The 71,696-nt window shown below is 43.6% G+C and overlaps 2 protein-coding genes and 2 pseudogenes across 2 annotated transcripts; 1 reads left to right on the forward strand and 3 right to left on the reverse strand.

The window, feature by feature from the left end:
• Nucleotides 1-406: 406 nt before the first annotated feature.
• LOC121435464 (class I histocompatibility antigen, B alpha chain-like) lies at nucleotides 407-14,347 on the reverse strand. Its single transcript, XM_041634818.1, has 6 exons — nucleotides 14,266-14,347; nucleotides 13,798-14,067; nucleotides 13,366-13,641; nucleotides 12,505-12,780; nucleotides 1,775-1,885; nucleotides 407-708 (listed from the first exon to the last, which is right to left on the reverse strand). Exons 1-6 carry the CDS (start codon nucleotides 14,345-14,347, stop codon nucleotides 662-664), a joined length of 1,062 nt encoding a protein of 353 aa, XP_041490752.1. The 3' UTR covers nucleotides 407-661.
• Nucleotides 14,348-24,497: 10,150 nt separating this feature from the next.
• On the reverse strand, nucleotides 24,498-26,656 carry LOC121435694 (annotated as a pseudogene).
• Nucleotides 26,657-41,478: 14,822 nt separating this feature from the next.
• Nucleotides 41,479-43,665, reverse strand: LOC121435695 (putative HLA class I histocompatibility antigen, alpha chain H). Its single transcript, XM_041635158.1, has 5 exons — nucleotides 43,581-43,665; nucleotides 43,106-43,375; nucleotides 42,577-42,852; nucleotides 41,733-42,008; nucleotides 41,479-41,609 (listed from the first exon to the last, which is right to left on the reverse strand). The coding sequence occupies exons 1-5, from the start codon at nucleotides 43,663-43,665 to the stop codon at nucleotides 41,479-41,481; spliced, it is 1,038 nt and encodes a 345-aa protein (XP_041491092.1).
• Nucleotides 43,666-51,095: 7,430 nt separating this feature from the next.
• LOC121435697 lies at nucleotides 51,096-57,527 on the forward strand (annotated as a pseudogene).
• Nucleotides 57,528-71,696: the final 14,169 nt, after the last annotated feature.

The raw sequence follows: 71,696 nt of genomic DNA on the forward strand, positions 1-71,696 counted from the left end.
TGGGACAGCTCAAGATTCAGTGTCTGAGCTGAGATTCTGTATAATAAGCTTGGACTGAGGTTCTGTTAGTGAGTCCCTGCTGATGTTCAGACACAAGCTGCAACAATGTAGACCAGGATCCCCTGGTCAATGCTTGAGTCTCCCTCACAGCAGGCAACAGGAGTCATTCTTCAAGCGGACTGTATTCCCCTACACTTGAATACCAGCATTCAGGTTGAGGCAGGATGGTTTATGGGAGTAGAAGCCGGGCCACTCACTCATCTCACTAATGTAAAACAACAAAAACAAGGGCAAAAGAACCTGAAAGACGCAACTTAAGGCAAGAAGGATTTATTTTGGTTTTTGATTTAAGAAAACTCAACCCATCCTGGGAGGAAAGGCAGGGTGGAGTTCATGGCAGCTGGAACTGTGGCTGGGATGACTCACATCTCCATGCATCAGGAAGCAGAGTGTGGGGACGCTGGCTCTTATCTGGCTTTCTCCTTTTCCTCTCCTTTCTTCTGGACCCCCACATCATGGGCTGTTGTCACCCCACATTCAATAGCCTCCTCCTCTGCTGAATTAATCTTCTCTGGAAACAACTTCACAGACATTTCCAGAATTGCAAGTTCTTGGAGATTCGAAATCCAATCCAGCTGCCCCTGAAGATTAGCTGTCGCAGTTACAGGGTGAGATTCAGACCAGCCTGGGGTACAGAGTGAGAACCTACTAGAGAGAGAGAGAGAGAGAAAAGTAATATCTGAGCTCCCTGCTTTACATTCTAAGATGCAAGAGTCTGGGAAGAGGCCTGAGAATTCTAAAACAAGGTTTGAAGTCCCTGGTGTCAACCATCAGAGAAGCAACCACACAATGAACAGTCCCAAATGCCATCATCAGCCCTGAGAAGTCATGTTGACAGGAACATATGATTTCCCTCCTATGGGCTTCAGCCTCAGTGAGCATTTTATACAATGAAGTCTCTGACTGATTGCTATCTGAACATTCCCTAGACTGATTTCCAACTTATAGACAAAGATAATGGAAATTCTTATCATTTAACCATAAAAAAATTTATATATGAATTTATAACCTTACTTTTTTAATTTAGAAAAATTTAAAAAACCCAAAATGAGTCTTCATATCGAGGGACAGAACACAAAAGCCTATTAATACCAGGTCCTATACAAGGTACAGGTGTACGCCCGTGGAGCCAAGGATGCAAGCTGTGCTCAGCTGAAGGGATATTTAGCAAAGTGATGGGGGACTAGGTCTCTACTTCCTTTTTAGACTTTTAAGAAAAAGGGAATTCTAATGCCAGGACATGAGGGGTGTAAATAAACTAATAAGGTTATCAAACTGCATTCTTTTCAATCTCTGGGAGGATAAAGACAGAGAAGGATGGAGGACCAGTTGGTGCAAGAGAAAACTCCTAGTCCTAGACCTCAGATAATATTCCAGGGTATGGACACAGACAGACCTAGAACAGGGCCAGGAAACATGAGAAAAGGATCAAGTATCCTCCCAGCCATTTCCCCCCTAGAGACTCCACCACGGATTTGTGTCACATCACGAGAATATTCAATATGAATCCTTTGTCCTCTACTTCCAGGTATTCCTTACAGAGATAATAATAATAATTAATAATAATAATAATAATAATAATAATTGTCTGGAAGTGGCTAAGCACACAGGAATGAACACACGTTATAGTAACAAAACAGGACATGGACACATTTGCATCCAGGGCTTGAAATTTCTCAGGAAGGCCCAAATCTCAGACACTGTCCTGTCCTACCTGTACTCTTCCTCATCACAATGACAGCCACAGCTCCAGCAACCAACACTCCAAGGAGAATCAGACCAGCAATGATCCCCATGATGGGGGTGGTGGGAGATGGAGGAGGCTCTGCCAGAGAGAGTAGGAGAGGACAGAGGTGAGGGACCCTGACCCTGCTCAGGGTCTGCAGAGGGGCTCCTGCTTTCCCTAAGACAGACTCTGGGCCTACACACACCCCTTTACCCCATTTCAGGACGAGGGGCTCAGGCAGCCCCTCATGCAGCACATGGCATGTGTATCTCTGCTCTTCTCCTGAAGGCACCACCACAGCTGCCCACTTCTGGAAGGTTCCATCCCCTGCAGGTCTGGTCTCAACAAGGTCCATGTCCTGGGTCAGGTCCTCCTCATCCCTCTGCCAGGTCAGGGTGATGTCTGCAGGGTAGAAGCCCAGGGCCCAGCACTTCAGGGTGGCACCTCCTTCAGGTCTGGGGTGATGAGTCACATTTGTTTTTGGAGGATCTGAGAAGAGTCAGAGAAGAACAAACTTCTGTTCCTTCCTGAGGACAACTTGAGCTCTGATCATTGATCATACCCAGAGTTGGGCTTGGGATCTACAGAGAAGCACTTAAACTTCATGGGCCCAGAATGAGGACCTATCTATTCCTACAATAAGTTCTACGATAAAGGTGTGAACTTGTATACCTCTGAGTGGGTTAAAACTGAGTAGTTACACCTGATCTGTGAGCAATGGCAGAGACAGGGACTGAGATCAAAAGGGAATTACCTGACATGGGATGTCCTTCTGTACATGTGTTGCTTTTATTGATTAATGAATAAAGGAAGCAGTTTCGGCCAATGGCTTAGCATAGTAAAACTAGGCTGGAAGTTCAAACAAAGATACACAGAGAGAAGGCAGAGTCAGAAGACTCCAAGTAGCCACACAAGAAGCCGCAGGATGAAATAGAAACTAATAGAAATGGGTTAATTTATAGAGAGAACTAGCCAGTAATGGCCTAAGCCATAGATAGGCCAGACAATTGTAACTGATATTAAGCCTCTGAAAACAGGCAGACAGAGAGAAACCGGTTCAGGGGGACCAGCTAAACAGAGAAGAACCTTCTTTTTCAATAGGTGGCTTAGGAATTTGTTTTCTTTCTTCCCAGAAATTCTGCTCCAAGGCAGACAGAAACTACCCTAACCCTCTTACCTGCACGCTGCAGAATCTCCTTTCCTTTATCCAGGTATTGAGAAGCCACGTCACACACCTTCCTTCAAAGAAAGATTTCCATGGCCTTGCAAACCCTGCTACCTCCCACTTGCGCCTGGTGCTCTGAGCCTCCTTGGTATCCACTGCGATCCAGGAGCGCAGGTCCTCAGTCAGAGAGATATAATCCTGGGTATCATAAGCGATCTACTCATACCCACGGAGTAGGCGGTGGTCTGGCCCTATGTCGCAGCCGCAAATCTCCTGGATAGTGTGAGACCCTGTTGCAGCCAGGGAGGTCAGTACAGTCTCCTAGATTAGCGCCATTCAATACACATAGCCTGTGCATGATTGCTTAAAGCCTATTTCACAGTGAAATAAAACCCCAATAAATTTCCTCAAGCTTCCCCAGGATGGCTGAAACTTGGCGGATTTCACTAATCCAAGATATGTTCCTATGTCCCTCAGAATATTTGGAGACTGTATACTAGCATTACGAATCTACGGTCGCTCACCATTCTCTCTCTTGCTACGGTAGTTGAACAGGGTCCTCAGTTCGATTCGGCCAATTATTAAGATGCGCCTGCCGAGACGCGTCAATTCATCCTCAGGATCCTGCGCCATAAATGGCACCCGCGGTTCCACTCGCTGACTCTCATTGTCGCTGTCAAAGCTCAAGATCTGTGTGTTGTCCACGTAGCCGACGACCCTGACCCGAGGTTCGCCGTGGCCAGGATTGTAGAAGACGGTGGAGAAATAACGCAGGGAGTGTGAGCCTAGGAGTGGCGCGCGGTGACCCTGCATCCGGCCAGATCGAGGAACAGGTGCACCCCTTGGGAGGTGTGCAGGGGGCACGGGTCCAAACGTGGAGAGAAGGGAGCTTGGAACTGACTGCCCATCTCCGGGAGAAGGGAGGGCAACTTGGGCGGGGGCGGAGACGCGGCTTTCCGGGTGCGGTCCCAATCCAGTAACCCCGTTTCTTCCTTCAAAAATGGTTTCTCTCTCCACCTGGTACTCACCAGAGAGGGCCAGAGTTGGGGACAGGGTGGCTGCCAGCAACAGAAGGAGGGCTCTTGGCACTGTGCACCCCATCCTCCGTGTTTGGAGAACTTGAGATTAGGTCTTTGTTCCTCTCTGTGGAGTTTTATAGCGTTGTGGGTATGTGGGGACGGATCACGATGAGTCTGAGTGGGTTATCCGAAATTCCTACATACAGCAGAAATGAACGTGTGGATGTCCAAACATTACTGGGAAATAAAGGGTTCCAATCTGTGAATTCTTCTTGATTAAAAAGAAAAAAATAAGGCTAACAACAAAAACAATAACAAAACCAGACTCAGAAGACGCTCTGGCACCATTTCATTACTTTTAGCAGGGGTTAGGGGTAGGAGGAGAACAGCTCTTGCAAGCCTTAATCTTGCGGTTATATAGAGAGGAAAGTAATGCCTTTGAGTTAGGGTCAGTAATGGAGGATTTTAAGCAGCTGTAGAAAGTGTGGAGGGGAAAAAAACATGCAGTTAAAACACCAATACACATAACATAAAAATAATAAGTTTTTTAAAAGAACACCAAGTCAGGCTGTGGTGGCACAGGCCTATAATCCCAGCACTCGGGAGGCAGATGCAGGGGAATCTCTGTGAGTTCGAGCCCAGTCTGATTTACAGGGAGAGTTTCAGGACAGCCAAGACTACACAGGGAAACCCTGTCTCTAAAAACCAAAAACCCAAACTAAACCAATCCAAACCAAAGCAAAACAAAACAAACAAACAAACAAATAAATAAATATGTCCTAGTCCCTTAAATATCTATTATTACTCCTCTGTGTGACTTGACATCCTTGTGACTATTAGGTAAACCCCTTTGGAATGTACAAACAGGCCCCTAGCTTCTACCAACTCATGTCATCAGAGAGCATCTCAGGTCTAACAGATTTCCCTGCATGGATACAACCTGCCTGCCTGATGTTTCCACCAGTGTATTTCTAAGATGTGTTGTTTGTGCCTTGTTGTTGCTGTTCTGTTACTATGAAAACAATAAAACGGTTACCATTTTAGGACATGGAATTTATAGGAACTGAAATCTGTGTTCCAGGCTATTGTCACATTTGACTCCAGAATAAATTCTCTTTAAGTTGTGATCTCTGTCTTTATTTTTTACGTTCACGGTGTATCAGGAGTATTCTGTTTACAAAAGAAACATAGATGGTCATGCTTGTATCTTTCCACTGTAGTGGGAATCTGGTAGAGTCATTGTATCTAGGGTAAACATTACAATGTAATAGTTGTTTCTCACTGTTTCTAAGGTATCAGTAGAATGTATTAGTGTTGATGAATGTATCTAGAACTTGAAAAAAATCATAGTACAGTGATTGTTTTCTATGATTTATAAACTTTTTCTGAGGAAATTTTCAGTCCCTTTCATGACTTTGGTCACAAGACTATCTGGGCACACTTGCAGGTCTTGAATTATTGGGTATTGCAAACAGTACATAATAAAGATTAAAGTTGTGGGGGCATGATTTTTTTTCAGAGAACATATAGATCAAAGGGACTTTGGTATAAAGACCTTGCTGTCCTCCAAACACAACCTTTGTGTGCAATCAATAAATAATGCTTCTGAGCAGAGTTTTGAGGTTCAGTTCTCAGAAGTTGTTCTCCCTGCTGTCAGAGAGCCTAGAATCACATTCTGGGTGACTCTTGTTCTTTGAACAGCACACAAAACACAGAACATCCGACATTCTACAATGTCACAATTAAGTAACAATAAATTCACTAAGTGTGATGGTATTCATTTTAGGAATTCAGCAGATAATACTGCTTTCCATGGTAATCTAATTGAAGCAATACACATCCTCTTTTATTCCATTCTCTTTTTTTTCTTAAAGATTTATTTATTTATTGTGTGTACAGTATTCTGCCTGCATGCCTGCAGGCCAGAAGAGGGAACCAGATTTCATTACAGGTGGTTGTGAGTCACCATGTGGTTGCTGGGAATTGAACTCAGGCAGGACCTCTAGAAGAGCAGGCAATGCTCTTAACCACTGAGCCATCTCTCCAGCCTTTTTACTCCAATCTTAATTACTAATATTAACTGAAATGTGACACAACACACAGTAAATATATGCATATACGAGAGTTATAGAATAGATAGATACAAAGGTTAAGGAGGCAGCAGACATACTCCCACAGTCTCAATTCATCCCAATACATTTATAGAAGATTATATTCCCACACTTGCAACACCAGTTCTCAGAGGGAGGCGGGATGATTTCTGGGAGTAGAAGGTCAACCCAAATGTACTATCACTCAGTTTTCTCATTCATATAAAACAAACAAACAACAAACAAAAATCTGAAAAAAAGATGGAAATAGCTTAAGGCAAGAAAGATTTGTTTTGGATTTTGATTTAAGACGGTTCAACCCATCCTGGCAGGAAAGGCATGGCTGGGTTTATGGCAGCTGGAGCATGTGGCTGGGATGACTCACATCTCCAGGAATCAGGAAGCAGAATGTGGGAATGCTGGCTTTTATCTGTCTTTCTCCTTTTCTTCCCTGTTCTTCATTCTAGGCCCCAGATCATGGGTTGGCGTCACCCACATTCAGTGCAGCTCTCCCCTCCTCAGCTAATCTTCTCTGGAAACACCCTTCACAGACATTTCCAGAATGGCAAGTCCTGGGAGATTCAAACTCCAGTTCAGCTGACACTGAAGATTAGCTGTCACAGCTACATGGTAAGTTCTAGGACAGCCTGAAGTACAGTATGAGACCCTGCAAAAGAGAGACAGAAAAAGTAAAATCTGAGCTCCCTGTTTTACAGTCGAAGACAGTGGGGTCTGAGAAGAGGCTTGGGAATTCTAGAAAAAGATTTGAGGCCACTGATGTCAATCATCACAGTAGCACCCACAATGAAGAACAGTTCCAAATGTCATCACCCCTGAGTTGTCATGTAGACAAGGACATATTGTTTTCTCTCCTATGGGGTGTAGCCTCAGGTATGAGAAATAGGAAGCAATTAACATAATGTAAGTCTCTAACTGATTGCCACTTATTATTATATATTCCCTAGACTGATTTGCAACTTATAGACAAAAATAATGGAATCCAAATTCTTGTTATTTATCCACAAACTAATTTTATATGTGAAATTAGAAGCTTACAAATTTTTTATCTTAGAAAAATAAAAATTCAGGCCGGGCGATGGTGGCGCACGCCTTTAATTCCAGCACTCGGGAGGCAGAGGCAGGCGGATCTCTGTGAGTTCGAGACCAGCCTGGTCTACAGAGCTAGTTCCAGGACAGGTTCCAAAGCCACAGAGAAACCCTGTCTCGGAAAACCAAAAAAAAAAAAAAAAAAAAGAAAAATAAAAATTCACAAACTGGAGTATTCATATGTGGGGACAGAAGACAAAAGCTTATCCACACCAGGTCCTGCACAAGGTACAGGTATACACTGATCTAGGGTTCAAGCTGTGCTCAGCTGCAAGGATGTTTAGCAGAGCAATGGGGGCACTTGGTCTCCGCTTCCTTTCAAGACTTTTAGGGAGAAGGGGTTCTAATGCCAGGATATGAAGCCAAGGGATGGAAATGAAATGATAAAAGTTAATTAACTACACCCTTTTCCATTGCTGGGAGGATAAAGACAGAGAAGGATGGAGGACCAGTTGGTGCCAGAAGAAACTCCTAGTCCTGGATCTCAGATCCTATTCCAGGGGATGATCACAGACGGAAGTGAGGTCAGAGTCTCGACAGCTCTGCTCTCCGGAGCAGACGCCTCAGCAGAGACGCCATGCCCTGCTCCCTGGCAGACACACGTGATGAAGCTCGGACCGAGGATGGACTAGGCTAGAATCTCCCCGGTAAGCGCACCTTGGGGTGCTACACACAGATGATTAGGAATGGGCTAAATTAATATGTGAGAATTAGCCTAGAAGAGAATGGGCCAAGCAGTGATTAAAAGAATACAGTTTGTGTGTTGTTATTTCGGAGCATAAGCTAGCCATGTGGGCGGCCGGGTGTGGGGGACGCAGCCCTGCCGCCCCATATTACTACAACAGACAGACCTAGAATAGGGTCAGGGAACATGAGAAAAGGATCAAATTAGCTCCCAGGGAATGCTACCTTCTCCACATCACAAGAAACCTCAGTCTAGGGGGCTGGAGTGATGTCTCAGAGGTTAAGAGCATTGCCTGCTCTTCCAAAGGTCCTGAGTTCAATTCCCAGCAACCACATGGTGGCTCACAACCATCTGTACTGGGGTCTGGTGCCCTCTTCTGGCCTGCAGGCATACACACAGACAGACTATTGTATGCATAATAAATAAATAAATACCTCAATCTAAAATTTTGTCCTCTATTTCTAGCTGTTTTACAGAGTTAGTAAAAAGGAAGTTCTGAAGTGGTAAAGCACACAGGAATGGGCACACTTTATAGTAACAAATATCTTAGATATGGTACCAATGACAAATGTCTTGGTACTGTTCTAGGCCTGTGACAACACATCACAACCAAGGCAAATGATAAAGGAAAGGAACAAGCTAATTGGATGGCCTGGGCTTTTGAAACCTCAAAACTCACTTCCAGTGACACACCTCCTAATCTGTCCTACACAGTCCGCACTTAAAACCAGACATTAAAATTGTGTGTGTGTGTGTGTGTGTGTGTGTGTGTGCGCGCGCGCACGTGCGTGTAAACCTGTCCATGTGCACACACATCTGAAGGGAGAAGACAGCTGGTGGGAGTCAATCTCTTGCTGTCCTAATGATCCTTTCATCCTGCCTCAGATTGTGCGGCCTTTGTCTCCTAGAGGGGGGAGTAGTTACAGTGCTCAATTTCCCTACTCAATTTCTCTACTTCCATAGCTCAGACCTTATCTACGTCTATGTCTCACAGTCCCAGGAACCCTGTGTAGGGGCTCATTAAATTTTAAAAGTACCTTTTTTGTCTGTTTCAAGAGGTTCAGAGGCAAATATTCCTGTTTATCAAGGTTTCCCATACTGAATCACTGCTAAGGCCCTGTATGTATGCTGAATCATAGTCTTTTCCCTGAGTTAAAAGTGGGCCTGAGGGGTATTCTATTACTTTTACTTCACTTTTTCTCTCTTTACTGTCTTTTCTTACCATCATTCCCAGGTTTTGGGACTGCAGAAGCACAGATCTGATTCCTGCTCTTTCCTTTATGCCTCCTTCACATTCCCCAGGTGTAAGAAATGGTGAGCCAGTTTCTCACAAAGGCAGCATTTGCATGTCCTTTTCTCATTGTCCTTCCTCCCTTAGGCTGGCAAGTCCTTTCTGGGTAGGTGATTCAGCCTCAGTTGCAAGTCTCTCTGCCCACAGCAAAGGCCACACAGCTGCTGCCCCTGTCTGCTGAGGATCCTGCCCAGAGCCCCACAGGTGTTATTCCTGGAGTTGCTGTTGGTGGTGCTCATGTGATAGACCTCATGCCATGTAGAGGAAGACAACTACCCTGGGTTCCCAGTACTGCTATCCATCCACCTCAGATGGAGCAGTCTCAGAGGCAACTCTTATCATCCATGCCAAGGGCAGTGCAACTCTCAGCTGCCACGTGGAGAAAGCATGGCTCAAGAAATCATAGCAAGCCAGGCGGTGGTGGCGCAAGCCTTGAATCCCAGCACTCGGGAGGCAGAGGCAGGCGGATCTCTGTGAGTTCGAAGCCAGTGTGGTCTACAAGAGCTAGTTCCAGGACAGGCTCCAAAGCTACAGAAAAACCCTGTCTCGAAAAACTAAAAAAAAAAAAGAAATCATAGCAAGAATTGACAAGTGCATTGCATGAAATTGAAAAACTTCTGCATAAAAAAAAAAAAACAAGGACGTGAAAGACAGTCTAAGAAATGGGAGAAAATCTTTACCAGCTATACATCTGAAAGAAGATTAATATCTTCAGTACATATGTAACTCAAACATTTCCTGCTCAGTTAAATATGGATTATGAAAACAAGGTAAAGTTGACAATAAAAAGGTCTTGACAGTCTAAGTAGCAGGACAGAGTTGCCATTAACAGAAATGGGGAAATGCATACGAAACAGTCAGGTTAGCACGGGGACAGATGAGTCTGGAGGTACTTGGCAGAAATATCTGGACTGAAGAAATCTATCTGGGAAGTAATAGTAAATAATATTTAAAACATTGGAGATAAAGAAAATCACCAACAGAGTGATTAGCTGGAGGAAAGAAAGGAAGACGTACTGAGTCCTGGTCCAGTACTTAGTGTTCTCAATAGAGCATCTACCTGGAGCAGATCACACAGCTCTGGAACTGTGTTTAGAAGGCCCATAGACTAGAAAGTCCCAGACCTTGTTGGATCCAGGAGTCCCCTAGACATCTCAAAATTCAGAAATCTCGCTGTAGAGCTGAGACTCTGGGTGTTTGTTGCAGAAACTGCTGTTTTTTCAGATAATATAGCAAGAAGGATGTAAACAAAGAGCCCCAAACTTTATACATCAGCCTCACTCATGGCTGAGTCATTCCTGAGGCTATCTGTGGTTAACTATACAAACATTCCCAAAATTGGGCAAAAGTATTTCGGGGACATCAAGGTCAGTCTGAGTTGCTGTATTAGTTACTTTTTTTCATTGTTGTGACAAAATATCTGAGAGAAACAACTTTAAAAATATTTATTCTGATTCACGAGTTAAGAGGGTACATACAGTCCATCTCAACATAAGGCGTGGTGGAGGTCACGGCATCGGGAGCATTTGGCTGGGACTCCTCCAATTTCAATGGATCCGGAAGGAGAGCACAGAGATCTCAGCTGGCTTTTTTCTGTTTGTATTATTCAATCTTGACCCTAGTCCAAGGGATGGCACCACCCACATTCAGAGTGGATTTTCCCTTCTCATTTAATCATCTCTGGACACAATCTTATAGACATACCCAGAACTGCATCTCCTAGGAGATTCTAAATCCAGTCAAGTTGACAGTGAAGATTAGCCATCCCAGCTACACAGTGAGTTCAAAGCCAGCCTGGGATACAGTACGAGACCCTGTCAGAAAAACAAATAAACAAAACAAAAAATGAGGAAGTAAGTCCTGCACTCCATACTCAACAATCTAAAGGATGGGTGAAGGAGGCCTGAGTATTGTGGGAAAAGGTTGGTGACCATGATGTTAGTAGTAAGAATAATGAGGAAGGGTCTTGCATGGGCATTATTATTATCATCATTTTGTTGCTGCCCAAGAAAGAAAAGGGAGAGCACATATCATCACTCATGCTAGCATGTTCAGAAATGTACATTGTTTTCTCTATCATGGGTATAGCCTCAGAGAAAAGTCATAAGAAGTAGTTATATAGGGAAAAACTCTGGCTGTTATCTGAAATCTTTCTGAACTGATTCCTTATTTTTATTTTTTTAAAGATTTATTTATTTATTATATATACTGTATTCTGCACCAGATCTCATTACAGATGGTTGTGAGCCACCATGTGGTTGCTGGGAATTGAACTCAGGACCTTCGGAAGAACAGGCAGTGCTCCTAACCTCTGAGCCATCTCTCCAGCCCTGATTCCTTATTTTTAGGTACGAATAAGAAAGTGTAAATCCTTATCATTTAAACATAAAATGATTTTCTATGTGATGCTCGATAATAGGAGATTATTTTCTTTTGGAAAAGTCCAATAAACGGAATTCTGATAGGACCGTCAACATCAGGTCCCACGGGTGATAAACTGGACAGAGGACCACTGAGACCCTGGAACTGGTCACTGTGACAGTTCCCCTGCTGCTCTTGGAAGCTGCATGTGACAATGTCATACTTCCCAAATGCAATCCCTGCAGCTCTAGCTTTTCCTCATGACTGTGTTCTGAGTCACAGTCCAGCATGTGGTCATTGAACTGATGGAATTGAGGACTCATGTGGTGCCCAGCTGCAGGGATGTTTGAGAAAGTAGTGAGGGACTTGGTCTCTGCCTCCTTTCTACACTGTAAGTGAGTGTTTCCCTAATGTGTTAAGAGTTCCAAAGCTGGAACATGTGACCAAGGGATGGAAATAGAATGGGGCAAACTGATTTCTGAAAGTTATCTGAGTAACTACATCTGGGGAAAGAAAAAGACTGATAGGGATGCAGGATAATGATCTCCTAGAGCCCTGGATAAATGTACTAGTACACAGAGTCCCAGGTTGGGTAAGTATGCCTGTATGGTAGGTCTCACAATAACCAAACAGGTGATGAGCTCATTTCCACCTAGGGCTTCGACTCAATGGAGATGAAACCTTCAGACACCAATCCATTCCCTTCTCTTCCCTTCCCTTCCCTTCCCTTCCCTTCCCTTCCCTTCCCTTCCCTTCTCTTCCCTTACTTCTCCTCATTGTCACAACGGCAGCCACAACTCCAGCGATCACAACTCCGAGGAGAACCACACCAACAGTCATTCCAATCTTGGGCCAAAAAGATGGCTCTGGGAAGAGAGGGTGGGGAGGAGTGGATAGAGTTGAAGGACCCTACCTCCCAGCTCAGCACTGATCCTACTCAGGGGTCTCCAGACCACCTGTTTTTCCTGGCAACAGACTCTATGTTCACACCCCTCCTTACCCCATCTCAGGATGAGGGGCTCGGGCAGCCCCTCATGATGCACAAGGCAGGTGTATCTCTCCTCATCCCCAGAAGGCACCACCACCGCTGCCCACTTCTGGAAGGTTCCATCCCCTGCAGGCCTGGTGTCCACTAGCTCCATGTCCTGGATCTGGTCCTCTCCATCACGTTGCCAGGTTAGGGTGATCTCAGCTGGATAGAAGCCCAGGGCCCAGCACCTCAGGGTGACATCCCCTTCAAGTCTTAGATGATGGGTTACATGTGCCTTCGGGGGATCTGAGAGGAAGAGTAGGAAAGTTCAGGCATTTTATATTCTTTCTGGAGACTTAAGCAGTATTCCTGTGACCATGCTGGCAATGGACAATTGACTTGAGATGCTACAAAGGAACCAGTCCCATACAGTAAGTAGCCTGGACTCAGGATTCAGGATAAACCATTCCCTGTTAAATTGTATAATCTAGTCCAGTAGAGACTCCAGGTTTGCCACCATGAGAAAGGGATTTCAGATCTTGAGTGAGTGGGGCATTAAGAGACTCATCATGGCTCCATCAGGCCTCCACAAACACTGGCTGGGGACAGCACCCGCCCGCCTGCCCGCCTGCCTGCAGGTTGGGAGAAGTCATGGTTCGCAATGGGCTGCAGTTCTAAGGAACTGCGGCTTATTTCTGAGATCTCTCTTCCATCTCAAGAAACATTCCGAAGAGAAGGGTGGGCACTTGGGAGAGTCACTCTCTGATGTTGGGTTAGTAAACACAGGAGTACTCTCACCGCAATCTCCCATCTGATCGCATTTTGCCACCTCCAGGGACCTGAGGCCCAGTTCCAGCGCAGAGGGAGGAATTTCCTCGTTCTCCCTCTTACCTGTTCTCTGCAGTGTCTTCTTCCCTATCTCCAGATGTCTGAGGAGTGTCTCTACACATCTCCCCTCCAGAATGGCTCTGATGCGTCCTGCTACACCATCAGCTTTCCACTTGTCGGCAGCGATCTGAGCCGAGGTGTCGCCAGCGGTCCAGGAGTGCAGATCCTCGTTCAGGCTAAGATAATCGTTGCCGTCGTAAGCGTGCGCATATTCGCCTCGGATGAGCCGCCCGTCCGGTCCAATTTCGCAGCCAATTAAACACTGGATGGTGTGAGAATCTGGTCCCTCCCCTGAAGTCAGAACTGCCCACAAAGGCCCTGACCCACTCACTCCCGGTATTTGGACCAAAACTGATATCAAAACCTGTCCCGGTCTCCTGGTGATCTGAACCCGGGACATAGAAGGCTGAGGCAAGTTGGCCTGGGATCACTTACCATTACTGCTGTGGTTGTAGACGCTCAATGCCAATCGTAGGTTTTCTCGGGCCCTCTGTGCATAACTCTCGGCATATTTTACCTCCTCTTCCCAAAACTTCTGACCCATTCGTTTTACCCACGACCCCCGGGGCTCTGTCCTCGGACTCTCCGCGTCGCTGTCGAAGCTCATGAACTCGATGTTGTCCACGTAGCCAACGATGATGACTCGGGGCTCCCGGACCCCGGGACCGGACGTCGTGGTAACAAAATAGCGCAGCGAGTGCGAACCTGGGGGCGACTTGCCATGAGACCCCGACCCTTTCCCCGGGGATCCGCGGGCAGGTCCACAGACCTGGAGGGGAGTGGGACACCCGACTAGGGGCACTGGAAGCCGGCGCGCGGGGGGGGGGGGGTGCAGGCGTTGTGTCTTCCCCGGAGCTGCCCTTCTCGCCTCAGAGGTTGTTTCCCTGCAGACTCTGCACTTACCCGCGCTGGCCTGGGTCTCGGTCTGGGTTAGGGCCAGGACTGAAAGCAGCAGGAGAATGGGACGCGGCTCCTCAGCCCCCATCCTTGGTGCCTGGAAAATCTGGGCGAATTGAAACCTTGTTCCTTTCTGTGGAGTTTATAGCGTCGTGATTTGTGGGGAGATACCAAAGTGACCGTGAGTGGTTTTCTCCAGAATTCGGGCACGCAATAGAGTGAGAACATTTGTCCAGATGGAAAGACTGAACAGCTGACCATGTGGTGAGCTTGAGAAATTAACTCCGAGGCCAGCAGGAATCCCCAAACACGTCTTCACGAAGGATTTATAGAGACCACCTTCTTCCTGTACCTGGTGCCCTCTCTCACATCTGCTCCCTGAATCCCGTTCAGAAGCTCTGAAATATGAATGACTTGGGTTCACGATCTCGTTTGTGCTCTGAAATTATTGAGGACCTCCAAGAGTTTTTATGTAGGTTGTATCTAACGACATTTACCTTGTTAGAACTGAAGCTTAATTGGTCATGTGGCTGTTGCTTGCCTGTACACCCAGCACTAAGGAGACTGGGCTGACGCAGAAAGTTTGACCTAAGTTTGAGGCCAGTGTGGGTTACATGAGACTGACGTTTTTTAAAAGTTATTTTTACTTATGTGTATATATGTGAGTTTGTGTCAGTGTTTACCAGAAGCGTGAAGATGCCCATGGAGGCCAGAATAGGAGGTCAGAGATTCCTGTAACTCCAGTTCCAGGAGGATCAGGAGGTTGTGAGCTGGGAGTCCTGGGTGCTGGGAACCAAACTGGGGTCTTCTATCAGAGTAGCAAGCACTCTTAACCACTGGACCATCTCTCCAACCCCTTGAGACTCTGTTTTAAAGTTAGGGTTAAAGAGAGAGAGAGAGAGAGAGAGAGAGAGAGAGAGAGAGAGAGAGAGAGAGAGAGAGAGAGAGATTTTACATGTGTATCTGCCTCTTATTCTGCAAGTGAGTGGTGGTTAAAAACAAATGTAACAACCCCTAATTAGTTTGAATTTCCAACCTTGATTCATACTAAGCTGTCAACAGATGAACTCACTATCAAGCACAATACAGTAAATATGGCAAGTAAGCTACAACCTTTTTATTTTATTTTCATGCACCCCATGAAAGTATCTAAGTAACTTCATGTTTTCACTGAGCTTTAAGAATTACTACTTTTAGGGTTGGAGAGATGGCTCAGTGGTTAAGATTAAGAGCATTGCTTGCTCTTCCAAAGGTCCTGAGTTCAATTCCCAGCAACCACATGGTGGCTCACAACCATCTGTAATGAGATCTGGCGCCCTCTTCTGGCCTGCAGGCATACAGACAGAACATTGTATACATAATAAATAAATAAATATTAGAAAAAAAAAGAATTACTACTTTTAGTTGAGTTTAGTGACACTTGCCTTTATTCAGGCTACTTTAAGAGGCTGAGGCAGGGGAATTGCTGAGACTTCAGGCTAGCATATAAAAGTTTGTATAGCCCTTTAAGTAGGAGAACTAGAATGCAGAATGTCAGGGGATAGGAAGTCAATGGACAGGGAGAACATCAATGGCCTGTTAGGTCCAGAAAACAGGCTGGTTTGTAAACGGTTTGAAATGACGCTCTCTGGAGCATTGGATGGGACTGAAGTAGAGGATGATGGGATGTGGCAAGTCTGTCCAGGATGCTGACAGGCTTCCTTCTGTAAGAGTCAGTTAACAAAACTGACTGAGAGATGCACACGTAATTGTCTTCTGTTTTGGTGATTCAGAACATTAGGCCGAGTTGGGTGGAGCAGAGAAGTCGTTACTACCAAATTCCATCACTTAGAATAATCACCATGCCAGAGATCCCTGTTTCGAGTGGCAGTTCCTGGTCTCTGTCACTTCCCTACCTGAAATTTCCCTAGAAGTTCCACACAGAGGTTGGTAGCTGAGGAAAGGAAATCGGATCAGTAATCAAGTGGCAATAAACTTTCAAAGAGAGAAAAGATCATCCGTTAGAATAGGACTAAACAGAAAAGGACAAATTTATGCACATTTCCCCAAACCCCATTAAATTGACATCACAGTCCTAATTTAGTCACGAGTGGCTTAGCCTCGTGTGGATGATGAATATGTTTCTTGTGTTTTAAGCAACACAGATCAAATCTAAGTCTTATGATACATACCTGAAAGCCTAACACTTGGAAGGCAAGGTGAGCCTGATGGGTATACTTGTGTGTACACATGTGGATGTGCATGTGGGGTGTGTGTATGTGTGTGTGTGTGTATGTATGTATAGTCTCCACCCATGGTCAGATGTGGAAATTAGATTCCATTCTTTGGACCAAATAGAAGTTAACCCAAAGCCCTGATACCTTCACCTCTTCATATGGAAAATGGGGATGTGGGAGTTGGGGTTGGAGGCAGAGGTGGAGAAAGAGGATGTCCACAAGTTCAAGGGCAGACTGGTCTATATAATGAGTTCTAGGACAGCTAGAGCTACACACTGAGACTCTGTTGTTTACTGTGGGCCTGGGAATTGGTGATGTGCTTATTGTGAAAGCATGAGATCCTGAGATCAACCCCAGAGCCCGTGTGGTATGGCTTGTAGTCCAGCACTGTGGAAATAGTGACAGGAGGGTCCTCAGACTCACTGCCAGCCAACCTAGTCCTGTGGATGCACTTCTGGCTATTTAGTACCTATCTCAAAAAGAATGGCATTCTTTAAGGACAACAACAAAAAATTCTAAATTTATGTGGATTCAGAAAAAACTGCTAATAGCCAAAGTTGTACTTAGCTGGAAGAGAAATACTAGAAGATTTAAAATATTATCTCAAATTCTGTTACAGAGACATGGTTTTACAGAAGAACAAGCAAAAAGGTGTGGTACAGGCACAGAGATAGACACAGACTAATGGAACAGAATAGAGGACTCAGATATAATCTATAGTTACAGTGTTAAAACAACTCACATTTGGGCTGGAGAGATGGTTCAGAGGTTAAAAGCATTGCCTGCTCTTCCAAGGTCCTGAGTTCAATTCCCAGCAACCACATGGTGGCTCACATCTGTAATGTGGTCTGGTGCCCTCTTCTGGCCTGCAGGCATACACACAGACAAAATATTGTATACATACTAGATAGATAGATAGATAGATAGATAGATAGATAGATAGATAGATGCAACCCACATTCCAGAAGCAGGTGCTTCCCCATCCCCCACCCATCCTTCAAGGACTCAGGGCCAGCATCCCTGTCATCACAATATGACACATTTCCACTGTTTAAAGATCCCTTATGCTCATGTTACAGACCCCTTTCCATTCTCTCTCCCATCTCTCTCCCTAGCTCCATCCTCCACTCCCTCTCTTTCCTCCCTGCCTGTCTCTCACATCCCCACTCAGAGGCAGCCTCCCCCCTCCCAATAAACCCCTTGTGTGAATTCTGTGTGATTTTTGTGACATTCCTTGGCCCTCTGATACCACAAAAACCCTTATACACTGTTATTTTATTTTCAACCACATGCCTAAAACAGTCATTGAGGAAAACACACAAATCCATTCAGCATATGATGTTGGGAAAATTTTATACCCCATGTAGAAGAACAAAATTACATCTCTATCTCTCATCCCGTAGAAAATTAATCTCAAAGACCTTAAATGTAACACAAAACTCTGAAATCTGCTAGAGGAAAACCCTTTGATAGATGCACAGACCGTCTGTGAGAATGGTCTGAAATGATTTACAGCTCAAGAAACAATAACAAGAGTTGACAAGTGGGATTGCATGAAATGAAAAGCTTCTGTACAGCAAAGGAAACAATTAGAGGGTATAAAGACAGTCTAAGGAAAGGGAGAAAATATAAACCAACTAAATCTGAAACAGGATTAATGTTTATAATACACAAATTATTCAAAACAGCAAAACCAAGAGCCAGGTGTTGTGTGTACCTGAAAGCTCATGAACTGGGAAGCAGACTCATGAGACTACAAGTCCAGCTTCATGGACTGTGTTGCAAAAACAAACAAACAAAAATCATTCTGGTAGAGAACTGAATGAATTCGTTAGACGAAAGCAAGACAACAGAGGAAGGAATTGGAAATTCATTCAATAGTTTAGGGAAGGGACAGAGGTTGCTTTTCCTTAAGGTATGAGAAGAAAAAACAGCGTAAAGAAATTGGGCAGAGATCAGGGCCTCTTCTCCTAAAACCTCTCTGAGTTCAAGGCCAGCCTAGTCTAGCAAGTCAAGGCCACAGACTGAGACTGTTTCAACTGTAATGGCGTAATCGAATGCAGACAGATTGTAAAAAAATATATATAGCTTTAATGGCGAAATAGACTTACAGAACCACCGTTCCTGCGGAGACCAGGAAAGCAGAAGGGATGGCTGGGAGCAAGCTCGCCAAATTTATAGGCCAACATTAGCCCGAGGCGAACACGCCCCCTAAGGGGCGGGACTTATCCCTACATCTCCCCTTTTTGTCTAAATAAGACAGAACCAAACCAAATACAACTATATACAATAACAACAAATAATAAATATAACAAACAATATTGAGAACAAAAGCTTTGCTAAACATTCTATCTCAAGGAGTCCAAATAATGTAGAGAGTAACTACAATTATATAATCTTCAACTCCGTCAAAGATCTGAGAAGGGAATAAACTCTACTCAACAAACGAGATATATCCAAAATGTGCAACGATTGACAGAGACAACTGACTACCTGGGCAATCACCCAAAGTCTCGTTTACAATGTTGAGTCAACCAATTTTGGCTAAGGCCTAACATAACTGACATACCATTATTAAAGGCAAGCAACTTTTCAAAACCATCTTACCCTGTCTTGGCAGGATATGACAGTCCTGTTTTATCCACTGATGCACGCTCTGTATCTCTGTCAGTGGTTGAGGTATGGGCATTTCTTTGCCCAAAGGCCAGTTCTGCCAAATAGAAAGGCTCCAAGTGGAGTGTCTTTGGTGCTCAACATTCTCTCGGGAATAGAGCGGTGTTGCCAGGAGCAATTGTGTCTCACTATCACGAAACTCTGAGTTAGATTAAAGGCCATTTTCTACAGCTCTTTGAAGAGGTTGAAGATTATCTATCTATACTGAGTATAATCTCTATATGTCTAGAGAACCTGATTAGTCTAATTATAAATGACAAACTTAGATGACTATTTATCTATATAATTCTCAATATCTATCTAACTTAAAGACTAAGACAATAAACAACTGTGTAACAAATGAGGATAATGACCTCCAAATATAAACACTGTACAAATATACATTGCAATATGGTAAATATATATCAATACACAAACATTATATAAGTATCTTAATCAGAGGTAGAAATGTACACTGCGATATGGTAAATATATACAATATATATTTATCAATACAATATATGTCAATACATAAAAAATGTTTTAAATAGAGATAGAAACATGCATGCATACAATAGTCAATATAATTTAACTTTGTATCAATATACAAGAATCGATACCAATATATTTGTCTAAAAGCAGTAACTCACAATTATAAATCTATTATCCCATCATTTTCCCTCTTTTTTTTTTTCAAAATGATCCCTGAGCTTATAAAATTCCTCTCCCAACCTCCCAACCCCTAAATGATGTTCCTAAACCCAGGAGTAAACTTTACTGGGAGAGGGGACGTCGTCCTCTAGAATTACTTCCAGCTGTCATGGGGGCGATGTTCTTTCTGGGAGATCCTGTGAAAGTAAAATGATGGTTAAATTTCGAGATCAATGTCTTTTAAAATTGCAAATAGTCTCTGAGTATTTTGTGGAGGTCTGGCCAGAATGTTGTACAAGATGTGCACCATTTTAGCTAACCAAGTTGGGATCGTCTTGTGCACCTGGTATCCAAAACAGGTCTTGTAGTAGCGCTATCAGTATCATGACGTCATATCAACCAGGTAGAGTTGTTGTTGTGGGGCCCCATCTTCTTCCTGGAAACTTCAAATGTCACTTCAGGAAAAACTAATTGTTCATTGTGAAAAACTTAAACATTAATAATATAGACATACATATATATGTTCAATGAAAGGCATGATAGATATATTCAATGAAAAGTATGATAGATATGGAGAAAAGCAAAGATGTTTTCTAAACTCATATTTCTTTCTGTCCCATATCATGGCTCTTGACATGAGACAGAAACTCCAGAAACTCTGGGTTTTTCTCTTATTAACAGGCTTGGAATTGGAGAGGGACTGAGCCAGAGTCCAATTTCAAAACCAGCTCTACGTATTTATAAAGAAATGTTTAATAAGACATATATATATATAATTAATACTTACAAAAATGTGTCCATCCATCAGTAATTAAATATTCAGGGTCCCTCAACTTCTTTGAAGATGAGTATTTTCCTGTGGAGATAAGAAAAGAACCTGCCTCCAACCTATCTGTATTTCTTACCATCAGTATGCTCGCCATGCTTGTGAATGAATTGTTATTTATCTTTTCCAAGTGGCTTCTCTTCTTCAAACCGAACCTTTATTAATTTTGATGGTATCCACAATTTTTCCTCACCTGTGGAGATAAGAGCAAAACCCCTTCCCCAACGTAGCACATCTCCTGGCTTCCATTGTGAGGTCAGCACATCCTTGAAATAAACTGGTTGATGTAGTTCAGTAGACTTTTCCATTATCCAATGTCTTTCTGCAGCTGTTGTTCCCTTCTCATTAGCATTGAGAAAATTCAAGGTTAACAAAGCATTATGTAACCTATTTCTAGGGGTGTTCTTGGCATCTCTTTAACAAAAGAGGCTTGCATCCCAAAAGTCATGACAGCCTGTTTTATTTCCTTGAGATCATTCATACAGACAGGCTCCCATGTATCCTCCTTGATGACCCTATGGTTTTTGGAACCAATCACCTTCTCTGTTGTTATTACTGGAAAGGCAGGTAGAGCTGTAGGTAGAGCTTTGTGGAAATTGTCCCGGAGAGATTTACCCACAGATGTAGTTAAAATTTGCCTTTCTACCCTTTGCTCTTCTTCATCAGAATTTAGAAATTCCTCAATCTTTTCAATTCTATTCACCATTGCCTTCTGCAATGTCTGAATCTCTTGACCAGAATTATGTTCCAAAGCCTTCATTGAGGATTCTAAAGTATGAAGTTTGTCCGTTAGAGATAACATCTCATCTTTGGACATAATTTTTATGGCATAAACCGTGCCTTCTTGTATTGACAATCTTTCTGTCAATCTGTCATAAGCTTTAGACAAAATCCGATTGTCACATTCAGCAGTTTTGATTCTCTCAGTTAATGTTTCATTTCCACAGAAAGGGACTGAAGCTTATGATCCAAATCAGCTGTTCCCTCTTCCATAGTAATGAATTTCTCCTTAATATCAGCCACTAATGTTTCAGTTCCTACTGAAAGGGACTGAAGCTTACAATCCAAATCAGCTGTTCCCTCTTCCATAGTAATGAATTTCTCCTTAACATCAGCCTGGACAACTTCAAACTGATTCTTGAGAAGACTGTTGTCATTCTCAGTTGTTTTTAAGCGTTCAATCTCTGCCTTAAGAATCCTGGATTCGTCTTGTAAAGACTTTATCATATTTCTATTATCAAACCATTTAGTGACAATGAAAACTATGAATCCCAGAAGGATCCATAGATGTGGGGTGATAGACACCTCTTGTAAAATCTCCCACATGGTACAATTAAAAAAACTGTTAAATTCTTGAATACTAATGTGTTCAGACATTTTATTTATAAAAGAAAAATTTTTTACCTGCAATGATCGGTTCCTGCCAGTGGTGGTCTCTGTGTTTTTGGAGCCTGTCCTAGAACTAGCTCTTGTAGACCAGGCTGGCCTCAAACTCACAGAGATCCACCTGCCCTTGCCTCCCAAGTGCTGGTATCAAAAGCGTGTGCCGCCACCACCGCCCGGCCAAGTCACTTTGTATCAGACCAAATCTGCCACTGTGGCGGCTTTTGTTGCAAAACCACAGGTACTTGAGCTTCTGCTAATTCAGGCAGTGGGGTTCCACTGCAAACTTAGCCAAGGCAGGCAGAATGGGCCTGTGTGGCCGAGTGTGTCTCGGACTCGGCACTGGGGCCCTAGTCACGAACTAAAAAACAGCACCCGGGAGGGTGCTGTGTTAGATAGCGGGCTACACGCTTGAGTCGGGGGCAAAAGAGCCCACGTTGGATGCCAAAATGTAATGGCGTAAACGAATGCAGACAGATTGTAAAAAAATATGTATAGCTTTAAAGGCGAAACAGACTTACAGAACCACGGTTCCTGTGGAGACCAGGAAAGCAGAAGGGATGGCTGGGAGCAAGCTCGCCAAATTTATAGGCCAACATTAGCCCTAGGCGAACACGCCCCCCAAGGGGCGGGACTTATCCCTACATTCAACAAACAAAAAAATCAAAACAAAACTCACAAACAAAAACAAAAGACTTTGGAAGTCTGGTGGAGAGCCAAAAATCTCTGTATTTATAACAAAGTGGGTGCAGAGGCAGCTGTTATTCTGATCATGGAGCTACAAGGATGTAGACAGGAGCTCCCAGGCTGTGCATCAGCTGCACTTATGGCAGGTTACATAAAATTTCTTGTTGCCTGGTGTGATGGCTCATATATGTAATTCTAACTCAGCAAGAAAGGTAAAGAGGGTTGTGTTTATTTTTCAAAACCCTTACAGATTTTTATTAATTACTTTTTTCATTGTGTGACAAAATACTCAGCAAAAGCTACTTAAACGATGAAAAGTTTATTCTGATTCATGATTTAGGAGGGCACAGTCACTCTCAGCATGAGGCATGATCAGTACATGGCAGCAGGAGCATGGGGCTGGGATTTCACAAACTTCAGTAGATCAGGAAGAAGAGTGTAACAATCCTCTCATCTGACTTTCTTCTGTTCTTCCTCTTATCCTTGGGCCCCAGGGTGGGTCTTCAAACCTCAATTAATCTCTGGAAACACTCTTACAGATGTGACCAGAATTGGCTCTCCTAGGAGACTCTAAATCCAGCCAAGCTGACACTGAAGATTGGCCATCACAGCTACTTAGTGAGTTCTAGGCCAGCCTGGGAAACAGTGCGAGATGCTGGTAACAGAGAAACAGAAAAGGAAGAATGAGTCCTGGGATACATACTGAGCAACGTAAATGGGGGATCTGGAAAGAGTCTGAGTATTTTAGCACAAGATTTATGGCCACTGATGGTAGTACTGAGAACGGCATCCATGATGGAAAAGGGTTTATGTGGGCATTCCATTTGGGGGAAAGGTTGAGAGAGACAAGGGAGAATACACATGATCATTCCTGAGTTGTCATGTTGACAGATACATACTTTTTTCTGTCCCATGAGATGCAGCCTCAGAGAGGAAATACAGGAAACAATTATATAGAGACTCTGACTGGCTACTATCTGAAAATTCCCTAGACTGATTTCTTACTTTTAGAGATAAATAATAGAATCCAAATTCTTATCCTTTAAAAACAAAAGAATTTAATATGTGGTATTAGAAAATTGGTGATTATTTTATTTTGGAAAAAGCCAATGAACCAAATCCAAGGCTTCACAGCTGGGAACAGAACTGACAAGTCCATCAACATCAGGTCCCACAGGGATCCTCTGAGCACAGGAATCACTGATGCCCTGGAGCTGGTCTCTGTGGGACAGCTTTCCTGCTACTCTGGGAACTGGATGTGCCAGTGTTACCCCAGCCCAGTTCATTCCTGCGGTTCCAGCTTTTCCTTCTCACCATGTGCTCATTCAGCTGGGGGGAGCTGAGGAGGACTCCTGTGGTGCCCAGCTGCAGGAATGTTGGGAAAGGGAGAGTGGCTGAGGGACTTGCTCTGCTTCCTTTCTGTATCCTTACTAGCTGTTCCCTTAATGTGTAGAGAGAGCTCAGAGCTGGGAGAAGATGGGAGAAGGTGGAAATACAATGATGAAAGGAGATTCCTGGAAAAGTTATCTGAGTGACTGCATCAGGGAAATAAATGATTGATAGACCCAGGATAATGATGTTCTAGTGTTCTCGTAGTCCTGGACTTTAAAAAGTGTTAGCACAACCAGGCATGGTGGCATACAAGATTAATCCTAGCACTTGGGAGGCAGAGACAGGTGGATCTCGGAGTTTGAGGCCAGCCTGGTCCACATAGTAGGTTCCAGGACAGCCAGGGCAACGTAAAGATACCTTGTCTTCAAAACAAACAAACAAACAAAAGAACAAAATCTGCCAGTAGACACAGTCTTGGGTTAGGTAAGCAGTCACACAGGGGTGTGTCTCATGGAAACAAAGCAAGAGGTGAGCACATTTCCATCCATGGCTTCATCTCCACAGAAAACCCTCAGAAACCACTTCCTCCCCTACCTGCACTTTTCTTCCTCAGCATCACGATGGCAGCTCCAGTGACCACAACTCCAAGGAGAATCACACCAACTATCACTCCAGTTGGGGACCAAGGAGATGGCTCTGGGAAGAGAGTAGAGTTAAGGACCAGTTCCTACCCTCAGCTCAGCACTGGCTCTACTTAGGGTCTCCAGAAGGTCACCTGCTTTCCTTGACATCAGGTTCTGTGCTCACACCCTTCCTTACCCCATCTCAGGGTGAGGGGCTCAGGCAGCCCCTCATGTTGCACATGGCATGTGTATCTCTGCTCCTCCCCAGAAGGCACCACCACAGCTGCCCACTTCTGGAAGTTTCCATCTCCTGTAGGCCTGGTGTCCACCAGCTCCATTTCCTGGGTCTGGTCTTCCCCATCCCTCTGCCAGGTCAGGGTTATTTCAGCTGGGTAGAATCCAAGAGCCCAACACCTCAAGGTGACATCACCTTCAGGTCTCAGGTGATGGGTTATATGTGCCTTTGGGGGGTCTGAGGAGAAGAGTTCGAAATTTCAAGCATTCTATAGCATTTTACAAGGACTTAAGTGGTATTCATCTGCCCATTCTAATAAAGCACAGGAGAATCAAGGGGAGGAGGGTGATGCAAACCCCACACAAGTTGTCTACACTCAGGCACTAGTATAATCTATTCTTTGAAAAAAAAAAAAGATTCCCAAGTTTCCTACAATTAAAAAAGGATTTCTGGTTTTGACTTGGATGGAGGGGTGAGAGGCCATTGTTCACATGGGCTGCAGACTGAACTGGGCTCCTGTTGTTTATTTCAGGGATCTTCTTTCCTATAATCTCAAGGGAACCTAAACTGTCCTGAGAGAAAGCGAGTCCTGGGAGAGTCATTTTCCGCTGTTGGGCCAGGAAAACCAGAGCATGACTTCCCCTTCATATACAAGAGAGAGCTACAGTATTTCAACTAGTCCCATTTTTTTTTTCCAACCTTGGAGACCTGAGCCCTACTCTGAGTGCAGATGGAGGAGTTGCTTCTCAGCCCTTCTTACCTGAGCGCTCTAGAATTGCCTTCCCTATCTCCAGGTGCCTGAGCAGCCAAGCAACACACAAGCCCTCCAAGAGGATCCTCCAGTGCTCTGCTAAATTTTTTGCCTCCCACCGACGCTGTGTAATCTGAGCTGTTGTGTCTGCCACAGTCCAAGTTCTCATGTCCTCGTTCAGACTGATGTAATCTCGGCCATTAAAGGAGTGTCTATAGTACCCACGGAGGAGGTGTCCGTCTGGACCCACGTCGCAACCAATGAAACACTGGAAGGTATGAGAGCCTGCAGCCAGCCCCAAAGTCAGCTCTGTCCACAGGGCCCTGCCCACCCACATAATTTCCACCTAAACTGAACCGAAACCGGGTCTCAGTCCGATGCTCTCCCGAGTCCAGGAATTCTGCAGCTTCGGATGTAGTCTAGGTCCTGGGACCAGGGGAAACTGGGCCAATCCATGGGGACATGTAGGGGTCACTCACCATCATTACTCTGGTTATAGATCCGGATTGCAAATCGCAGGTTTTCTCGGGCAGTGTGTGAATATCTCTCCAGGCCGTTTCTCTCCCACTGCCAATAATTGGGCCCCATCTGCTTTGCCCATGGCACACGTGGCTCCATCTTAGTAACCACGTCACTGTGGAAGCGCAGGATTTGCGTGTCGTCCACATAGGCAACAATGAAGACTTGGAGATCTCGGAGACCCGATCGAGACGCTGTCGTGGTTACTAAATACCGCCAGGAGTGTGAGCCTGTGGGCGGTACGCAGTGAGACCCTAACCCTTCTCCACGGACCACAGACACATGCATGGGCCAGGAGGCGATTAGGGCGCAGGTATCAGAACGCGGGTAGAGTAGGGGCTGGAGGATCTGGGTAGGTGATGAAAAATGGCTTTTGGGATGCTGCCTTATCCTGGCTCCTCCTGGAAGAGGCCATTTCCTTCCTGACCCACACTCACCAGCACCACTCTGGGTCTTGGTCTGGGTCAGAGCCAGGAGTACTGAGAGCAGCAGGAGGGTGGAATGCAGCGCCACAGCACCCATCCTTGGTGTCTAGAAAACCTAGAAGGATTGAGACTTTGTTCCTCTCTGTGGAGTTTATAGCATCATGGTTTGTGGGGAGATTCCGCAGTGACTATGAGGCTTTCTCCAGAATTCTGACCTGCAGTGGGAGTGAGAACATGTGTCCAGATGGAAGGAGAGGACAACTGACAAGGGTTGAAGGCTACAGAAAGGAATTCAGAGGCAATGAGGGAATTCCCAACCTATGGCTTCCCCACCTCAAACACCTTGAAGGCAAAACCTCAGACCAGGGACTTATGGAGGCCTCTTCCTCCTGTTATTGGTGCTCTTTGTTACATCTGCTCTCTCTGAGTCTTGATCAGGAGGTATGCTGAGATTCCGGATGTTTTGACTTCAGGATCTTGTGTCATAATGTCCTACTGGTCTGGTGCCAGAGAGATAGCAAGCAGCCTCCACTAGGCATGAAACTCTACTGGGTCATACCTGGCCTACTTCTGGCATTAACACCCAGCCTTTACCCATCCTTTGTGTTACCTTTTGTTGCCTCTCTCATCTGAGAGTTTCCCATGGAAACAAAGTCAATGTAAACTTTGGTTAAGTTTTACATTGGTTAAGGGGAACCAGGAAAACTAATGAATCAGATATTTGCACTTGGCATTGTATTTTTGGAAGCTTTTGTTCAGTTTGTTTTGAGATATGTAGGCAGAGGCTGCTTGTTGGTTCCTGGCTGCATAGACCTGTAACAATAACACAGAAACTATAAAAATAGTTTATATAAATAATAATATATAATATTATAATATATATTTTTTATATTTATTTATTATGTATTCAACATTTCTTCCATGTATGCTTGCATGCCAGAAGAGGCACCAGATCTCACTACAGATGGCTGCGAGCCACCATGTGGTTGCTGGGAATTGAACTCAGGACCTCTGGAAGAGCAGTCAGTGCTCTTAACCTCTGAGCCACATCTCCAGCCCCTATTATAATATATAATATAATTATATATAAATTATAATATTATATAATATAATCATAATATATATTATATTATAATATAATATAAACAATAATAATAATAACACTGGTTGGCCAATCGCTTAAGCATATTGCTAGCTAGCTCTTATATCTTAAATTAGCCTATTTCCATTATCTTATATTTTACCATGAGACTCATGGTTTGCTGGTACAGGGCATAGGCATCTTTCTCCTTGCGGGCTACATGGCATCTCTCTGACTCCACCTACTTTCTTCCACCATTCAGCTTAGTTTTCCCATGTGGTTCTATTCTGCCCTGTCATAGGTTAAAACAGCTTTATTCATTAACCAATAAAAGCATATATACAGAAGGACTTCCCACATCATTCCTGTTTTCTGTCCAAATAAAAATAAAGGTTTTAATTTTAACAGTAAAATTACATATCCAATTATCAAACAAGAATTATAGTTACAATATTTAGTCGGTTTACATTTGATAAATTAAGGAAAATACTCTATATCTATCCTACCTTCATGAGTCTAAAGTTTTATTTCTACTTTATCTTTTATTATAACCAAGGAAAGTTATAACTATTCTTCAACTCCATCAAAGACTCAAGAAGGAAATATTATTTCTATGTTAACAGGAGGTTCATTGTAAGCAACTTCCAAAACTCTAGAATTGACAGAGACATCTTGCTGCCTGGACAGTCACCCAAAGTTCTCCTGTAATGTTTTAGAATTCCTCTTCAGCCCACAGGCCAATAATATCTGGCAGACTTTTCCGTGAAGCAAGAACCCTGAATGAATGTCTCACCTTCTTTAGGCAAGTTCAGCAGTCATTTTTCTGTGGGTCCTGCATGTCCAGTTTATACAGCATATCATCAAGCAGTCGAGGCAAGAACATTTTCTTGCCTAAATGGCTAGTAAACTCCATAAGGAGCCTCTTTGATGCCCATCTTCCTCTTGAAGTAGATTGGTGCTGCCAGGATCAGATGTGTCTCATTGCCATGAAAAGTCCTAAGTTCTTAAAACATTTTAAATGCCATATTTTGTAGGTCTTTTAAAGTGTTGAAGATTATCTGTCTAACTGAAATATATCTTTGTACATTTATAAAACCTAACTAACATGACTACACGCTTGACTATTATAGATGACTATCTATTAACCTGTATTTCTTAATTATACACTACATTTTAAATGAGCTGCACAAACACAATACCTTAATCAAGTTCAGAAATATACATATAACAAAACTGATCTTAAATTTGTAACAATAAACCAAGATCCATAGCAATGCAAAGTATTTATCTCTATATCATATCCCCCTTTAAATGTAAACAAGTATGTATAAGCAATCATTTAGGGAATATGGACTTAACTTCCTACATGTTGTTCCCAATAGGCAGATTAATGGTGAGATGGGTGGAGATGGAGATGGTGTGGATGATATGATGGAAAAGATGAGAAGAATCAAGAGAAAACTTAGAGAGTTAGAGTCAAGAAACGATGTATTCTTAGGGAGAAGCTCTTTTCTTTCTTTCTTTCTTTCTTTTTTTTTTTTTTTTGATTTTTCAAGACAGGGTTTCTCAGTAGCTTTTGGTTCCTGTCCTGGAACTAGCTCTTGTAGACCAGGCTGGCCTTGAACTCACAGAGATCTCCCTGCCTCTGCCTCCCAAGTGCTGGGATTAAAGGTGTGCGCCACCACCCGGCAGGGAGGAGCTCTTTAATCAACATGCTCGTCATCATGAATACTGCCTTATGCCTTGACTTCTACAATTTTCCATGAGATTCATACAATGATTCATACTCTATTCTTCTTCCTTTCATTTTACTGATATAACCTTTACTGATCTGTTTATGGTGAGACCTGTGTTATTTCCATGTGCTGGCTGGGTTTTATGTTGCCAGCCTGTAATTGGAGATTACCTTCCCACTTAGTGTAACTTTCTGTGAAGAGTAGAGTTTTAATCATTTTCATGGAAAAATAATGTACAGTAATAAAGCAATTGAAAAGCAAAACAAATAATCAGCAGCAACAAAAACAGTATAAGCCAAACATGATGGTGCGTGCCTTCATCCTAGTACTCTGAAGGCAGAGACAGACAGATCACCATGAAACACAGTGAGCTCTAGGACAGCCAGGATTACAGAGACAGACAGAGACCCTTTCTCAAAAAACAAGACAAACAAACAGACAAAAAAATCAGCATGCCAGAGTTCCATATTTTGAGTGATAGTCCCTGGATTTGTCACTTTCTCTGTATGAAATGTCTCTAGAAGTTTCACAAAGAAGTTAGCTAAGAAAAGATAAGACCAATAATCAAATGGCAATAAACCTTCAAACAGAGAAAAGAATATACTATAATAAGACTAAATAATCTGAAAAGAATAAATCTAAGCACATTTCATCAAAACCCATTAAACAAGTACTCTGAAAATAATTTAGTTACAAATGGTTTAGCTTCATTTGTCTGATGAATATAATCTTGAGTTTTAAGAAATGCAGACCAAAGCTCAGTACGATGACAGAGACCTGAAATCATAGCACTTGAAAGGTGAGGTCAGCCTGACTGGTGCGTGTGTGTGTGTGTGTGTGTGTGTGTGTGTGTGTGTGTTGGATATTGCAAAGAGGGTGATCAATGAATGTCCCACAAAGAGAAAAACACAAAGAAAATGTTTTAAAGTTTTATCTTTCCAGGTGGCGGTGGGATATGTCATTAATCCCAGGACTCAGGAGGTAGAGGTAGCAGATCTCCAAGACTGAGGTTATTCTGGCTTGCAGAGTCAGATCCAGGACAGCCATGGCTACACAAAGAAAACCTGTCTTAAAAAACTAAATGATAACAACAACAACAACAATAATAATAGTAATAATAAAATACAATTTAAAAATTTTATCTTTAGGAGGATTTTACAAAGAACACTATGGGAAGGGAAGGAGATGGATCCTGATCCATGACCTTGGGAAATGGCTGTGTACTTCAAGGTGTTGTCTGCCTCTGGGGCTTGAGAACTGGCCTGGAAATCTAAAGTCATTTAAAGAGCTGCTTCCCCCTAACAGTCCCAATCTCATTTGCTTTGATTCACATGAATCCAGGAGGATATTTTTTCTTTCGTTTTGATGTCAGTTGGGTGGTTCAATGGTACTATGTGAAGTTACTTCTGATATAGAAACCTAGGACAAAATCTTTTTTTTTTAGTCCTTTTACTATGGAGGAACACATATATCCTATTTTATAGAAGATATGCTTAAGCCAAAATGTTAAAGGTCACAAGAAGGCGGTGTGGCCAGGATGCCTCATGATATTTGGACTCTTTTGCAGCCATTTATCCTTTTTAGACTGTGGGTGATTAATAGTATTGTACAGAGATAAATACAGGCTTATGAATTGGATACAAAAATAATGAGGGCATTTGAGGCTGCGTATCCTCAGCCTCTACTTTGCTATGCAAGTAGTCTTGGTTTCTTTTTGCTTTTGTTGTTGTTTCAAGAAAGGGTTCCTCTGTGTAGCCCTGGCTGTCCTGGAATTCCCTCTCTAGACCAGGCTGGCCTCAAACTCAGAGATCCTCTTGCGTCTGTCTCCTGACTGCCAGGATTAAAGGTGTGTGCCAGTACTGCCTGACTGGTTTAGCTTCTTTGCTGTAGCAGTCTTAGTGGGAAGGTGAATAACCTGTGACAGAGCAATCATAACATCAGCTGGTACGTAGGGTACCAGCTGAAGATAAGGATATGTAGGTACCAGGTTGTGCCTACTTCTTGTCAAACTCCATACTCATTATTGGGGGTAAGTTTTTAAAAATACTGTCTTTGTTTTCTTTTTCCCAAATAAAGCTCTAGAAAGAGCAATATTCTCAATAGCATAAGCTGACTTCCTAGTAGGCTTAGTGTGCCCAGGGGAAACTGGGGAATAGCCAGTTTAATCTGTCTTCTAAGGAACTGAGGGGTTTTCTTTCCCCCCACAGAGCACAATAGTGGTATTGATTCCACAGTTTGAGACAAAAAGGGGTAAAAATGAACTTAGAACAGAAAGGTGGAGATTCTTTTTCCTTTTATTTCCTTTTATTCTATTTCCTTTTATTTATTTTGTTCAAGGTATTTTCTTTTTTCTTTTTTTTTTTTTTTAAATTTATTTATTTATTAAGGATTTCTGCCTCGTCCCCACAACCGCTTCCCATTTCCCTCCCCCTCCCCCGATCAATTCCCCCTCCCTCATCTGCTCGAAGAGCAATCAGGGTTCCCTGACCTGTGGGAAGCCCAAGGACTGCCCACCTCTATCCAGGTCTCATAAGGTGAGCATCCAAACTGCCTAGGCTCCCACAAAGCCAGTACGTGCAGTAGGATCAAAAACCCACTGCAATTGTTCTTGAATTCTCAGTATTCCTCATTGTCCGCTATGTTCAGCTAGTCCGGATGTATCCCATGTTTTTTCAAGGTATTTTCAAAATAAAATAAGTTGAAAGCCATGGTGTTGAGAAAAGAAATCTCAAAAATAGGCAAATGAACACAAGAGGGACAGAGAAATAACTATGACTCACTCCTAGAGATTGGAGAAAATAAAAATATAAAAAGAAAAAAATTTTAAGATCGGAATCAATTGTTTTTATTTATTTGCAACCTCCTTCATCGTCCTCTCCTCTCTTGTCTTTATCATCACCTTCCTCTTCTTCACCTTCAATCTCATCCCCTTCTTCAATATCTTCCAGTCCGCCTCTTTCGGCCTCCTCCTTTTATTCCCATTTTCCTTCTTTCTCAGTACTCGGTTTTCTAAGTCACTGATTCTGAGGGAAGACAACCTGCTACAGTCTAACCACCTGTCTAGCAGTCTGGCAGACAAGAAGAGAACTTTTCTCAGAGCAGACACCACCACCTTTATAACTTCTAGTTCCTAATCTGCTTTAACTGTAAATAGTCTTGGGGGTGTAATTGAGATTCATATTTAGCCCACACGGGCTATACTAATCTTTGTCATCTCATTTAAAGGTAACTCGTTTACCCTTCCACTGACCTCTTTTTTATGAATCTGTAAATGTTTAAAAGCAAACTGTGTGGCTCACACGATGACGGGAATTCGACTCTTCGTTAGAGTTTTGTTTGTGCCAGGCAGAGTGTCTCACACCTCTAATCTCAGTATTTAAACCTGAAGCAGGAAGACTATGGAGAGCTTCAGGTCAACTGTCCTACCCAGTAAGAAACTGGAGCAGGAGCTGTAACTCAGCAGGGTGAATGCCTGACGTGGAGGAACTGGGTGGGTTTGATCATCACCTCATAAAACTTGGTGTGGTGGTGCACACTCAGCAATCCGTACCTGGAAGCAGGGGCTGTAGAAATGAATCGGTAGTTAAGAGCACTTGAAGAGGACCCGAATTTAGTTCCCACACTCATATTGGGTGGCTCATAACCATCTCTAGGGGATCTGATGCTCCAAGAATTGGCCATCAGGGGCACTTTCAGAGATGTGTACATACCCACACAGAGATACACACAGACGCACAAATAAAAAGTAAATAAATCTTTTAGGTGTATGTTTACAAAATGGAAGCAGGAGAATCAGAAGTTCAAGGTCATCTTTGAATATATACTGAGTTCAAAGGAAGCCTGGCCACACTGGACCCTGGTATAAAGAACAATGGCAACAGCAACACATCTCAAGAAATAAAAGAGCTATGTCTTTGCATCTGTAAAGAGTCTGTGAGACAAGATTCAGGGAATTTGTCTTCCTTTTTGTTTCCTGGAGTATTTTTAAGACTTGTGCAGTTACTTATAATTCTTAGATATGGTTTGTCTCAGCCAATTATGCTGTTCTATGCTTATGTATTTAATTAAGAGGCAATTCCTGACCAGAGCAGAAATGAGGTTTCTATATTCTGTGCTTCAGGCTCTAACACACCAGGTCTCTGAAAAACTTGTATAAATTTTTTAACAAGAGACTTGGGTGTTCTTTCTTCTGGGTGCATACTTTCACCTTTTGCCTGTTACTGTCTTAGGAGAGAAAGCTTCAATTATTGTCTCCTACAGGTTTCAGAGTCAGTGTTTGGTTGAAGTACACTCTGGTGGATACAAAGGCCAGAGATGTTGCAGCTAGCTCCTTCCTCTGAAGGGAGGATCCTCCTCAGGTCTTCTAACAACTTCTCTCCTTCCACATTGTTAAGGTGGGCCCTCCTTTGTTGTTTATACTGTTCTGTGTGCTCTAGGAAAGCCGATTTATGAGCTGCCAGGGGAATCCTCTGTGTCTCAGCTCATCATGGGAATGCTGGGATTACAGATATAAGATAACATGCCTGGATTGGGGCGGGGCGGGGGGGAAGGTGTTCATCAAGCTTTAATTCAGAACAAACACCCTTACCTCCTAAGAAATCTTGCTGGGCACTTTTCAATATTGGTTGCTTCATAATGAGAAATAAATATAGGGCCTGGTCTGTGACAGGAAATGCTCTACCCTGAGCCACATCCCCAACACGTTATTTTTTTGAGACCATCTCACTGATTTGCCTAATTGCCTCAAATTTATGATCTTCTTACTTCAATTAGGCAAATCAGTGACTCAGATATGAACTAACATCAGTCTGTCAAATATCATCTCGTAAAAGTGACAGGGAAACAATACTACCTAAAGCATTTTTAAGACCATTATCCTGATATCAAAACTGGGTAAAGACACAAAACAGAAAAGTATAGGCTAATCTCTGTTGAACATGATATGAACATTTTCAATATAATACTTGCAAGAGTTCACAGCACATTAAATTGTCATATACCATGACAAAATTGATGTCATTCCAAGGATTTAAGAATGACTCAATTTGATCAATAACTGTGATATGGCATATAAGTAGATGCAAAGACAGAAATCATGGGGTCACCTCAACATATTCAGAAAGGGTCTTTGACAAAGTTCAACATCTTTTAGAATAAAGTTAAACCCTGAAGAAACTAGGGATAAAAGAAATATATTTCAACATAATAAATGCCATATATAAGAAAGTTCTACTCAGCATTATGCTAAATAAGGGAAGCAATATTTCTTCTAAAATTAAGATGAGACAAAGATTGTCTATTTTCTCTCCTCATGTTTAATATGGTTCTTGATGTCTTAAGAGCAGTAAAGCAAGAGAAAGTAAGGAAAGGGAAACCAGACTTAAAACAAGAAGCTAAATGATCCTTATTTGTGTATGGCCCTATGTTTGAAATGTAAAATCATTTCAGCAAGGTAGCAGGATACAAAGTCACATACAAAAGGCAGCAGCTTTTCAACATACAAAAACAAGCATGATAAGAATTATCAGGAAAACAATCCCAGCAAAATTGCTTCAGAAATAAAACAAAATAATTAGATATCTAGGAATATACATGTGGAGGATAGACATCTACAATAAAGCTTTAGAACACTACATAAGGCAGGGCACGATGGCTTATGTCTGTAATCCAATGCTTCAACAGACAGAAGAAGGGGGATTGCTGCAACTTTGGGGCCAGGCTGGTTTACATAATAAGACCTTGTCTCAAAAACCAAAACTAACCAAGCATCAACAAAGAAAGGAAGGAAGGGAGGGAGGGAGGAAGAGAAAGGAAGGAAGGAAGGAAGGAAGGAAGGAAGGGAGGGGAAGAAAGGACCAAGATTCTAGAAGACATAGAAAAGCCTACTATGCTCATGAATAGGCAAAATTAATACTGTGAATATGGCTATAGTCCTAGAAATTCAATGCAATACCCAATAACATTATTAAAGAACTAAAAAAATATTATAAGTTTATACAGATGTAGAAAAAATTCTTAAGAGTCAAAGCAGTTCTAAACTTGAAGAGCAATACTAGATGTGTTAAAATTCTGTTACAGAGACATGGTTTTAAAAAAGAAGAAAGAAAAAGGTATGGTACTAGCACAGAAATAGACAATGGAATAGAATAGAGGACTCAGATACAATCTATAGCTGCGATGTTAGAACGACCCACACTTCAGAACCATCCCCATCCTCAGCTCCCACCAAGCCTCAAGGACTCAGAGTCAGTGTCCCTGTCATCACAATGTGACACGTTTCCACTGTGCCAAGGTCCCTTATGCTCATGCTCCATACCCCCCCCGTAAAGTCTGAGCCATCACCCCTCCCTCACTCCCTCCCCTCTCTCCTTTCCTTCTATCTTCTTTCTTCCTACCTCTCTCCCACTCTCTGATACTTTCCCTAGCCCACTCTCTCTTTCACATCCCCACTCAGAGGCAGCCTTTTTGCCACCCCCCATAAATCACTTGTGTGAAGTCCGTTACATGGTGTGATTTCTATGTTATTCCTTAGCCCTCTGATACCACAGAAATCCTTATACGCTGTTGTCTTATTTTTAACCACAATGACTAAAACATTCGTTGGAAAAAAAAACAAATTTATTGAGGAAATGGTTTTGGGAAAACTTGATAGCCCTATATAGAAGAACAAAGCTACATCTCTATCTCTCCCCCTGTTAAAAAAAAATAATAATCTCAAAGATCTTACATGTAACACAAAACTCTGAAACTGGATAGAGGAAAACCCTTTTGACAGATGCACAGACCAGGAACTGGGAAGCAGACACAAGTCTACAAGTTCAGCTTTATGGACTGTGTTGCAAAAACAAACAAACAAACAAACAAACAAACAAAGGATCATTCTGGTTGAGAACTGAATGAATTTGTGGAACTCAAGTCAGTCAATGGAGTAAGCAATTGGAAATTCATTTAGTAGTAGCTCAGGCAAGGGACTCAAACTACTTTTTCTTAAGGTATGAGCAGAGAAAACAGTGCAAAAGAAATTGAATTTTGGATTCATTTAAAACATGGACATTGCAATATTCCCTACTAAATTAAATAAATCTGAACTACAGAGTGAAGTAAGGTGGTAACAAAAATTCATGACTGCAGAGGCAGCAGAGTAGATTTGCTGTTTGCAGACAGGGAAATGCACGTAAAGCAACCAGGTTGACTGGGACAGATGAACCTGGAGATGAGATATGCCTGGGCTGGAGAAATTATTTGGGAGGTGGTCATAAATGGTATTTAAAACCTTGGAGATGAATAAAAATCACCAAAGGAATGTTAATAGTAGGTGAGAAACAGAACAGAACTGAAACTGGCCTCTCCAGTGCTCAGTGATCTCATTAGAGCACACATCTGGATGTATGCACAGCTCTGGGCTTGTGTCTAGAAGGCTTCTAGACCTGTGCAGAGGAATCCTTTGGTTATCTTAATGAGAAAAATAGTCAGGCTTGATGACACAGGCTTTTAATCCTAGCTCTGTTGTCTGAGGTTGTTCGTTCATTCCTGGCCTCCCAGATTTTAAATAATCACAGAGAAACTGTATTATTACAGCACTGCTTGGCCTATTAGCTTATGCTTCTTATTGACTAGCTATTACATCTTAAATTAACACATTTCTATTTATCTGTGTATCGTCATGTGGTTGTGGCCTACCAGTAAGGTTCTGTCCAGCATCAACTTCTCACTGACTCCGCCTACTTTCTCCCTCTATCTCTGCTTGGAATTCCTGCCCTTCTTTATTGTGCCCGTGATAGGCCCAAGCAGCTTCTTTATTCATTAACCAATAAAAGCAGTACATATATTCAAGGACTTCCCACACCATTTTCCATTTTCTGTCTAAAAAGAAAAGAAAGTTTTAACTTTAATATAGTAAAATTACATATAACAAAACAGGTATCAAGCAACAATTACAGTTACAATATTTATATCTACTTTATATTTTATTATAACTAAAGAAAACTATTATTATAACTATCTATTCTTCAACTCCATCAAAGACTCCAGAAGGATATATTATTTCTATGTTAACAGGAAGTACATTGTAAGCAACTCCCAAAACTCTAGAATTGACAGAGACATCTTGCTGTCTGGACAGTCACCCAGAGATCTTCTATACCATTGGGGTATTCAATCTTCAGCCTACAGGCACATAGTATTGAGTAGACTTTCCCACAAAGCAGGAAATTTCAAAGACAGTTTTGCCTGTATTAGCAGTTTGTCAGTCACTTTCTTCTGTGTCTTGCAGAATGTCTGACATACTCTTTCATAAAGCAGGAACCCTGAAGGACTGACTCACCTTCTTTAGGCAAGTTCAGCAGTCATTTTTCTGTGGGTCCTGAATGTCCAGTTCATACAGTATAACATCAAGTAGTCCAGGCAAGAGCAGTTCCTTGCCCAAAATTGCTAAGCAACTCTTTAAGAAGCCTCTTCAATGCTCATCATCCTAATGAAGTAGATTGGTACTGCCAAGGTCAGATGTTTCTCATTGTCATGGAAAGTCCTAAGTTCTTAAAACATTTTAAATGCCATATTCTGTAGGTCTTTGAAAGTGTTGAAGATTATCTATCCAACTGAAATATATCTTTGTACGTTTTGAAAACCTAACATGACTACACACTTGACTATTATAGATGATTATCTATTAACCTGTATTTCTTAATTATACATTACATTTTTAAATGAGCTGTACAAAATCAATACCTTAATCAAGAGCCGAAGTATACATATAACATAATTGATCTTAAATTTGTATCAATAGACCAAGGTCCATATCAATGCAAAGTATTCATCTCTATATCATAGCCCCCTTTAAATGCAAACAAACATTTATAAACAGTATTTAGAAATTTGAGCATAGTTCTCTCCAAACTGCTTCCTGCTGTGTGAAGTAATTTTAGGAGTTTACAGAGCCTTTCAGGGGGCTTTGTTCCATCAAACCACATTAGTCTGGAAAGAATCCACAGGTTCTTGTCTTCTGTGGAAACAAAAGCAGACCCTCTTTTCCGAAGCAACATATCCTTGGACCCAAATTTTGAAGTCAAGATACCTTTAAAGTATATATGTGTGTGTGGTGTGTGTGTGTGTGTGTGTGTGTGTGTGTGTATTGGTTTAGCTTAGCAGCCTCCAGAATCAAATGCCAAAAATTTAAATAAAACACAATAATATAAATAATCCAGACTCTCTGTGTATTTTCCATCTTTACATGGCTTATTGCTCTTTATTGCTTTTCTACAAGTTTAATATTTATTTTATTATCTTTATTCTTTTAATCTATGGCTGTCTGTACTCTTTTATATTATAACTATCTGTACTCTTTTTTTTTCTCTCTCTCAAGCCTACTTACACTTATCAACACTGTGACCTATTTAGAGGTCTTTTTATCTGAATTTGTCTTTATTGTGTACATATCTGTAATTATTTTTTTGACCAGGAACATTTTTTTTAATGCTAAGCAGACATAGCTAGGACCAACTCTAGGGCCCTGCCTGTTGGCTCTGCCCAGTCCAACATGGTGGAGGCATGTTCACTACCTCTGAGAGCTATGCATACTGCCCCAGCTCCATTGCCACAGAAGGTCTATGCCATCATTAAACAATCTGTAACACGCTGCTCACAGACCCCATTTAAGTGCTCAGCCTCCTGACAGAGCCAGGGCTGGTTTGTCCAACTAGAATGAAGCCTTCCTTTAAAGAAACAATGCAGTTCTTGAGGCTAAAGCTAAGTCAGGATACTTTTTCAAGGAGCCGTGTCTTTGCTTCAAATCAGCAGAGCCCATCTGAAAAAAAATGCAGCTACCAGGAAGCTGCGCTATACTCTGTGTGTGCTTGTGTCTAGAATTTCTTTTCAAGATCTCTCAGATTTTTATGTGGATGTAGTTACCCATGTTGGCATGCCAATACATTGGTAAAGGCTGCTTAGTCATTCCTGGCCACCTTGATTTGAAATAATCACACAGAAACTGTATTACTACAACACTGCTTGGCCTATTAGCTTATGCTTCTTATTGGCTAGCTCTTAAATCTTGAATTAGCTCATTTCTATTCATCTCTGTATTACCACATGGTTGTGGCCTACTGTAAGGTTTTATCTAGTGTCTGGCATCTGTCTCCTGCAGGAAGCACATAGCTTATCACTGACTCTGCCTACTTTCTCCATCTATCTCTGTTTGGAATTCCTGCCATTTTGTATTCTTCCCTGTCATAGGACCAAGCAATTTCTATTAACCAGTGAGGGAAAAAAGCATATCACAACATACAGAGTGGAATCCCACATCACAGCACTCTGGGCAAAGATTGGTGCCTCCTCTCCTAGGACCTCTCTGAGTTCAAGGTCAGCCTGGTCTACAAGTATAGCAAGTTCCAGGCCAGTCAAGATTACATAGTAAGACTGTTTCAACAACAACAAAAAAACATCAAAACAAAACCTCACAAAAACAAAAGCCCATATGAATTTTATTAATTATTTTTCATTGAGTGACAAAATACTCAGCTAAAACAAGTTAAAGAAATATTTATTCTGATTCATGATTTAAGAGGGCACAGTCACTCTCAGCATAATGCCTAATGCAGTACATGGCAGCAGGAGCATGTGGCTGGGATTTCACAAACTTCAGTAGATCAGGGAGTATAGAGATCCTCCCATCTGGCTTTCTCTTCTTCTTCCTTTATCCTTGGGGCTCAGGTTGGATCTTCCAACCTCAATTAATCTCTGGAAACACTCTTACAGATGTGACCACAATTGGATCTCCTAGGAGATTCTAAACCCAGTCAAGCTGACACTGAAGATTGGCCATCACAGCTACTTAGTGAGTTCTAGGCCAGCCTGGGACACAGTGTAAGATGCTGGTAACAGAGAAACAGAAAAGGGAAGAGTGAGTCCTGGGCTACATACTGAGCAATGTAAACGAGGGATCTGAAAAGAGTCTGAGTATTTTAGCACAAGATTTATGGCCACTGATGGTAGTACTGAGAACGGCATCCATGATGGAAAAGGGTTTATGTGGGCATTCCATTTGGGGGAAAGGTTGAGAGAGACAAGGGAGAATACACATGATCATTCCTGAGTTGTCATGTTGACAGATACATACTTTTTCTGTCCCATGAGATGCAGCCTCAGAGAGGAAATACAGGAAACAATTATATAGAGACTCTGACTGGCTACTATCTGAAAATTCCCTAGACTGATTTCTTACTTTTAGAGATAAATAATAGAATCCAAATTCTTATCCTTTAAAAAAAAAGAATTTAATATGTGGTATTGGAGGATTGGTGATTATTTTATTTTGGAAAAAGCCAATGAACCAAATCCAAGGCTTCACAGCTGGGAACAGAACTGACAAGTCCATCAACATCAGGTCCCACAGGAATCCTCTGAGCACAGGAATCACTGATGCCCTGGAGCTGGTCTCTGTGGGACAGCTTTCCTGCTACTCTGGGAACTGGATGTGCCAGTGATACCCCAGCCCAGTTCATTCCTGCGGTTCCAGCTTTTCCTTCTCACCATGTGCTCATTCAGCTGGGGGGAGCTGAGGAGGACTCCTGTGGTGCCCAGCTGCAGGAATGTTGGGAAAGGGAGAGTGGCTGAGGGACTTGCTCTGCTTCCTTTCTGCATCCTTACTAGGTGTTCCCTTAATGTGTAGAGAGAGCTCAGAGCTGGGAGAAGATGGGAGAAGGTGGAAATACAATGATGAAAGGAGATTCCTGGAAAAGTTATCTGAGTGACTACATCAGGGAAATAAATGATTGATAGACCCAGGATAATGATGTTCTAGTGTTTTCGTAGTCCTGGACTTTAAAAAGTGTTAGCACAACCGGGCATGGTGGCACACAAGATTAATCCTAACACATGGGAAACAGAAGCAGGTGGATCTCAGAGTTTGAGGCCAGCCTGGCCTACATAGTAGTTTCCAGAACAGCCAGGATTATGTAAAGATACCTTGTTTTCAAAACAAGCAAGCAAGCAAACAAACAAACAAAAACCTGCCAGTACACTGAGTCCCAGGTTAGGTAACCAGTCACACAGGGGTGTGTCTCACAGTAACAAGACAGGAGATGAGCACATTTCTATAGAAAACCCTCAGACACCAATCCCCTCCCTACCTGTGATTTTCTTCCTCAGCATCGCAATGGCAGCCACAGCTGCAGGGACCACAACTCCAAGGAGAACCACACCAACTATCACTCCATTTATGGGCTGAGGAGATGTCTCTGGGAAGAGAGATTAAAATTGAGGGGCCCTAAGCCCCAAATCAGAACTGATTCTACTTAGGGTCTCCAGAAGATCACCTGCTTTCCTTGACATCAGGTTTTGTGTACCCACTCCCTCCTTACCCCATCTCAGGGTGAGAGGCTCAGGCAGCCCCTCATGTTGCACATGGCATGTGTATCTCTGCTCCTCCCCAGAAGGCACCACCACAGCTGCCCACTTCTGGAAGGTTCCATCTCCTGCAGGCCTGGTTTCCACCAGTTCCATGTCCTGGGTCTGGTCTTCCCCATCCCTCTGCCAGGTCAGGGTTATTTCAGCTCGGTAGAATTCAAGAGCCCAGCACCTCAAGGTGATATCACCTTCAGGTCTAGGGTGATGGGTTACACGTGCCTTTGGAGGGTCTGAGAAGAAGAGTTGGAAAATTCAATACTTTATATTTTTTTCTGGGGTCTTAAGCAGTATTTGTGTGTCTGTCTTGGCAATGTACAGAAGAATCAAGATGTGTGCAAACCCCACACAAGTTGTCTTATACTCAGGCACTAGTATAATCTATTTCTTGCAAAAGGAATATTCCCAAGTTTCCCACCATGAATGGAGGAATTCTGGTCCTGACTTACAGAGTAAGAGCCTCATCATCGTTTGAGTGAGATCTCCAAAGACATTGCATGTAGGCAGAGAACTCAGTCTCTGGGAGACCACGATTAACAAAGGGCTGCAGACTGAACTGCGCTGCTTTTGGTTATTCAGAGATCTTCTTTCCTATAATCTCAAGTCCCCTAAACTGTCCTGAGAGAAGGGCAAGTCCTGAAGGAGTCATATTCTGTTGGGTCAGAAAAAAACAGGAGCATTCCTCCCTCTTTCAGACACAAGAGCCAACTCGTATTTCAGCTGGTACCATTTCCTCCCTTCTTGGAGGCTTGCTCTCTTCTCTGAGAGGAGATGTAAGAATGGCTTCTCAGCCCCTCTTACCTAAGCGCTGCAGAATCCCCTTCCCCATCTCCAGATGTCGGTGCAGCCAGGCAACACAGGGAGTCTCCAAGTATATCCTCCAGGACTCTGCTAAAAGTTTTGCCTCCCACTCTTGCTGGGTGATCTGAGCTGTCCTGTCTGCAGCAGTCCAAGTTCTCAGGTCCTCATTCAGGCTGATGTAATCACGGCCATCAAAGGCATGTCTATAGTGCCCACGTAGCAAGAGTCGGTCTGGCCCCGCTTCGCAACCAATGAAACACTGGAAGGTATGAGAGCCTGCAGCCACCCCCAAAGTCAGCTCCGTCCACAGGGCCCTGCCCCACCTACACACACACACACACACACACACACACACACACACACACACACACAGAATTTCCACCTAAACTGAACTGAAATCCGGGTCTCAGTCCCATGCCCTCCAGGGTCCAGGGTCTCTGCAGACTCCGCAGCCTAGGACCGAGCCTAGGACCTGGGACCCGGGATGATTCAGGCAAGTCTGAGGGGACATTAAGGGTCACTCACTCACCGTCATCGCTCTGGTTATAGATTCGGATTGCAAATCGCAGGTTTCTTCGGGCCGTCTGTGAATAATCCTCCAGATCTTGTCTCTCCCACTCCCAATAATCCTGCCCCATCTGTTTAGCCCATGGCACGAGCGGCTCCATCGTAGTTTTCGTGTTACTATGGAAGCGCAGGATTTGCGTGTCGTCCACATAGGCAACAATGAAGACTTGGAGATCTTGGAGACCCGTTGGAGACGCGGTCGTGGTTACCATATACCGCAAGGAGTGTGTGCCTGGGGGCGGTACGCAGTGAGACCCGACCCTCCTCCGGGGACCCCAGGAAACATGCATGGGCAGGCGGGGATCAGGGCGCGGGGCTCACGACGCGGAAGTAGAAGGGGCTGGAGAGGTGATGAGAAATGGATTTTGGGATGCTGGCTGGGCCAGGCAACCTGGCTACTCCAGGCAGAGGCCCTTTTCTTTGAGAACCAAACTCACCAGCGCCACTCAGGGTCTTGGGCTGGGTCAGAGCCAGGAGTACTGAGAGCAGCAGGAGGGTGGGATGCAGCTCCACAGCACCCATCCTTGGTGTCTGGAAAACCTGAAGGGATTGAGACACTGTTTCTCTCTGTGGAGTTTTATAGCGTCGTGGTTTGTGGGGAGATACCACAGAGGCTGGGAGTGGCTTTCTCCAGAATCTCGAAGTGCAGTGGGAGTGAGAACATGTGTCCAGATGGAAAGAGGGGACAGCCAACAGGGGTAGGAGCTACAGAAGGGAATAAGAGGCAAGGAGGGAATTTCCAACCTATGGCTTCCCCATCTCAAACACTTTGAAGGCAAAAGCTCAGACCAGGGACTTATGGAGACCTCTTCCTCCTGTAACTGGTGCTCTTTATCACATCTGCTCTCTCTGAGTCCTGATCAGGAGGAATTCTGAGATTCTGAATGTTTTGGTTTCAGGATCTCTTCTTTGTGCTTGTACATTGTTAAGTACATCAAAGTTTTATGTAGGTTAAATCCAAGAATATTTGCTGGGTTAAAAACTGCTCAAGGTGTCTGACATCTGTAATCCCAGCGCTTAGGAGGCTGTGCTGAGGCAAGAACTTTGAAATGAGTTTAAGTCCAGTCTAGCTACATGTCACTGACATTTAAAAAAGACTTGTGTGATTGTGTGTGTGTGTGTGTGTGTGTGTGTGTGGTGTGTTAATTTGTGCGGGTGTATGACCAGTGTGTGAGGATGTCATGGAGGTCAGAAGAGGGAGTCAGAGTCCCTAGAACTGGAACTACATACAGGTGTTTGTGAGCTGGGTGCTAGAAACTGAAATGGGGTCATCTACAGGAGCAGTGAGCACTCTTAACCAGGGAACCATCTCTTCATTTCAATCCCTTGATATTTTGATTTTAAAAAGACTTTTAAAAAGTCAGACTGCCCTTATATTCTGCCAGTAATTAGTGATAGTGAAGAATGCAGTAACTTCTAATTAGTTTTTCAGTCTTGATTCAGACTAAGGTGTCAACAGATTAACTCACTGTCAAGCACACTACAGTAAATATGTCAAGGAAATTTGAGAAGCATAAAAGTAGTTTTGATGTCAATCACCTCACACAAGTATCTAAGTGATTTCATGAGTTCCATCTATTGTTCTTAATTCCTGTTTGGCTGAAGGTTAGAGGGCAAAGACGGTTACGCGAGGAAAAGACACAGACACGTGGCGGTCCCACGTGGGTGCACTTTAATGGAGGAGGGGCAACAAACAGGTAGGGGGGCGGGCAGACACGGTAGGGAAGGCGGGGAAGAGAAGGGGCGAACTCATGACGGTCCTTGCTTTTAACAGGGAATGCAAAGGCTTCTGGGAAATGTGTTCCGCGCTTGTGTGTGCTGGAGTCTAGAGGGATGCTGGGAGTTGTGGTCTCGCAAGAGAACAACATTTCACCCTTTTGGTTTGATTAAAAAAAAATTGGGGGACCTTAAAGGGTAGGGAATGGGTGCATAGTCCGGTCTCTCATGGCTGCTTCCTGCTGGCTTTGGGCGTTGAGGGGTCCAGGAAATGTCCGATTATTTTGGCAATGTCCCATTGGCATTTGCGGTCGCTGGTGTAGTTGGTCACTGGTGTCCAAGGTCGCTGGTGTCTGGGATGGCTGATTGTACCGCTGGCATTTGAAGTCCTGGCTGTCGTCTGGGGTGGCTGATTGAAGAAATCTGTGTGGCTTTTCCTGAGTAGCTGGGTCATCATTAAGATGCTGGAAGGCAAAAGTTGCATTAGTAAAAGGAGATATTAAAAAGGGGGGGATCTAAGAGAATTCTTTGGGGGGGGAACTAGGGTGAGGGTTTTTTTTTGGGGGGGGAGAGTGAGGGAATCTTAGGATGTCCGGGGTTAAGAATGATAAAAAATTAAATGATACTTATTTCATTATTCCGTTTGTGTTTGATTCGTTTAGGTGGGTTGGGCTGGCATCCTGGAGCTTAAAGAAACTGTCTTAAAAGAAATAGATTCTGACCATACATTTCTTAACATTTCAGGGGCCACTGCTGCAGTCAGCGGCTGGCCTGTTATGTTAAAGAGCTTTGTAGAGGAGAATCTGCTTACCACTTGACTCCGTATTTGATGGGGGTACCTGTAACAACAGCTAGACGGTTATTTATGAATTTAAAGAAGGGAGGGTGTGTTAACACAGCGACGGATCGGGACCATTGTTTTCCTTAGACTGTAGTGGGGGGGGGGGGCTGAATCCGGCGTCCTTTGGAACTTAAGAGAACAGGGTCCGGTTCGAGTTACCGTATATGAAGGATTATCTTGAGCTGTGGAGATAAACGGTTTAAGATGTGACAGGTGAATCCAATGAGGAATTCCTTCAAGCTTGGCAGCTGTGGGAGTTAGAAGAATTACTCTGAAAGGGCCCTGCCATTTAGGGGAAAGAGGTGAAGGGCGCTGGCCTGGGGGTGAGAGTAATACCTCATCTCCTATTTTAACTGGCGGTGGACATGTATTAGCACATGGTCGAGGTAGTGAGTGATCTGTGAAGTCCCACAGTAGTGAGCGTAAGTGGAAAAGGAGGGGAGTGAGCAGGTGGTCAGGAAGGGGAGAGGTCTCCGATGAGAAGCCGGGGGTTAAGACCGGCCGCCTGTACGTGAGTTCAAAGGGTGAAATGAGGAGGGGGCCCTTTGGGAGAGCCTGGAGCCTGAGAAGAGCAAGGGGCAGAAGTCTTACCCAGTCGAGGTGGAGCTCTTGTGACATCTTAACGAGGGCTTCCTTTAAAGAGCGGTTAGTTCGTTCTACCTTACCTGATGACTGAGGATGGTACGGTATGTGAAAATTCCAGGGGATCCCGAGCGCTTTAGACAGATTTTGAGAAATCTGAGAAGTAAACTCTGGACCGTTATCTGACTGAAGAGAAGTTGGGAGTCCAAACTGAGGAATAATCTCTCGGAGAAGAATATCAGAGACTGTCTGGGCCCTCTTGTTAGAGGTGGGGAAGGCTTCAACCCACCCAGACATTGTATCCACCAGAACCAGGAGATATTTAATTCTCCTGACTGTGGGCATATGAGTAAAATCCAGCTGCCAGTCAGTTCCCGGAAGGGAGCCCCTTGCTTGGTGGGTAGGGAAAGGGAAGCTATGATATTTAGTCCTGGGATCTGACTTTTGGCAGATCTGACAGGAGGCAGTGGTGGCTTTTAGAAACCTGATGTCCTCAGGCGTGGGTTTGATATGTGTTTTTACAAAATGAAGTAGAGCTTTCTCATTGGGATGAAAAATCTGGTGTAGGTAGGACAGGATCTGTTGAGTGTTAGGAGGTGTCTGCGAGGTTGTGGACTGTGCTGTAAGGACTCCCTGAGGTGACTGAGGCAGGTCTGAGCTAAGAGCTGCTGTCTTAGCTGCTCTGTCAGCCTGGTTATTTCCCTTGGAAACAATAGAACTGTCAGACTGATGAGACCGACAGTGAATAATTCCTATAGCTTTAGGTAGATAGGAGGCCCTCAGCAAGTCCATAATACGCTCTGAGTTGGTAATAGACCCTCCCTTTGCTGTGAGAAGCCCGCGTTCCTTTCAGATGGCCGCATGAGACAACAGGATATGAAAAGCATATTTAGAATCTGTGTAAACATTTAAAGATTGTCCCGCGGCTAACTGAAAGGCACGGGTGAGGGCTATCAGCTCAGCCTGCTGGTTGGTAGTATGAGCAGGGAGTGCCTTTGCCTCGACTATCTCTGTGTCTGACACTATGGCATAACCTGCTCTGCGGGTCCCGTCACATAGAAAGGAGCTGCCGTCCGTGTACCAGGTGTGAGTAGCCTGGGGCAGACTGCCCTCCTGTATATGTGAGGGGTGGGGCAGTAGGTCCTCTAGGACCTCAATGCAGGAATGGGATGGGGAATCATTAGCACCAGGTTGAGGTAGAAGATTTGAAATGTTGAGAGGTGGGCAGCACTGGAATGTGAGACTCGTATCTTCCACCAGCGCCACCTGAAGCGAAAGAACTCGAGAAGGAGGTAGGGTCTGTAGGCCTTTGTAAGTTAGGAGGTTAGACAGGTTATGATGAGAGAAAACCGTAGTAGGTGCTCTGAAGGTTAGCTTTTTTGACTCATGAATAAGAAGTTCCGCAGCTGACAAGGCCCATATGCAGGGTGCCCAGCCCCGAGTGGTGAGGTCCATCTTCTTTGACAGGTAAGCTACAGGTGCGAAGGAAGGTCCCAGTTGATGGCCTAGAACTCCCAGGGCATAGCCCTCTCTTTCTGCTACATAAAGGGAAAAAGGGCTAGTTAAATCCGGAAGATGGAGAGCTGGGGCCTGGGTAAGGGCCTGTTGGAGTCTCCGGAAAGGTTTGGTGATGGGGTGAAGGAGGGGCTCATGCATAGAGCCGAGAGCTGCTTCGTATAGGGGGCAGGCGAGGAGAGAGAATGAGGGAATCCAGGATCGCAGGAAACCGGCCACTCCCAGGAATGACAGAACCTCTTCTTTGGTGGAAGGAACTGCAAGAGATTGAATTAGTCTCTTTCTGTCTAAGGTGATAGCCTTTTGTGTTGGGGTTATGGTTAACCCCAAATATGTTACCTGAGTGGTGGACAATTGAGCCTTAGAAGGCGAGACTCTGTAGCCCTTTTTGGATAAAAAATTTAATAAGGTGGCGGTGTCAGTCCTGCTAGTCTCCAAAGAGGGGCTACACAGCAGGATGTCATCGACATAGAGTACCAGTTTTGATTTAAGGAGGGACAGTGAGAGCAGATCAGAGGCCAGAGCCTGGCCAAAGAGGTGTGGGCTGTCCCGGAATCCCTGAGGGAGAACGGTCCAGGTTAGTTGTGTGGAGAAATTAGTATCAGGATCTGTCCAGGTGAAGGCAAAGATGTCCTGAGACTGAGGGCTGAGAGGAATACAGAAAAAGGCATCCTTTAGGTCTAAGACTGAAAAGTGGGAGGTCCCTGAAGGAATGTTAGACAGAAGTGTGAGAGGATTGGGTACCACTGGGTGTAAAGGAACGACAGCAGAATTGATGAGCCGGAGGTCCTGAACCAAACAATAAGTTCCGTTAGATTTTTTGACAGCCAGTATAGGAGTGTTAAAGGGGGATGAGGTGGGGCGAAGCAGCCCCTTCCTCAAGAGATCAGAGATTATAGGTTTTAGTCCTTTGAGGCTTTGAGAAAGAAGCGGGTACTGGGCTTGAGTGATATACCCAGTAGGGTTTTTTAACTGAATAACAACGGGGGGGTGGTGTTTGGCGACAGCTGGGTTTTGGATGTCCCACACGAGAGGGTCCACCTGGGAAGCTGGGAGGGGAAAAGGCATGTTAGTATCAGAGGGTCGCGGAGCCAGGAGAAACAGCAGCTGTGTCACTGACGAATCTGAAACGAAGCGGGTGGGGGGCGCAAAAGAAATGGAAGCTCCCAGCTTGGTCAGAAGATCCCTTCCCAAGAGTGGGACTGAACAGGTTGGTAGAACTAGGAATGAATGAGTGAGAAAGATACCTCTAAATATGCAATTGAGAGGTAGAGTTTGGAGAGGTAGATAAGGCTGTCCCCCTACCCCGACAATAGGGGAACTTGAGGGGGAGGTTGGCCCCCAAAATTCCCTTAGAACCGAATATGTTGCTCCAGTGTCCAAGAGAAAAGAGATGAGGCGTCCCGACACTGTAAGAAGTACCCGCGGCTCCTGGTTGCAGATGGGCGTAGCAGTCGGGTTGTCGGTGGAGGAGCCCGGGAACCTTCAGTCTTCCAGAGCCAAACCCAATAGGTCAACCTGGGGGTCCTCTGGGGCGGCTGCCCCCGCGTCACTGAACGCATGAGGGCAGTCTGTGGACCAATGACCCTCCCTGTGACACTTTGGGCCGGGGCCCCTTGGGCTGCGATGGGGATTGGGGCACGCCTTTGCCCAGTGACCTGTCTTACCACACTTGAAGCATGGGCCGGGGGGCGGGGGAGCCGCGTGCGGAGGGCGGGCAGTGGAGTCCATCACCTCGGCTGGCCTGGCGGGTGCGGTGATCACGTGGCAATGATTTTTGGCCTTGTCATTCCTCGCGTGGGAGAACTTGAAGGCCGTCTCCAGGATCTGTGCCTGTGGGGTTAGGGGACCCTTCTCCAAACGTCTGAGCTTTGCCTTGATGTCTGAGTAGGACTGGTTGACAAAGTGGGTCATCAGGAGCTGTCTGCCCCTGGTGGATTCTGGATCCATGTTTGTGAACTGTAGCATAGCTTTGGTGAGACTGTCAAGAAATGCAGAAGGATTCTCCTTAGTGTCCTGGAAAATTTCTGCAAGTTTAGAATAATTTGCTGGTTTGAGAGCCGCCTTTCTTAATCCCACCAGGAGGCAGGTTAGGAATCGGTCTCTGGCCAGAATGCCCCCGGGGGAGTTGTAATCCCAGTGGGGTTCCTGTTCCGGCACGGCCTCTGCACCGAGTGGATGAGAAGGCTGAGTCTGGTGTACTTCATCAGCATGCAGTCTCGCCTGCTCCCAGACCCGTCAGCTTTCCTCAGGAAGCAAGTTGTTACAAAGAATCATATAAATATCATGGTAAGTTAGGTTGTAAGATTGGGTTAAATATTGAAACTCTTTTGTAAAATTAGTGGGGTCAGCTGTGTATGACCCTAGTAGCTTAGAAATATGTGAAAGTTCCGATAAGGCGAACGGGACGTGGACCCGCATTAGGCCCTCGACGCCGGCTACCTCTCGTAAGGGCAGGACGGTAGCTGGTTTGAGTTGATCAGGGTCTTCTGTTGCAGCAGCGGCAGCGGCTCGCGAGTGCGTGAGGGGAGGGGTGAAATTAGGCGCAAGGTGGCGGGTGGGGTTAGGGCCTGAGGGGGTTTTGGAAGACTGAGGCAGAGGGGTGGGGAGGGGAGGGGAGTCCGAAGATTCCGAAGTTGATTCCGACAGCCTGTGCCTCCTGTGATGGGAAGAAATTGTTAGTTGTCTTCATAGTAGAGTCCTGCTGCGAGAGAAGTTGGGTGAAGCTGGATCGGAAAGGCTGGGATATATGAGACGGGGGGAATGAGATTTTTGGGGGGGATTCAGAGGAACGGGAAGGCGACCCAGAAGGATATTTACGCAGAACTCCTAGAGACCTAGGAATGAAGCGTTTAGAGGCGTGGGGGGAAGGTGTAGGCGACTCCTTTTTGTACCTAAAAGAAACCTTTGAAGGAGGGGGGATAGAGGAGGTGGCCCCCGATTGGGCAGGGTGGGAAGGAGTGGTCCCACGAGGTCGGGGAGGTGGGGGGTCGTCAGCAGGGTCCATGGTCGGAGCGGAGGGTTGCGAGCCCATGGCGGGAGCTGAGGGTTCATTAATTCTTTCCATTTAGCTGACCGGTGACAAAAATTGGCCAGCTCCCGCAGAGTGTCAGGGTCAAATGACCCTTGGGAAGGCCAGCGGATAGAACCTTGTAAATTGTACTTAGGCCAAGTTTTGGAACAAAGCCGTGTTAACTTGGATAGTTTTATGGAGGGAATGAGGGCGTGAGGCTCAAGAGCTTCCAGAAGCTGCCCGAGCGGGGAGGATGGGGGGATTGGTTTTGAATGCTTAGAGCCCATGACTGAAACGAAGTCTGCCCGCAAAAGGTACCACCAGAGTACCGCGAACACGGCAAGCCAAGAGCGCTGGCGTCCCGGCGTTCTTGGGGCGTGCTAGAGCTTAAGTGGCCCGACCCAACTACGGGGGAGAAAAAGCCCCGGCTGGGAGGAGACAATTAACCTTTTCAGGGTCTGCGTAAGGCCCAAAGGCACCGCACCTGAGCGGGCGGTAGAGGACAGGAAAAGGTTAGAAAAAAAGAGAAAGAAGCCCGGAGCACCGAACTCCCGGGCACGAGGACTGAGGCAGGTTTCGGCTAAGGGCAAATAGCCTGGGGAGGGGGGGAAGGGGGAGGGAGGTTGGCGACCTAGTCCAGGATGCGCAAAGAAAGCCGGCCAGACAGTCTTTGAATGCCCCGGGGGGAAGGAAGCCAACTCAGGTTAACTCACAGATCAGAATGAGGCGGTGGAGAATGGCTGTGGCAAACAGGTGGAGGTGAGTGCAGGCGGTCGGTTCCTTTAGACCTTGTGCCGGTGAAACCCAGAGGCAAAAGCCTCAGGCACCGGACGGAGAGGTCTCCGAGTCAAAGGACGGCACCAATATTGTTCTTAATTCTTGTGGGTTAGACGGTAGAGATGTTACACGAGGAAGACACAGACAGGCGGCGGTCCCACGTGGGTGCACTTTAATGGAGGAGGGGCAACAAACAGGTAGGGGGGGCGTGCAGACACGGTAGGGAAGGCGGGGAAGAGAAGGGGCGAACTCGTGATGGTCCTTGCTTTTAACGGGGAATGCAAAGGCTTCTGGGAAATGTGTTCCGCGCTTGCATGTGCTGGAGTCTAGAGGGATGCTGGGAGTTGTGCTCTCGCAAGAGAACAACACCATCCACCTTCAGAGGCTATTGTTATTTGTTGCTGTTGGAGGCACATGGCTTGTTTCCCCCACTCAAGGGGCTGAGGCAGGAGGGCTTCCAGGATTTGAAGAATGGCCTGAACTATATAATTTTTTTGCGTATGAGAAGAGAAGAATGCAGTATGTCGGGAAACAGTAAATGCTTTTTAGCGGAAGTCAGTTTGCTTGGAGTACATGTAATTACCCATTGGACCCAGAGAACAGTTTGTAAATGGTTTGAAAATTATTTTCTTTGGAGCAATGGATGGGATGGAAGTAGATGATGATGGAATGTGGCAAATCTGTCCAGGATGCTGACAGGCTTCTTGCCCTAAGAGACTCTTAATAAAACTGAGGGAGAAGACCAGAGGCAATTATTTTCTTCCTTTGAGATTTGGGACATTAGGCAGGTTAGAGGAGAGAAGAGTAAAGCCCTGTCCAACCTCTGCTGCTAGTTCCTTTACTCGAAACAACCAGCATAACTAAGGCTGCAGAGCAAAACAGCCTTGGGCACGGTCATCACTGGCATCTGAACACCAACTCCTTCTGCCCTGCACATGGCAGGCTGGCATCAGGTCTGACTGAGGGGAACATGTCTGCTGGTAGCACGTGTTGCAGAGAGAATTGAGAAGAGGAGGACATGGCAAGGGATACCCCAGGAAAAGGAAGAAATAGAGTAGCCGCTGCAGAATGGACAGAAGACTGCCCTTCAGGAAGAGGTGATGGCCACCAGCCCACAGGAAACAAAAGAAGAGGAGAGGCTCCTCGACTTCCCTAATTTCCTACAAGCCATAACCAGCAGCAGATTTAGTATGATATATGGATGGAGAGGATATGGGTGATATGATGGAAAAGATGAGAAGAAGCAGGAGAAAACTGTGGGAGGTGCAGTTGAGAACCTGTATTCTTAAGGAGGAGCTCTCTAAGATCATCATGGTGAATTCTGACTTATGCCTGACTTCTACAACTTTCCATGAGATTCACACACTGATTCCTACTGTATTCTTCTTCCTTGCATTTTCCTGAAATGCCCTTATGGATCTGATTGTGCTGAGCCTTGTGTTATTTCTGTGTGCCAGATGGGTCTTGTGTTGTCAGCTTCTAATTGGAGACTGCCTTCCCACTCTGTGTAAATTTCTGTGAACAGTGCAGTTTTGCACATTTGCATGGAAAATAATGTAAAGTAAATAAAACAATTGAAAAGCAAAACAAATAAACAGCAACAACAAAAACAGTGTAAGCTAAGCATGATGGGGCATGCCTTGATCCCAGTCTCTGAAGGCAGAGACAGGCAGATTACCATGAATTTGAGTGCATAGGAAGCTTCAGAGTTATAGTTCCTGGACTCTGTCACTTCCCCTATCTCAAAATTCCCTACAAATTTCACACGGAAGTTGGTAGCTGAGAAAAGAAAACTCAGACAAATAATCAAATAAATCTTCAAGCAGAGAAAAGAGTAAGTTAGAATAAGACTAAGTAACAGAAAACAATAAATCTAAGCACATTTCATCAAAATCCCATTAAACCAACTACAAGTCACAAATGGTTTAGCCTCATTTTTCTGATGAATCTTTTGTTTTAAGAAATGCATACCAAAGCTCAGTGTGGTGACAGAGACCTGAAATCTCAGCACTTGAGAGGTGAGGCCAGCCTGACTGGTGTGTGTGTGTGTGTGTGTGTGTGTGTGTGTGTGTGTGTGTGTGTGTGTGGACATTACAATGAGGGGGATCAATGAATGACCTACAAAGAGAAAAATACAAAGAAAGTGTTTCAAAGTTTTATCTTTCTGGGCAGTGGTGGCACGGGCCATTAACCAGCTCTCGGAAGACAGAGGCAGGCAGATCTGTGAGTTCAAGGCCAGCCTGGTATAAAGAGCAGTTCCAGGACAGCCATGGCTACACAGGGAAACCCTGTCTTTAATAATAATAATAATAATAATAATAATAATAATAATAATAATAATAATAATGCAATAGCTTTATCTTTAGGATGGTTTCTCAAAGAATCCTATGAGAAGGGAAGTAGATGGATCCTGATCCATGACCTTGGGAAATGGCTGTCTACTCCGTGGTTCTGTCTGCCTCTGGGGCTTGAGAACTGGCCTGACAATCTAAAGTCACAATCTAAAGCTGGCCCTCCAGGTGTCCTAATCTCATTTGCTTTGACTCATATGAATCCAGGGGGATATTTTTATTTCATTTGATGGGTGGTTTAGTGGTACTACATAAACTTCTTTCTGAGATAGAAACTCTGGGGGTAAAACCAATTTCTTTAGCCCCTCAACTATGAGGAGCACATACATCCTGTTTTATAGAAGACATGTGCAAGACAAAACGTTAAAGGTCACAGAAGTCCATCTGGGCAGAATTTTGTAGTCATTTATCCTTCTCAGACTGTGGAGCGAGGATAGTATTAGTCAGAGATAAATACAGGCTTATGAATTGGGTACAAAAACAATGGGGGCATTTGAAGATGTGTGTTTAGTGTCTGCCAATGCATATGGTTTTAACTTTTTTCCGGGGGGCGGGGGTGAGTTTCAAGATAGAGTTTCTCCGTGTATCCCTGGCCATCCTGGAACTCTTTAGAACAGCCTAACCTCAAACTCAGAGATCCTCCTGCCTCTGCCTCTGGAGAGCTAGGCTTAAAGATGTGTGCCACCATCACCCAGCAGTTTTAGCTTCTTGGCTGTAGCAATCTTAGTGAGAAGGTGAACAACCTGTAACAGAGCAATCGTGATGGCATCAGCTGGTATGTGGAGTTACAGCTGAAGGTAAGAATATGTAGGTATCAGATTGTGCAAATTTTTTTGGCAAACTCTATTCTCATTATTGGGAGTAAATCTAATCGTGTCCGCATTTTCTTTGCCAAAATAGAAGTTCTAGAAAGAGCAATATTCTTAACAGCCTTAATAGTCAGAGCATTCAGCAGGACAAATCACCGGGAGAGGAAAGGAAAGAGTTAATTTCCAAACTGCTTGTGGCCAGGGATCTCTGCTTTGCCAAGCTAAAGCTGTTTGATTAACTCTAAAGCAAGCTTCTGTGACAGGCTGACCATGTCTGCTGTGCTAGCCAAGCCACTTATGCTAATTGGAAATTCAAAGATGATCCTTTCCCTTTATCCCAGCATTAAGGACCTATTTCTTCAGCTGTCTTCTCCTAGTTTGACTCTAAATCAATTTCTCTCTCTCTCTCTCTCTCTCTCTCTCTCTCTCTCCCTGTTTTGTTTACAAAATCGTGCATATTTCAGAAAGTTCCCATTGACTCTATTGGGCCCCCATCATAAAGAAAGGGACACCTTTTTCTGTGATTTGGGAAATTCCAACAGGCCTTTCAGTCCATTTGGAGGCGTCCTTGGATTCAAAGTCTTGTTTATCAGAACATTTATTCTTTGAGTCACTGCCTTTTCCTTCCCGTTCCCAGCTTTAAAATGTCACACTATCACTTGATGTCTGCCTGTGTCTTCATCTCTCCCCCTTCCCTCTCATTTCAGGCTGGCCTCACCGGAAGCGGCACCCTGCCTCGGCCTGCCTCTGAAACTTGAACTCTCCAGTTCTCATCTAACCCTGAAAAATTTTCTTCAGCACAGCTTGGAATAAATCTCCTCCACCCCTGTCACTCATGGAACTATTTTGATTTCTTTATTGCACCTATTTTATCTCATGATACGCTATTAAAAGATTTATAAAATTAACAGTCTCCCTATATAATTATGACTAAAAGCTTTTGTTTTCATGTTAAAACAACCTCAATTCAAAATTATTATTTTTAAGGCTAAACCTAATAGGGATGAAACATAAAGTTCTAAATTTATAAAAGCAGCTAAATTAAACTATGAACTATTAAGGATAAGTTTACTTGAATTGTAAACTATTAAAAATAATTAAGAATATAAGTTTATGACTAATCATCTAACCATTAACTTACACTATAAACTGTTAAGGATAAGATTGATTTAAATTGTAAGTTATTAAAGATAATTTAAAAATACAAATTAATGCTTGATCATCTTATAAATGATCAAATTCTCTAATGTATTAAAATATATTTGTAAGCATGCTAAGTATTAATATGATCAATTCCTTACTTAGCCCCCTGGCACCTAAAAGGTTTAAACTTCTTACAAAGGACAAAGCTATGCCCTGCCTTGAATGGGGCTGGAGCTCTGTTTGTGCTGTGTACACTTCGGGATCAATTCCTCTGTCTGGTAAAAAGTGGGGTCCATTCCCCACGTTACTTCTTTACAGAAAATCTCAGACCTAGATTTAATAGCTAAAGACCATACAGACCTATGGGGGGTGGCAAACATCTTATTAGCAAAGGTGATTTGAGGTATATAAAGAAAAAATAAATAAAACTCTAATAAGATACTGATCTGGCTCTCAAAAAATGTCACCACTATTACAACAGGCACAAGTTCAGGATTTTATATTCCCTTTGGTTATTTTTTAAATGAAGACTTAAAAATGCTTCTTACAATGAAAACATCTTCTCTATTTATATACATCTGCTCCTCTACACACACTCGCACAGAAACACACACACAAGATGTTACTGATTTTGGTTTGGTTTGGTTTGGTTTTTCAAGACAGGGTTTCTCTGTAACTTTGGAGCCTGTCCTGGAATACACTCCGTAGACCAGGCTGTACTCAAACTCACAGAGATCTGCCTGCCTCTGCCTCCCGAGTGCTGGGATTAAAGGCCTGTGCCAACCCTGTCCAACGATATTACTGCTTTTAACCAAAATTATTTTTAGGTTTCCACACTTTTAGCATGACTCGAAATATGAGTCTCCTTACCTCTTCTACAGTATGGATTTAAGTACAGCTACAAACAATAATAATGCTAACATATATGACATTTTTGCCTCTTAAAGATGGTTCTTGCCCGTGCATTGCGGCGCGGTGCCCGGCCTTCACTCTCCCAAGATAGCAGCTCCTCCTGGTGAGAATTTCAGCGTTTGGAGCCAGGTGTCCTGCCGGACGTGCCAGGAGCAGCGGCTGCAAGGCGAGGTGGTAGCCTTCGACTACCAGTCCAAAATGCTGGCTCTGAAATGTCCCTCTTCCAGTGGAAAGCCCAACCACGCAGGCATCTTGCTTATAAACTTACAGTATGTTTCAGAAGTGGAAATAATTAATGATAGAACAGAAACCCCTCCTCCCCTAGCTTCGCTCAATGTTAGTAAGCTTGCCAGCAAAGCAGGGACGGAGAAGGAGAAGCTGAGCCAGGCCTATGCAATCAGCGCTGGAGTCTCCCTGGAGGGCCAGCAGCTCTTCCAGACCAATTACAAGACCATTAAAGATTGTAAATGGCAAGAAAAAAAAAAACATCGTAGTCATGGAAGAAGTTGTTATTACACCCCATATCAAGTGGAAAATTGTAAAGGCAAAGAGGGGAGTGCACTGAGCCATGTACAAAAAATAGTTGAAAAACATTTTAGAGATGTGGAAAGCCAAAAGATACTGCAGCGTTCACAAGCCCAACAACCACAGAAGGAGGCTGCCCTGTCATCCTGAGTCCACAGACATGGAGGACTCTTCCAGCATCCAGCCACAAAGATGGTGGTGGTGGCTTCAGCGGAGGCAGGGCAGGAGAGGGAAGGGATCCTATATTTCCTGCTGACTCTTACTAAAGAGTCAGTGTTTCAGAAAACCTAGACTTGAACAAACACTCAACAAAAAAAGAACGAGAGAATAATTTAAAAGTTGAATCCTTACTTGACTAACAGACTTCGGCCCACCATGTCCTTTTCACAGCCCCTTCTGGAACAGTCATCTTGTTAGTTTTATTTTTGCAAATTCCTTTCCACTCTGTCCTTCACCTGTGACTTTCCTTTCCTAGTCTGTTTCTGCCATTCTGTTTTTATAAGTGGATATACTTGCCTTCTGAATGATTGAAAGAAACTTTTACATCTTTTCTTCAAAAATAAAAGTAACAAGCTGACTGTGATTCTGAAGCTGAGACCAGAGCAGAAGACAGAGGTCTCACTTGAAATTTTTTTCTTGACTTTTTTTTCCCTTTTTTTTCCCCACAGGGCATGGCTTGAATTAGTTTTATTTTTCATATATATATATATATATATATATATATATATATATATATAAATGTTCTCTAAGTATTTTCTGCTTCTTGCAGGTCTCTTTTTTACTAGATCATGGCCACTCTTCCCACCTCATCCCTCTGAAAACAAAAATGTGTTGTCCTTTCTACCACTCAGATTAACTTGACTTAGTTCACAGCGAGGACTTCCTGCAGCCCTGCAGAGCCAGTGTGCAGATGGGATTGGCCTTGAGGGTCCTGATGGCTTCCTGGTCTTTAACTGTACCTACCTGTCTCACATTTGGTCCCAGCCCCAGGACTCCCTCTGCCTTTGTCTTCATGGTACTGGACGAACCCTCAGCAGTCTCCACTTGGGAGTCAGCGCCCCTCCCCTGTGCCTCCCCTACAGGAAGAACTGGCTCTTCCTCCTCCGGGCTGATTTTCTCTTCTATGAAACCTGGAATTGATCTACCCCGACCTTTCTTAAGTCTATGTATGTCCAGAGCCTCTAGGCCAGGAAAAGCTCGAATAATATCTAGTTTCTCTTCTACCATCCTCCAACTCTTCGGTCCCCTCCAACGCCCTGAAATCTTACAAGCTGATGACAGTTTGTATGTGCTTAGCCAATGAGCAGAAAACCTTGAAAGAATTTCTGGACTTTAGCCCACCAGTTTGCCTGGTTGACTAACCTGCTGAGAGCCGAAACTGGTACTTTATGCCCCTGCACCTCCAGGGTAGTCTCATGGGGCAGAGTGCTACCACCTGAATATCAGGCACTGAGTGGGACATGGGTGATGCTCATGTGACTGGCTAGAGCTTTGGGGGTAGGATGGGGCTAATTTTTTTTGGCCATGATCTCTTTTCCCTTTTTTAATTAAATAAATGGATCAAAATTAAATAATTCAAGCTCTGCCTTCAAAATAAAAAAGCTTTTTTTTAGTATTGTTTAGCAAAAACAATAAAACCCAAATTTTTTTAACCATCAAAAAAAAAAAATAGATGGTTCTTACAAGTTTCAGATCAACTTGGATCAACCAGTGCCCACAGGTCAAGACAGACTTGAAAAAAGTACTGCCAATCTATGGTTTGTCTCCCCACAGGCCTGTTTTCTTGGGTGAGTACCTCTCCCTCTCTGCCTGATTATTGGGATAACCCTCTCCTATCTGCTGGAACCATGGACCTGAAAATTCTTAATGCACACCTAAGAAAAAACTTTTCACCCTTTAAAATTCCTAACCATCATGTTCTGTCCAATAATATATATTTATTCCAGCAGATTTCTAACTATTTAAAAGTTTCAGACTACTGTGCTATCTTTCAACTGCTATGCCACCTGCCCTCCGCCCTGCAGTCCACGCTCTGGGGGTCTCCACTGAACTCCCCTGGTTCTCTTCCATCACAGGCTGCTCCAAATGCTGCCCGCACATCTCACAGAGCCTGGACAACAATGAAACAGTCTGCTCTTCCCAGGCCTCTGCTGCGTTCCAGCCTTTGGACCCAACACGCTTTGCCCCCATGTCAGCAGGAAGTAACCATGAAACACTTAAACACCTCTTGTCACTCGCCTCTTTCTGTACTGAACTCTCCAACTCAGGAGGCTTGACTGCTCCAAATAGTCTATTGCTAATTGTATAAATTCTGCTCATTGTAGTAGTGCCAAAGAGTTCCACAATAGCCCAGAATGGAGGCTAACAAAGGTTTATTTATTTGGGGATAAACTCACAGTAAGTACTCTCCATGTGCTGGGACCTGGAACTGAGTCCAGCAGAAAGAAACGCTGGGAACCGCACACACTTTTCATCTGTACTTACAGTACATGAGTCCACGCCCAGTGGACTGATCTTAAAGGCTATTGGCTGAAGGAGTTCCCAAAACAGCCCATGATTTTGATATGTATATTTTATCAAACAATTTCCATATGTACTGTTGTGAGAAGTCCTTCTGTGCACTGTTGCTTTTATTGATTGACGAATAAAGTTATTTGGCCAATGACAAAATAGGATAGAGTTGGGTGGGAAATCCAACCAGAGATACAGGTGAAGAAAAGGAGTCAAGAGAGACTCCGGGAGCTGTTGCTGGAGTAACATGCCAGGGTATCACCAGTAAACCACAACTACATGGTGATACACAGATTAATAAAAATGGGTCAGCTCAAGTGATGGGGGAAGCTTTGTTAACCAATCACCTCTAAGAAGTGGAACCCAATTAAGACGTGGCTACCTGGAGCCCAGGAAGAATAACCAGGGATGGACCAGGTGCTCAATCTCTCTGGGTGATTCCTGAGGGACACAGCAGAACTTGGACTTCCCATTCTCGTGGCGTGAGTTTCCCCTTATAATAAGTAAAAATATAATTGTTTATCTTCAAGCTGGCCTGGTTATTTCATGAACTGAGTTAACATTTACACTTAAGATGTATGGGCTATTCAGTAATAAATCTGAACTATCGGCCAAGCAATTATAATTAATATTAGTCTCTGAGTGATTTTTATAAGTGGCTGCAGACCTCTGGGTGAGAGAGAAAAAGTTCCAGAGAGCCCCAGAAAACAGGGATAAAGCTTCTGGCTACAATGTACTTCTGACAATTGTTCTGGTATGAAAATCTTTTTATGTATAAATTGAGACAGGTTGATACTGCCCCCACATGACTAAAATGGTTTATTAGTTGCTTTTATTACAAATTTGAGATATACGCCAACTTCAGCTACAGCCTTGGTCCAAAGTATAAACCTTCCAGAGGAATGCAATCTTGATCACAAGGATAGATAGTCAATTGCAGTTTGGTTTCACAAGGGCAAAGTTGCCAGGTGTCTGATTTGTTGAACCAAGGTTATAGGTATAAAGCAACTTTGGTGCCAGCTTCTCTCTTGCTAAAGTCTGACTGATAACATAAGACCCATGATTAACACCCTGCACAAATTCCTCAGCAATTAATTTTCTGCACAAACCCCTAACCTTAGTTTTATGATACAAGATTCAAGGTTCAGCCAACTAACTGTTTATGTTGGGTCCTGAAATTTACATGGGTGACAGGGAAGTAATTCACCAAGGTCCAGAGAGAAACAGTTTCAACAAGCTACTCCACGAGGAAAGTTTTCCCAACTAGCCAGGGCTACAGAAGGTAATCTAACTTCACAGCCCTGAGAAAGAGTTACAAGTTTCCCTTCTTATGATCTGGGGTTGCACACAGGATGGGGGAATATATTTTAAGATTTGGTACTCTTTTTAAAAATAATTTCCTTTCTTTTCTTAAAAAAAGAAAACTATTTTTTTTCAATTTTACTACAAATCCCAGTTCCCACTCCTTCCACCTACCCCCAACCCCACCCCCATCCACTCTTCAGAAAGAGTAAAGCACATTGCTTTCTGGAAGGTCCACTTTGAATATCACTGTCCCTAGCAGAGTGCCAAGCACTCTACACTATTTTTCACACACACACGCACGCACGCACACACACACACACACACACACACACACACACTTAAGAGCATGGGTTGCTCTTTCAGAGGATCTAGGTCCCTGGAGCTGCGACCAGGTTGTCTGACACCCTTTTCTGGCATTGTGAGCATATGGTACACAGATTTACATTCAGGAAAAACACCCATATACATAAAGTACATATAAATCTCAGAAAACATAAAATCATCATAAAAATTGATCTGTAGGTCATGCATCATGCCATATACCTCTAATCCCAGCCCTGGAGAGCAATGGAGCAGGAGGGTTGTTTTTTGTTTTTGTTTTTAAATATTTATTTATTTATTATGTATACAACATTCTGTCTACATGTATACCTGCAGGCCAGAAGAGGGCACCAGACCTCATTACAGATGGTTGTGAGCCACCAACTAGTTGCTGGGAAGAGCAGGCTATACTCTTAACCGCTGAGCCATCTCTCCAGCCCAGGAGGGTTGTTAAGATATTAAGGCTAGTCAGACACAATGGAACATGTCTTTAATCCCAAAATTTGGAGGCAGGTCTCTGTAAATCTGAGGCCAGCCTGGTCTACGAAGTAAGGGTTATGGTTAGCCAGGCCAGCTAAGGCTACATACTGAGATCCTACCTCAAAACCAAGAGCGAGCGAGCGAGCGAGAGAGAGAGAGAGAGAGAGAGACAGAGACAGACAGAGAGAGACAGAGAGAGAGAGACAGAGACACAGAGAGAGAGACAGAGAGAGAGGAGATGGAGATTAAGGCTAACCTAGGCTGTTACCAGAGTTACAGTCAGAGCCTGTGCCCCCCCCCCATAGCCCTAACAGCAGTCTGTTCAACAAAGTAATTAAAAGACCCAAACAGCATAAAACAGGGGGAAGAAAGGAAATTCATTTAATATGGTCATATTGATAGGACAATAGCAGTTTCCAAGTCTACCTTCTGAGTAGAAGACAAGAGGGATGTGTTTAATTAGGATGCCCAAGTCCAGGGTGTGGTCCTTTAACCCACCATCATCTGTTCTGCAGGTTCACCCCACAGTGTGGTCCTACGTGTTATTAGAAACATGTAAAAGACCTTTTCTAGGGACAAGTTCCTCCTCTGGTTAGCACCAGGTTTCAGTGTATGTCCCTCAGCATGAGATTCCTAGGAGGACAATTCCAGTTCCCTGAGGTACCTTAATTCACAGTCACATATTCAGAAGGAAGGACACAAGTGTCTTTAGACTATCTGCAGACCAGTTATATCCAAAACTTTATATTTAGACATAATCGTGGATATGATGGTATTTGAGGTTAGGGACTTTGGAAATAATGGGATCAGGATGGGGAGCCTTTATGAGTAGGATTAGTCCTCTAACAACAGAAAACCCAGAGAGCTCCTTTACCATGTCTGCCATATTGAGAACTTAGCAAAAGGACAGTGTCCTGTACCAACCAGTAGAGGGCACTCTCCAGATACTGAATTACTCAGTACCTGATCTTGGATCTCCCAGCCTCCAGAGCTATGAGAAATAAACTTTTGCTCTGTATGAGCTATGCAGTCCCTGGTATTTTGTTGTAGCAGCATAAACAAATAAACCTTATCCACAATGCACCTACTACAAAATCATTCTCAAACAGTTATTCCCCAGGATCCAGATATCCATAATCCTGTCCTGGTGACAAATGCCTGAAATACTGGCACCCAGGAGGCTGAGGCATGAAGATTGAAAATTCCAGGTCAGGCTGGGATATGTGAGACCTGGTCTAAAGGCAGGCAAGGAAACAAACAAATGAACATATGTACCACGTGCACCCAAACATGTCTGTATATGTGAACATTGTGTTCAAACCCATCTGGAGCTCTACCAATTTTCTTTGAGACAAATGTCCTACAGCCCTGTTCTACCTGGTGCAAGGCAGGCAGACACCTGGATCTCCTTCATCTTACCCTAGTCACTCCTTTGCTCCGCTGTCCTGCTGACGGTGCTGTTGCTAGGACCTCATGGTTCCCCTTCCTGTGTTTTGCTGTGTTTTTTATTCTCTTTCTTCTTCCTTCCCTTGTTCATTCCTTTATTTTTTGTTTGTTTGTTTTTTAGTTTGTTTTTTTGTTTGTTTGTTTTTGTTTTTGAAACAGGTTTTCTCTGCTTAGCCCTGTCTGTCCTGGAACTAGCTCTGTAGACCAGGCTAGCCTCTGTCCCCAGGTGCTACCATTGCCCAAGCTGACTTCAGACTCTTGCTATGTAGTTGAGGATAATGCTGAACTCTTTATTCTTCTGCCTCCACCTCTCATGTGCTAGGATTATAGATGGATGCCAATGAAATAGGCAGAATTGGGGTCCCCATTGAGGTTCTTGGTCTCAGCAACAAACTCATTTAAGAATAGAAGCAAAAAGAAGATCAGGGACAATTATATCAGTTAAAAAGGAACCTCAGGATAAGCAAACTGCAAACCTCGACAGCTTCCTGGAGGAGGAGAGTGGAGCATAGGAAGGATAAAGGACATTTTAAACTGGCATGGAGGTCAGACACATGGCAGACAAGCAGTCACATGGCAAGGAAGGAGGCTTTAAAGAAAGAGTAAGGAAGCTGAAAATGGTGAAGGGAAGACCCAAAGTGTTAAGGAAAGAACGCTTGGAGAAGAGGCAGAGAAAGGGAAAAGGACTAATTCAGAAATCGGGCAAACTTAAAAACCTACATGGCTGTGGCCCATGAGTTATTGCACTGGGGGTTAGAGCTCTAGGGAGAAAGAAACATGGTATCTCATTAGAGGACTAATTTTTCTTCCTATCTCTTTAGCATGGATTAAGGAGAGCATACCTTCCTAGGGGTGTCCTTAGGCCAAGGAACGATCCTGAACAACTGTAATCCTGGGTCTCCGTCCAGCCCAGAGATTCTGCTCTCTTGTCAGGAGTTTTTTTCTACTCTAACACTTAGTTGTATCAACCTTGTATGAACATGTATTGAAGGAGGATTTCTGATAAAGAACAAAGATGTGTAATTGCCCACTTCTGTAAGGGTAGAAATACAAACTTGTCAACCACTTTGACGAGTAAAGGCCTCCCAGAAAAGCTGCTTTCTCTAGAGACTATAGAAACACATAAAGTCTGTTTATTTTATAAAGTGGTACAATGGTTCCTTGTATAGCCCACCTGGCCCAGAAGTTGCTCTGTAGACCAGGCTGGCCTTGAACTCAGAGATCACTCTCCTCCGCCACCATGCTTGACCCTTGCATTTTAATTTATTGTGTATGTGTGTCTGTGTGTACACACTCAATGTGCAGATGTAAGAAGAAAACTTTTGGGAGTTGATTCTCCCCTTCCACCACGCGGATCTCTGTGAGTTCAAGGCCACCTTGAACTGATGCAGAAACAAATCCAGGTGGTGGTGTCTCACACCTTTAATCCCAGCGCTAGAGGGAAGATAAAGTGAGAAGAGAGAGAGGCTCTGTCAGCTTAGTCTGCAGTCTCCCAGCCTTGGTAGCGGTAAGACTTTTCTAGTGGTTTGGCTGCTTTGCTGTTCTGGTTTTCAGGTTGAACCCCAATATCTGTCTCTGGGTTTTTATTATTTGTGCTACTATCAAGTTCCTTCACCTACTGATCCATCTCATTGGCCCCTCATCTGAATTCCCTTGCTGGGAAGTACATGGACTATGGTTAGGACAGTTAAGATATCTGTGGTAAGATCTCCTCTGTATCAATAGGTCCTTATCATGCCTCATAGGTTTCTGGATTTTCACCAGCACAACCCTTAGACAAATTTAAACATTTAACATTTTTGTTATGGAAGTTTAATGCCATCACTGTAATATCATAAGGATGTAGGAATGTCATATCAGGCCCAGGCATGGTGGCACACACCTTTAATCCCAGAACATAGGAGGCAGAGGTCTATGAGTTCAAGACCAGTCTGGTCTATATAGCAATTTCCAGGTCAGCCAGGGCTATATAGTGAGCCTCATTAGAATCCAGCTACTTCCAGGCCATAATTCCTGCAGCATCCCTAATCCCATCCTCACCCCGAGGTACCGCTAAGACCCTGTCTATGAATCTCTGGATAATAGACTTTCAGGTATCAGGATTTCTCACAGGAGGAAGTGAGTTTATGTCAAAGTAGGTATTGGTGGCCACATCTTCTGTTCCCCATTTCCTTCTCTGTCTCTTGCTGGGATTCAGAGCCTGGCTGCAGGCTTGTGCTATGTAACCATTTCGGTTCTCAGAGAACTATAAAATGGTACACCTGCTTCTGCTACATGGGCACTTATTCCTCTCTTCAGAGGCCTCAGACATGTTGTCTGTCTCTGGTGCTGGGGCCTGAACTCCTCTCAGAACCCACCATGCTGTTGTCTGTCATCCATGACATTGACAACTCTTTTAATAAGTTCATTATCCTATTAACAGTCCATCTCAGTGTCCATCTTGAATTCATATCCCAGTTGTTTAAAAAAAGAATAGTATTTTATTTCTGTACCCCTGGACCAACCTCAAGCTTCCTACATTCCCTCTGAAGAGAATGACATCTCACAGGAAGTATCATCCAGTGTGGGATTCACACACATGGGGGTGGCACCATCACTGACCACAGACCCATGAATGTTGCCTAGGAAAGGAACAAAGCTTTCCCCTTAGAAGCCCAGGGTCACCTCTCACAAGATGAAGAAAATTCCCCTTCTCAACAGGATGTCTAATTTCACTTCCTCACCTGTAACCCCAACATTTTCAACAAAGGAAGATGAACAAATGGATACAAGTCCATTAATTATAAAATATTTAAGTGTCATAAATTCTGTTTATTGTAGCGCGCACCATGGCGCTGTCATGTCGTGGGCACGGAGCCTGGGCGCCGTTTGCTGTTCCACGTCAAACTTGAGAGAACTTGTGCGCATGCGCACAAGCTCCCCCCTCCAGCGCGGGGAGTCTTTCAATCTGGCCATCCGATCTGGCCAATCATTATTTAGCACGTTTATCGCTCCATTCTGGCCTGAGCCATTGGGTTGATGACACGTCAGGGCTTTGTCTGGCACCGTATATATTCTTCTGCTTCCACGGGGACGGGGTCTTCTTGCCTCTTTCAAACCTCAAGTGTAAGTGCTCCAATAAAGGGCGTTCTGAGAAGGATCCTGTTGCAGTCGTCTCTTCTGCTGGCAGTAGCGGCGTGCTGCAGTTTATCCCCTCATATTGCTGTGTACTGGTTTACAGTGATCATCCTCTCTTCATCTTTCTTAGATTCCCTTAGGCCCTTACTTGTCATTTCTCTTTACTTTGTATTTAGAGGGAAAAAATTAGCCTGGCATTGAACACCCCAGGTATATCATGAATCTCCCTCAGTATTTTCACCAATACTTAAATATGGTTCAGATTCTACAGTTTTATTTTATTTTTTATTTTTTTAAATATTTATTTATTTATTATGTATACAATATTCTTCCTGAACTTCAGAAGAGGGCACCAGACCTCATTTCAGATGGTTGTGAGCCACCATGTGGTTGCTGGGAATTGAACTCAGGACCTTTGGAAGAGCAGGCAATGCTCTTAACCGCTGAGCCATCTCTCCAGCCCCAGATTCTACAGTTTTAACCCAAGGGTCCAGTTTCGTATAATACAATGATAATTTCTTGTTTTATAACAAGATAAACATGTTCTCATTGTTCAGAAAGCTCCTGTTGAATGAGGAGGCCCTGAAGCCTCTAGATCTTAAAGTCAATGGCTGCAAAACCCTGCTCTAGCTTAGAACATACCGTGATGAACTCCAAAGCTCACCTCAAATGCCTAGCACTGAATATTTCTGTCCACTCTATTCTCCCAAACAGCAGTCAGGTTCATTTCTAGGAAACGCTGGCTGCCACTAATGGATTCCTAAGCCTCCTTTCTCTTGTTCTCCCTCACCCACCCTTTCAGGATCTTTTCTCTCTCCCTCGGGAGCTCTGCTTCCTGTGAAACTCTACATCCAGCACTGTCCATATCTCTGAACTGCACTTTGAATGATTTTGATAATAAGCCTCTCAGCTATAAAACCACAAAAACAATGGATTGCTAAAAGCTTCCCTGGACAGCCCTTCCCTTATCAGGTCCATCTAGTGCCTTACTTTTCACAATGACTGGACCCCAACACAACACATGGACCCCAGTGTCTGTGTGCAGTAGCAGCAACAGCCATCCTGATTGACAACCCTAGCCTCTTATACAAGGATCCTCATTCACCCCCAGCTCTTAATGCTGCGGTGTCTACTCCCTTACAAGTCCTTAAGACAAAGTATCTATGGGCCAGCAGACCTCCTGTGAAGAGGTCCTGTCAACATTCCTCATCATCTTATGTCACTTAACACTTTACATCTGTCTGTATCCATTTCTTAGACTAGATCCTCTTTCCCGCAGCATGAATGTTATAAAAATGGTGTAAAGAAACAAGAGGCTCTTGGATGCCTCCTCAAATAACCCAGATTTATTTCTCTGTGGTGATGCCTCTTAGAAAGCAGTTTTAGAAAACAGATTATAATTGGCTATGCCACAGTTTCCCTAGGACACACTAAGCCCTCTAGGAAGTCAGCCTATGCTAATGCAACCAGAAAGACCAGCTTCCCAGGCTGCTCCGGGGTTGTAAAAAGAACACCACAGAGTAGCAGGACTTAGGATTTTATGTTTCCTGAGGGTCTTAGAAAGGGAATGAGATACACATGTGTAGTGATGCTCAGTCTCTTTTTTCTTTCTCCAAATCCATCCTTCTCTTTGTCACACACAACTAATATATATTCAACAGAAATTCTTAGGCAATAAAAGGTTCACTTGAAGTTTACATTTCATTTCTAAAGTAAATGATAAGGAGCAGAGTTTCTGATAACACATGTATAATAAATCTATCAGGTTCCTAATTAGTGGGGCAGCTGCAGCTGTAAAGAAAATCCAGCCACTCTGTTATCCACTAAGGAGAGAGCCTATAAAGGGTTATAAAGGGGGCTATAAAGTTCAACTATCCTGAAGTCTAGAAAATAGAGAAATTGTGCATTATATTCTATATTTCTAAGTAATAAACATTTTTAAACTAACATTTTGTGATTGACAATCATAAAAATGTCAGTTTCTCTTGAACTTAGAGCTCTGACAGGGAAATGCAAATTGCAGCCTGCACAGCTGGGAGTGAGTCAGGACTTCAAGGGGGGCAGCTGGGAGGCTCCTTGGCATGCAGGCTGTAAAGCAAAGATGTTTGTGTGTGTTTGTGTGTGTGTGGGGGGGTATGTGTGTAATAGTGCAGTGTTTGGCACTCTGCCAGGGACAGTGATATTAAAAGTGTACCAAAGGGAGGGCCTTGGACCTTCCCCAAAGCAATGTGCCTTACCCTCTCTGAGGAGTGGATGGGGGTGGGGTTGAGGGGTAGGTGGAAGGAGTGGAAGGAGAGAGAGTGGGAATGGGATTAGTGTGTAAAATGAAAAAAGATAATTTGTTTTCTTTTAAAAAAAAATAAGTGAAAGAAAAAATTATGAGCTGCGGGGCAGAGGGCAGGTGGCAAAACACTTGAGAAGACAGCAGAGTAGTCTGTAACTTTTACATAGTTAGAAATCTGCTGGAATAAATATATATTATTGGTCAGAACATGATGGTAAGGAATTTTAAAGAGTGAAAATTTTTTTCTTAGGTGTGCATTAGGAATTTTTAAGTCCATGGTTCCAGCAGATAGGAAAGGGTTATCCCAATAATCAGGCAGAGAGGGAGAGGTACTCACCCAAGAAAACAGGCCTGTGGGGAAACAAACCATAGATTGGCAGTATTTTTTTCAAGTCTGTCTTGACCTGTGGGCATAGGTGGATCCAAGTTGATCTCCTGAAACTTGTAAGAACCATCTTTAAGAGGCAAAAATGTCAGATGTTAGCATTATTATTGTTTGTAGCTGTCCTGAAATCCATGCTGTAGAAGAGACAAGGAGATTCATATTTTCAGTCACACTAAAAGCTTGGAAACCTAAAAATAATTTTGACTAAAAGCGGTAATATCGTTGGACAGGGGTGACACAGACCTTTATTATTATTTTTTTGTTTTTGTTTTTTTGAGACAGGGTTTCTCTGTAGGACACAGACCTTTAATCCCAACACTCAGGAGGCAGAGGCAGGCAATCTCAGTGAGTTTGAGTACAGCCTGGTCTACACAGTGTATTCCAGGACAGGCTCCAAAACTACAGAGAAACCCTGTCTTGATAGATAGATAGATAGATAGATAGATAGATAGATAGATAGATAGAGCAGTAACATCTTAATTTTGTGTGTGTGTGTCTAGAAGAGAAGATGTTTATAGATTGGGAAGAAGCATTTTAATTCTGCATTTAAAAATAACCAAAGGGAATATAAAATCCTGAGCTTGTGCCTGTGATAATAGTGGTGACATTTTTTGAGAACCAGATTGGTATCTTATTAGAGTTTTATTTATTTTTTTCTTTATATACCTCAAATCACCTTTGCTAATAAGATGTTTGGCCCCCTCCATAGATCTCTATGGTCTTTAGCTATTGAATCTAGGTCTGAGATTTTCTGTAAAGGAGTAACTTGCGGAATTAACCCCACTTTTTACCAGACAGAGGAATTGATCCCGAAGGCTGAGTAAGGGAGGCTGAGTAAGAAATTGATCATATTAATACTTAACATGTTTACAAATATATTTTGAATACATTAGAGAATCTGATAATTTATAAGATGATCAAGCATTAGTTTGTATTTTTAAATTATCTTTAATAACTTACAATTTAAATAAAACTTATCCTTAACAGTTTATAGTGTAAATTAGTGACTAGATTATTAGTCATTAACTTATATTCTTAATTATTTTTAATAGTTTATAATTCAAGTAAATTTATCCTTAACAGTTTATAGTTTAATTTAGTTGCTTTTATAAATTTAGAACTTTATGTTTCATCCCTGTTAGGTTTATCCTTAAAAATAATAATTTTGAATTGAGGTTCTTTTAGTATGGAAACCAAAGTTCTTAATCATAAATATAATATATAGGGAGACTATTAATTTTGTAAATCTTTTTACAGTGTATATTATGAAATAAAATAGCTGCAATAAAGAAACCAAAATAATAATTCCATGAGTGACAGGGGTGGAGGAGATTTATTTCAAGCTGTACAGAAGAAAATTTTTTGATTAGATTAGAACTGGAGAGTTCAAGTTTCAGAGGCAAGCCTAGGCAGGGTGCCGCTTCTGTTGCAGTTCGCAGGAAAAGGGAGAGAAGCGGGAGGGATGGAGACGCCGGCAGAAATCAAGAGAAAGCGAAAGATTTTTAAACGGGGTGCGGAGAGGAAAAGGCAGTGACTCAAAGAATAAGTGTCTGTCTTCTTGGAGAAGACAGACAGAGACAGAGACACAGAGACACAGAGACAGAGAAAGGGAGGGAGGGAGGGAGGGAGGAGAGAGACTAGGGCTTGGAGAAGACAGCTGAAGAAATAGGTCCTGAGTGCTGGGACAAAAGGGGAGGATCATCTTTTAATTTCCAATTAGCATAAGTGGCTTGGCTAGCACAGCAGATGCAGTCAGCCTGTCAGAGAAGCTTGCTTTAGAGTTAATCAAACAGCTTTAGCTTTAGCGTGGCAAAGCAGAGATCCCTGGCCACAAGCAGTTTGGAAATTAACTCTTTCCTTTCCTCTCCCAGTGATTTGTCCTGATGAATGCTCTGACTATTAAGGCTGTTAAGAACATTGCTCTTTCTAGAACTTCTATTTTGGCAAAGAAAATGCGGACACGATTAGATTTACTCCCAATAATGAGTATGGAGTTGGCCAAAAAGTTTGCACAATCTGGTACCTCCATATTCTTACCTTCAGCTGGAACTCCACATAGGAGCTGATGCCATCATGATTGCTCTGTTACAGGTGTTTTTACCTTCCCACTAAGATTGCTACAGCCAAGAAGCTAAAACTGCTGGGTGATGGTGGCACACATCTTTAATCCTAGCTCTCCAGAGGTAGAGGCAGGAGGATCTCTGAGTTTGAGGTTAGGCTGGCCTACAGAGTTCCAAGATAGCTAGGGTTAGAAACTCTATCTTGAAACTCCCCCTTCCCCCCCAAAAAAATATATGCATTGGCAGATAGTAAACACGCATCCTCAAATGCCCCCATTGTTTTTGTACCCAATTCATAAGCCTGTATTTATCTCTGCCTAATACTATCCTTGTTCCACAGTCTGAAAAGGATAAATGATTGCAAAAGTCTGGCCAAATGGACTTCTGTGACCTTAACATTTTGTCTTGCACATGTCTTCTATAAAACAGAATATATGTGCTCCTCATAGTTGAGGGGCTA

Source organism: Microtus oregoni, unplaced genomic scaffold (assembly GCF_018167655.1).
Source record: "Microtus oregoni isolate MIOR12 unplaced genomic scaffold, Mior012 000046F_ref0000063, whole genome shotgun sequence".
Lineage (NCBI taxonomy): Eukaryota > Metazoa > Chordata > Mammalia > Rodentia > Cricetidae > Microtus > Microtus oregoni.

Bases quoted from the DNA above. Each gene is read 5' to 3' on its own strand.
- LOC121435464 (XM_041634818.1), bottom strand. From the start codon at position 14,347: ATGGGGGCTGAGGAGCCGCGTCCCATTCTCCTGCTGCTTTCAGTCCTG. The intron at 12,781-13,365 runs GTAAGAGGGAGA...TCTTCCTCTCAG, and splicing joins GAAGACACTGCAGAGAACAG to ATCCCCCGAAGGCACATGTA. The intron at 1,886-12,504 runs GTAAGGAGGGGT...TCTCTCTGGCAG, and splicing joins GCCCCTCATCCTGAGATGGG to AGCCTCCTCCATCTCCCACC.
- LOC121435695 (XM_041635158.1), bottom strand. From the start codon at position 43,665: ATGGGTGCTGTGGAGCTGCATCCCACCCTCCTGCTGCTCTCAGTACTC. The intron at 43,376-43,580 runs GTGAGTTTGGTT...TACCGCCCCCAG, and splicing joins CAAGACCCTGAGTGGCGCTG to GCACACACTCCTTGCGGTAT. The intron at 42,853-43,105 runs GTGAGTGAGTGA...GGGTGGCTGCAG, and splicing joins CTATAACCAGAGCGATGACG to GCTCTCATACCTTCCAGTGT.